This window comes from Coregonus lavaretus, assembly GCF_964263955.1.
Source record: "Coregonus lavaretus genome assembly, contig: HAP1_SCAFFOLD_384, whole genome shotgun sequence".
Classification (NCBI taxonomy): Eukaryota; Metazoa; Chordata; class Actinopteri; order Salmoniformes; family Salmonidae; genus Coregonus; species Coregonus lavaretus.
Genome location: NW_028156075.1, coordinates 378677 through 450765, shown reverse-complemented (window position 1 = coordinate 450765; position 72089 = coordinate 378677).

Genomic DNA, 72089 nt, shown 5'->3' with positions numbered 1-72089 from the left:
TGCCGCACTACCCCCTCGGCCAGTACCTACTAACTCCGCTCCTGACCTCTCCAATGTCCCAGAATGCTACCATGGTCTCAGAGAAGTGTTTAACAAAGCAAGAGCCACATCTCTGCCCCCTCACCGACCGTACGACTGTGCCATCGACCTCCTCCCTGGAACAGCCCCTCCAAAGGGCCGTCTTTATTCGTTGTCTGCTCCTGAAAGAAAGTCCATGGAGGACTACATCAATGACTCTCTGTCCGCAGGATTAATCCGTTCATCTTCATCTCCTGCTGGTGCTGGCTTCTTCTTTGTGGGGAAGAGGGACGGATCTCTTCGCCCCTGCATCGACTACAGGGGACTCAACGACATCACAGTGAAAAACCGTTACCCTCTGCCTCTGCTCACCTCTGCTTTTGAGTTGCTCCAGGGAGCCACTGTTTTTACCAAGTTGGATCTCAGAAACGCTTACCACCTAGTGCGGATCCGGGAGGGAGATGAATGGAAAACCGCATTCAATACACCAACAGGCCACTACGAGTATCTGGTTATGCCTTTTGGCCTCACCAATGCTCCTGCTGTGTTCCAGGCTCTAGTGAATGATGTACTGCGGGACATGTTAAACAAGTTTGTCTTCGTTTACCTGGATGACATCTTAATCTACTCCAGAAACCTGTCTGAACACACCCGCCATGTCCAGCAAGTCCTTCATCGTCTTCTGGAGAATTCCCTCTACGCCAAGGCAGAGAAATGTGAGTTTCACGTCAAGACAGTGGCCTTCCTGGGGTACATAGTGGCAGAGGGAAGTATCCAAATGGATCCTGCCAAAGTATCAGCAGTCACTTCATGGCCAGTTCCGGAGAACAGAAAGAAGCTGCAACAGTTTCTGGGGTTTGCTAACTTCTATAGAAAGTTTATCCGGAACTACAGTACCGTTGCTGCCCCTCTCACTGCTCTAACCAGCACCAAGCAACCCTTCACCTGGACCCCAGCAGCCGACAAAGCCTTCAGTACCCTCAAGGTAAGGTTCACCTCCGCTCCCATCCTCCAGATGCCTGATGTGGACCGGCAATTCATTGTGGAGGTGGACGCCTCGGATGTGGGAGTTGGTGCTGTGATTTCTCAGTGGGCTGCGGAGGATAGGAAGCTCCATCCCTGTGCCTTTTTCTCACGTCGGTTGTCCCCCTCTGAGTGCAATTACGACATAGGGAACCGAGAGCTGCTGGCTGTGAAGCTTGCCTTGGAGGAGTGGCGTCACTGGCTGGAGGGGTCCACCATTCCATTTCTCGTTTGGACCGATCATAAGAACTTGGAGTACATCCGCACGGCCAAACGGTTGAACTCCAGGCAGTCCCGCTGGGCCCTGTTCTTCACCAGGTTTAATTTCACTCTGTCATACCGGCCTGGATCACGCAACACCAAGCCAGACGCCCTCTCCCGTCAATTCCAGAAGGATGACAGCCCCTCCAAGGATCCTGTGTCGATTCTGCCAAGTCCCTGCATCGTAGCAGCTTTGACCTGGGATGTTGAGGAACAGGTGCTGGAAGCTCTCCGTAACCAGCCAGGTCCCAGCACTTGCCCAGCTGACCGCCTTTTTGTCCCCGAAAACCTGAGGTCCCAGGTCATTCAGTGGGGACATGACTCCCGCCTAGCTTGTCACCCTGGCTCCACCCGCACTTACAACCTGCTCGCCCAGAGGTTCTGGTGGCCCTCTCTGAGAAAGGATGTACGGGAATTCGTCCAAGCCTGCCCCATCTGCAACCAACACAAGTCGTCCTGCCAGCCCCCAGCCGGATTGCTGCAGCCCCTGCCTGTGCCCAGACGTCCCTGGTCTCACATCGCCCTTGACTTTGTCACGGGGCTGCCCCCTTCAAGTGGCATGACCGTCATTCTCACCATAGTTGACCGATTCAGCAAGATGGCACACTTCATTCCCCTCCCCAAGCTCCCAACCGCCAAGGAGACCGCCCAGGTGGTCCTGGAACACGTCTTCCGGATCCACGGACTGCCAAAGGATGTAGTTTCTGACCGTGGTCCACAATTCTCCTCCACTTTTTGGAAGGAGTTCTGTCACCTGCTGGGAGCCACAGTCAGTCTGACTTCCGGATTCCATCCCCAATCCAATGGGCAGTCAGAGCGGGCAAATCAGGAGCTCGAGAAGGCACTGCGTTGCATGACTTCACGCAACCCCCACTCCTGGTCGCAGCAATTGACATGGGTGGAGTACGCACACAATTCTCTGACCTGCTCTGCCATCGGTATGTCCCCTTTCCAATGTGTTTATGGATACCAGCCTCCTCTATTTGCCAGCCAGGAAGGGGAGGTTACTTGCCCATCTGCACTTGCTTTTGCCCGTCGATGTCGCCGCACCTGGTCACAAGCCCGAGCCACACTCCTCAGATCCGTTGCCAGCTACACTACCGGGGCCAACCGTCGGAGAATTCCTGCTCCCACCTACCATGTTGGTCAAAGGGTGTGGTTGTCATCGAAGAACCTGCCACTCAGGGTGGAGTCGCAAAAGCTGGCACCTCGGTTCATTGGCCCATTCCCTATTATAAGAGTGATTAGCCCAACTGCTGTCCGGCTCCAACTGCCTAATTCCATGAGGGTGCACCCCACTTTCCATGTGTCTAAGATTAAGCCCATTCATGAGAGTCCGCTGGTCCCTGCTGCGCCTTGTCCTCCTCCTCCACGGCTCGTCGATGGTGGTCTGGTTTACACCGTCCGCCGCCTGCTTCGGTCCAGACGGAGGGGTAGGGGTCTCCAGTACCTCATTGACTGGGAGGGTTATGGACCTGAGGAAAGGACCTGGGTGCCAGCTAGTCGGATTGTGGATAGGACTCTCATCACCGCCTTCCACCAACGGCATCCTGATCAACCTGCAATCCGTAGGGGCCGCCCCAGAGGGGTCCCTAACCGTCCTGCCCGCTCGGCTTCCTGTCCTGTGCCTGATCCTGTCTCGGGACCTGTCCCATCTCCCGACCACGGCCCTCCGGCTTCCTCCGAGGATGAGGACGTTCACTCGGACCGTTCGGAGGAGTTCTAGCCCTCCTCCGGCTCCCCTCCTCCCGCCCGGCGTGGTGTTGCTCTTGGGACTTCTGGGGCCGTCCCTTGGGGGGGGGGTTCTGTCATGAGCCCTCTCACTCCACCGGGTTACCACCTTAATTTGTTTCCACTATCTTCCACTCTGCTCACCACTCTCTCTACTCAGCCTAACTAGCTCCACCTGTCCCTGCTCTGCTCTGCTCTAATTACTCTGCCAGCTGCGCTGCATTACCCACTAACCTCTCCCAGTATTTAAAGCCCTGTCTTTCAGCTCTCCTTTGTCAGATCGTCTGCAAAGCTCACACCCGGAACCTGTTTGCTCACGCTTCTGGCTCACCCTTGTTTTGTGACCCCGGACCTGCCTGATTCTTGGATACTCTTCTGCCCCAGGAAAACCAGACCTGCTTTCTGCTATAACGACTCCTGACTACTCTTCAATCCCGGTAACTCTGACCAGCCTTCTGCCTTGCTACAACGTATTTGGATTTCCCTTGAACTGTACTGCTGCCTTGTTTCATCCGCCCCGTTGTGTCTGTGTTTCCCCCCCCAGGACTTCTGGACCACCCACCACCGGCGTCATAGGACGCATCGCTGCCACTGGGGGGGGCACAGACCCAGCACATTGGACGGGATCCCTGTTACCCCTGGAGCCTTCACTCACTCCCTACTTCCCTTTTCCCTTAAGTTTTAATAAACTTTCTGGTGTGACGCAATTGTGGTCCTCTGGTCGTCTGTCTGAACCGTGACATAAGCATTTCACTGTAATGTCTGCACCTGTTGTATTCGGCGCATGTGACCAATAAAATTTGATTTGATTTGATTTGAGGAGTGGCTTTGGGACAAGTCTCTGAATGTGCTTGAGTGGCCCAGCCAGACCCCGGAATTGAACCGGAATGAACATCTCTGGAGAGACCTGAAAATAGCTGTGCAGCGACGCTCCCCATCCAACCTGACAGAGCTTGAGAGGATCTGCAGAGAAGAATGGGAGAAACCCCCCAAATACAGGTGTTCCAAGCTTGTAGCGTCATGCCTAAGAAGACTTGAGGCTGTAATCGCTGCCAAAGGTGCTTCAACAAAGCACTAAGTAAAGAGTCTGAATACTTATGTAAATGTGATATTTCTGTTGTATATTCTGAATAAATTAGCAAACATTTCAAAAAAGCTGTTTTGCTCTAGGACGCCCACAGGCCTCACTTTAACCTGGTACCAGTTGAAAAAATTAGTATATACTGTAAAAGTACAGTATATATGGAGAATGTTTCGTGCCAAAAATAAGGGGTTGAAATCATGTAGAAACCCCCCCCCCCCCCCCCCCCCCCGTTAAAATTCTAAACCAAATATCAAAATAATCCTTGGTATGACCTTCTTAAAACAATTCCACATAGCTTAGTAGAACCCCCCCACCCCCCCTCCCCCTTCCCCAGCTTAGACAGGGCTTACACTCTGATGGGCTAATTGACAGGGGTAATTTGATTTGACAAGTCTGTAATGTTGTCAAGGTAACTGACCTCGGGGATGTTGCCGTACTCTGCCGCCTCCAGGAAGTGCTGCTCGGCATCCGACAGGCTGGTGGGCGGAGCTGAGAACATGTAGGCGGGGCCTCGCTGGGCCTGTCGTCGCTTAGCAACCGCCTGACGTGCCAGGAGCTGTTGCTCTGCACTGCTGCGACTGACAATGGAAACACAAATATACACAGGTAAACACATAGACTCGTGCACACACACTCACACACACATATACACACACACAAATACACACACATATACAAAATACAAACTCAAACCCCTACCTACAGTACATGTACAAATTACCTCGACTAACCTGTACCCCCGGCCCCGCACATTGACTCGGTACCGGTACCCCCTGTATATAGCCTCGTTATTGTTATGTAATCTTATTTTTACTATATATTTAATTTTTTATTTTATTTTATTTGGCAAATATTTTCTTAACTCTATTTCTTGAACTGCATTGTTGGTTAAGGGCTTGTAAGTAAGCATTTCACGGTAAGGTCTACACCTGTTGTATATGAGCATGTGACAAATACAATTTGATTTGACATCTGTTACTATAACCTTCAACAGCTGTTACTAACATTTCAACAGCTGTTACTATAACCTTCAACATCTGTTACTATAACCTTTAACAGCTGTTACTATAACCTTTAACAGCTGTTACTATAACCTTTAACAGCTATTACTATAACCTTTAACAGCTGTTACTATAACCTTTAACAGCTATTACTATAACCTTTAACAGCTGTTACTATAACCTTTAACAGCTGTTACTATAACCTTCAAAAGCTGTTACTATAACCTTCAACAGCTGTTACTATAACTTTCAACAGCTATTACTATAACTTTCAACAGCTGTTACTATAACCTTCAACAGCTGTTACTATAACGTTTAACAGCTGTTACTATAACCTTCAACAGCTGTTACTATAACCTTCAACATCTGTTACTATAACCTTCAACGGCTGTTACTATAACCTTCAACATCTGTTGCTAGAACCTCCAACAGCTGTTACTATAATTTTCAACAGCTGTTACTATAACCTTTAATATCTGTTATAAAACTTTAAACAGCTATTACTATAACCTTTAACAGCTGTTACTATAACCTTTAACAGCTGTTACTATAACCTTCAACAGCTGTTACTATAATCTTCAACATCTGTTACTATAACCTTTAATATCTGTTACTATAACTTTCAAAAGCTATTACTATAACCTTCAACAGCTGTTACTATAACCTTCAACAGCTGTTATTATAACCTTTCACAGCTTTTACTATAACTTTCAACAGCTATTACTATAACTTTCAACAGCTGTTACTATAACCTTCAACAGCTGTTACTATAACATTTAACAGCTGTTACTATAACATTCAACAGCTGTTACTATAACCTTCAACATCTGTTACTATAACCTTCAACAGCTGTTACTATAACCTTCAACGGCTGTTACTATAACCTTCAACATCTGTTGCTAGAACCTCCAACAGCTGTTACTATAATCTTCAACATCTGTTACTATAACCTTTAATATCTGTTACTATAACTTTCAACAGCTATTACTATAACTTTTAACAGCTGTTACTATAACCTTTAACAGCTGTTACTATAACCTTCAACAGCTGTTACTATAATCTTCAACATCTGTTACTATAACCTTTAATATATGTTACTATAACTTTCAACAGCTATTACTATAACCTTCAACAGATGTTACTATAACCTTCAACAGCTGTTATTATAACCTTCAACATCTGTTACTATAACCTTCAACAGCTGTTACTATAATCTTCAAGATCTGTTACTATAACCTTTAACATCTGTTACTATAACTTTCAACAGCTATTACTATAACCTTCAACAGCTATTACTATAACCTTTAACAGCTGTTACTATAACCTTCAACAGCTGTTACTACAACCTTCAACATCTGTTACTATAACTTTCAACAGCTATTACTATAACTTTCAACAGCTGTTACTATAACCTTCAACAGCTGTTACTATAACCTTTAACAGCTGTTACTATAACCTTCAACAGCTGTTACTATAACCTTCAACATCTGTTACTATAACCTTCAACGGCTGTTACTATAACCTTCAACATCTGTTGCTAGAACCTCCAACAGCTGTTACTATAATTTTCAACAGCTGTTACTATAACCTTTAATATCTGTTATAAAACTTTAAACAGCTATTACTATAACCTTTAACAGCTGTTACTATAACCTTTAACAGCTGTTACTATAACCTTCAACAGCTGTTACTATAATCTTCAACATCTGTTACAATAACCTTTAATATCTGTTACTATAACTTTCAACAGCTATTACTATAACCTTCAACAGCTGTTACTATAACCTTCAACAGCTGTTATTATAACCTTCAACAGCTTTTACTATAACTTTCAACAGCTATTACTATAACTTTCAACAGCTGTTACTATAACCTTCAACAGCTGTTACTATAACATTTAACAGCTGTTACTATAACATTCAACAGCTGTTACTATAACCTTCAACATCTGTTACTATAACCTTCAACAGCTGTTACTGTAACTTTCAACAGCTATTTCTATAACCTTCAACAGCTGTTACTATAACCTTCAACGGCTGTTACTATAACCTTCAACATCTGTTGCTAGAACCTCCAACAGCTGTTACTATAATCTTCAACATCTGTTACTATAACCTTTAATATCTGTTACTATAACTTTCAACAGCTATTACTATAACTTTTAACAGCTGTTACTATAACCTTTAACAGCTGTTACTATAACCTTCAACAGCTGTTACTATAATCTTCAACATCTGTTACTATAACCTTTAATATATGTTACTATAACTTTCAACAGCTATTACTATAACCTTCAACAGATGTTACTATAACCTTCAACAGCTGTTATTATAACCTTCAACATCTGTTACTATAACCTTCAACAGCTGTTACTATAATCTTCAAGATCTGTTACTATAACCTTTAACATCTGTTACTATAACTTTCAACAGCTATTACTATAAACTTCAACAGCTATTACTATAACCTTCAACAGCTGTTACTATAACCTTCAACAGCTGTTACTATAACCTTTAACAGCTATTACTATAACCTTCAACAGCTGTTACTATAACCTTTAACAGCTGTTACTATAACCTTCAACAGCTGTTACTATAACCTTTAACAGCTGTTACTATAATCTTCAAAAGCTGTTACTATAACCTTTAACAGCTGTTACTATAACCTTTAACAGCTGTTACTAACATTTCAACAGCTGTTACTATAACCTTCAACATCTGTTACTATAACCTTTAACAGCTGTTACTATAATCTTCAACAGCTGTTACTATAACCTTTAACAGCTGTTACTATAACCTTCAACAGCTGTTACTATAACCTTTAACAGCTGTTACTATAACGTTTAACAGCTGTTACTAGACCTTCAACAGCTGTTACTATAACCTTCAACAGCTGTTACTATAACCTTCAACAGCTGTTACTATAACCTTCAACAGCTACTATAACCTTTAATATCTGTTACTATAACATTCAACAGCTGTTACTATAACCTTTAACAGCTGTTACTAGACCTTCAACAGCTGTTACTATAAACTTCAACATCTGTTACTATATCCTTTAATAGCTGTTAATATAATCTTCAACAGCTATTACTATAACCTTCAACAGCCTTTACTATAACTTTCAACAGATGTTACTATAACCTTTAACAGCTGTTACTATAACCTTTAACAGCTGTTACTATACCTTTCAACAGCTGTTACTATAACCTTTAACAGCTGTTACTATAACCTTCAACAGCTGTTACTATAACCTTTAATATCTGTTACTATAACCTTCAACAGCTGTTACTATAACCTTTAACAGCTGTTACTATGACCTTTAACAGCTGTTACTATAACCATCAACAGCTGTTACTATAACCTTTAACAGCTGTTACTATAACCTTTAACAGCTGTTACTATAACGTTTAACAGCTGTTACTATAACCTTTAATATCTGTAACTATAATCTTCAACAGCTGTTACTATAACCTTTAACAGCTGTTACTATGACCTTTAACAGCTGTTACTATAACCTTCAACAGCTGTTACTATAACCTTTAACAGCTGTTACTATAACCTTCAACAGCTTTTACTATAATTTTCAACAGCTGTTACTATAACCTTCAACAGCTGTTACTATAACTTTCAACAGCTGTTACTATAACCTTTAACAGCTGTTACTATAACCTTTATTTTCTGTTACTATAACCTTCAACAGCTGTTACTTTAATCTTCAACAGCTGTTACTATAACCTTCAACAGCTGTTACTATAACCTTTAACAGCTGTTACTATAACCTTTAATATCTGTTACTATAACCTTCAACAGCTGCTACTATAACCTTCAACAGCTGGTTCTATAACCTTCAACAGCTGTTACTGTAACTTTCAACAGCTATTACTATAACCTTCAACAGCTGTTACTATAACCTTCAACGGCTGTTACTATAACCTTCAACATCTGTTGCTAGAACCTCCAACAGCTGTTACTATAATCTTCAACATCTGTTACTATAACCTTTAATATCTGTTACTATAACTTTCAACAGCTGTTACTATAACCTTCAACATCTGTTACTATAACCTTCAACGGCTGTTACTATAACCTTCAACATCTGTTGCTAGAACCTCCAACAGCTGTTACTATAATTTTCAACAGCTGTTACTATAACCTTTAATATCTGTTATAAAACTTTAAACAGCTATTACTATAACCTTTAACAGCTGTTACTATAACCTTTAACAGCTGTTACTATAACCTTCAACAGCTGTTACTATAATCTTCAACATCTGTTACAATAACCTTTAATATCTGTTACTATAACTTTCAACAGCTATTACTATAACCTTCAACAGCTGTTACTATAACCTTCAACAGCTGTTATTATAACCTTCAACAGCTTTTACTATAACTTTCAACAGCTATTACTATAACTTTCAACAGCTGTTACTATAACCTTCAACAGCTGTTACTATAACATTTAACAGCTGTTACTATAACATTCAACAGCTGTTACTATAACCTTCAACATCTGTTACTATAACCTTCAACAGCTGTTACTGTAACTTTCAACAGCTATTTCTATAACCTTCAACAGCTGTTACTATAACCTTCAACGGCTGTTACTATAACCTTCAACATCTGTTGCTAGAACCTCCAACAGCTGTTACTATAATCTTCAACATCTGTTACTATAACCTTTAATATCTGTTACTATAACTTTCAACAGCTATTACTATAACTTTTAACAGCTGTTACTATAACCTTTAACAGCTGTTACTATAACCTTCAACAGCTGTTACTATAATCTTCAACATCTGTTACTATAACCTTTAATATATGTTACTATAACTTTCAACAGCTATTACTATAACCTTCAACAGATGTTACTATAACCTTCAACAGCTGTTATTATAACCTTAAACATCTGTTACTATAACCTTCAACAGCTGTTACTATAATCTTCAAGATCTGTTACTATAACCTTTAACATCTGTTACTATAACTTTCAACAGCTATTACTATAAACTTCAACAGCTATTACTATAACCTTCAACAGCTGTTACTATAACCTTCAACAGCTGTTACTATAACCTTTAACAGCTATTACTATAACCTTCAACAGCTGTTACTATAACCTTTAACAGCTGTTACTATAACCTTCAACAGCTGTTACTATAACCTTTAACAGCTGTTACTATAATCTTCAAAAGCTGTTACTATAACCTTTAACAGCTGTTACTATAACCTTTAACAGCTGTTACTAACATTTCAACAGCTGTTACTATAACCTTCAACATCTGTTACTATAACCTTTAACAGCTGTTACTATAACCTTCAACAGCTGTTACTATAACATTTAACAGCTGTTACTATAACCTTCAACAGCTGTTACTATAACCTTTAACAGCTGTTACTATAACGTTTAACAGCTGTTACTAGACCTTCAACAGCTGTTACTATAACCTTCAACAGCTGTTACTATAACCTTCAACAGCTGTTACTATAACCTTCAACAGCTACTATAACCTTTAATATCTGTTACTATAACATTCAACAGCTGTTACTATAACCTTTAACAGCTGTTACTATAACCTTCAACAGCTGTTACTATAAACTTCAACATCTGTTACTATAACCTTTAATAGCTGTTACTATAATCTTCAACAGCTATTACTATAACCTTCAACAGCCTTTACTATAACTTTCAACAGATGTTACTATAACCTTTAACAGCTGTTACTATAACCTTTAACAGCTGTTACTATAACCTTTAACAGCTGTTACTATAACTTTCAACAGCTGTTACTATAACCTTTAACAGCTGTTACTATAACCTTCAACAGCTGTTACTATAACCTTTAATATCTGTTACTATAACCTTCAACAGCTGTTACTATAACCTTTAACAGCTGTTACTATGACCTTTAACAGCTGTTACTATAACCATCAACAGCTGTTACTATAACCTTTAACAGCTGTTACTATAACCTTTAACAGCTTTTACTATAACGTTTAACAGCTGTTACTATAACCTTTAATATCTGTAACTATAACCTTCAACAGCTGTTACTATAACCTTTAACAGCTGTTACTATGACCTTTAACAGCTGTTACTATAACCTTCAACAGCTGTTACTATAACCTTTAACAGCTGTTACTATAACCTTCAACAGCTTTTACTATAATTTTCAACAGCTGTTACTATAACCTTCAACAGCTGTTACTATAACTTTCAACAGCTGTTACTATAACCTTTAACAGCTGTTACTATAACCTTTAATATCTGTTACTATAACCTTCAACAGCTGTTACTTTAATCTTCAACAGCTGTTACTATAACCTTCAACAGCTGTTACTATAACCTTTAACAGCTGTTACTATAACCTTTAATATCTGTTACTATAACCTTCAACAGCTGCTACTATAACCTTCAACAGCTGGTTCTATAACCTTCAACAGCTGTTACTGTAACTTTCAACAGCTATTACTATAACCTTCAACAGCTGTTACTATAACCTTCAACGGCTGTTACTATAACCTTCAACATCTGTTGCTAGAACCTCCAACAGCTGTTACTATAATCTTCAACATCTGTTACTATAACCTTTAATATCTGTTACTATAACTTTCAACAGCTATTACTATAACCTTTAACAGCTGTTACTATAACCTTTAACAGCTGTTACTATAACCTTTATTTTCTGTTACTATAACCTTCAACAGCTGTTACTTTAATCTTCAACAGCTGTTACTATAACCTTCAACAGCTGTTACTATAACCTTTAACAGCTGTTACTATAACCTTTAATATCTGTTACTATAACCTTCAACAGCTGCTACTATAACCTTCAACAGCTGGTTCTATAACCTTCAACAGCTGTTACTGTAACTTTCAACAGCTATTACTATAACCTTCAACAGCTGTTACTATAACCTTCAACGGCTGTTACTATAACCTTCAACATCTGTTGCTAGAACCTCCAACAGCTGTTACTATAATCTTCAACATCTGTTACTATAACCTTTAATATCTGTTACTATAACTTTCAACAGCTGTTACTATAACCTTCAACATCTGTTACTATAACCTTCAACGGCTGTTACTATAACCTTCAACATCTGTTGCTAGAACCTCCAACAGCTGTTACTATAATTTTCAACAGCTGTTACTATAACCTTTAATATCTGTTATAAAACTTTAAACAGCTATTACTATAACCTTTAACAGCTGTTACTATAACCTTTAACAGCTGTTACTATAACCTTCAACAGCTGTTACTATAATCTTCAACATCTGTTACAATAACCTTTAATATCTGTTACTATAACTTTCAACAGCTATTACTATAACCTTCAACAGCTGTTACTATAACCTTCAACAGCTGTTATTATAACCTTCAACAGCTTTTACTATAACTTTCAACAGCTATTACTATAACTTTCAACAGCTGTTACTATAACCTTCAACAGCTGTTACTATAACATTTAACAGCTGTTACTATAACATTCAACAGCTGTTACTATAACCTTCAACATCTGTTACTATAACCTTCAACAGCTGTTACTGTAACTTTCAACAGCTATTTCTATAACCTTCAACAGCTGTTACTATAACCTTCAACGGCTGTTACTATAACCTTCAACATCTGTTGCTAGAACCTCCAACAGCTGTTACTATAATCTTCAACATCTGTTACTATAACCTTTAATATCTGTTACTATAACTTTCAACAGCTATTACTATAACTTTTAACAGCTGTTACTATAACCTTTAACAGCTGTTACTATAACCTTCAACAGCTGTTACTATAATCTTCAACATCTGTTACTATAACCTTTAATATATGTTACTATAACTTTCAACAGCTATTACTATAACCTTCAACAGATGTTACTATAACCTTCAACAGCTGTTATTATAACCTTAAACATCTGTTACTATAACCTTCAACAGCTGTTACTATAATCTTCAAGATCTGTTACTATAACCTTTAACATCTGTTACTATAACTTTCAACAGCTATTACTATAAACTTCAACAGCTATTACTATAACCTTCAACAGCTGTTACTATAACCTTCAACAGCTGTTACTATAACCTTTAACAGCTATTACTATAACCTTCAACAGCTGTTACTATAACCTTTAACAGCTGTTACTATAACCTTCAACAGCTGTTACTATAACCTTTAACAGCTGTTACTATAATCTTCAAAAGCTGTTACTATAACCTTTAACAGCTGTTACTATAACCTTTAACAGCTGTTACTAACATTTCAACAGCTGTTACTATAACCTTCAACATCTGTTACTATAACCTTTAACAGCTGTTACTATAACCTTCAACAGCTGTTACTATAACCTTTAACAGCTGTTACTATAACCTTCAACAGCTGTTACTATAACCTTTAACAGCTGTTACTATAACGTTTAACAGCTGTTACTAGACCTTCAACAGCTGTTACTATAACCTTCAACAGCTGTTACTATAACCTTCAACAGCTGTTACTATAACCTTCAACAGCTACTATAACCTTTAATATCTGTTACTATAACATTCAACAGCTGTTACTATAACCTTTAACAGCTGTTACTATAACCTTCAACAGCTGTTACTATAAACTTCAACATCTGTTACTATAACCTTTAATAGCTGTTACTATAATCTTCAACAGCTATTACTATAACCTTCAACAGCCTTTACTATAACTTTCAACAGATGTTACTATAACCTTTAACAGCTGTTACTATAACCTTTAACAGCTGTTACTATAACCTTTAACAGCTGTTACTATAACTTTCAACAGCTGTTACTATAACCTTTAACAGCTGTTACTATAACCTTCAACAGCTGTTACTATAACCTTTAATATCTGTTACTATAACCTTCAACAGCTGTTACTATAACCTTTAACAGCTGTTACTATGACCTTTAACAGCTGTTACTATAACCATCAACAGCTGTTACTATAACCTTTAACAGCTGTTACTATAACCTTTAACAGCTGTTACTATAACGTTTAACAGCTGTTACTATAACCTTTAATATCTGTAACTATAACCTTCAACAGCTGTTACTATAACCTTTAACAGCTGTTACTATGACCTTTAACAGCTGTTACTATAACCTTCAACAGCTGTTACTATAACCTTTAACAGCTGTTACTATAACCTTCAACAGCTTTTACTATAATTTTCAACAGCTGTTACTATAACCTTCAACAGCTGTTACTATAACTTTCAACAGCTGTTACTATAACCTTTAACAGCTGTTACTATAACCTTTAATATCTGTTACTATAACCTTCAACAGCTGTTACTTTAATCTTCAACAGCTGTTACTATAACCTTCAACAGCTGTTACTATAACCTTTAACAGCTGTTACTATAACCTTTAATATCTGTTACTATAACCTTCAACAGCTGCTACTATAACCTTCAACAGCTGGTTCTATAACCTTCAACAGCTGTTACTGTAACTTTCAACAGCTATTACTATAACCTTCAACAGCTGTTACTATAACCTTCAACGGCTGTTACTATAACCTTCAACATCTGTTGCTAGAACCTCCAACAGCTGTTACTATAATCTTCAACATCTGTTACTATAACCTTTAATATCTGTTACTATAACTTTCAACAGCTATTACTATAACCTTTAACAGCTGTTACTATAACATTTAACTGCTGTTACTATAACCTTCAACAGCTGTAACTATAATCTTCAACATCTGTTACTATAACCTTTAATATATGTTACTATAACTTTCAACAGCTATTACTATAACCTTCAACAGCTGTTACTATAACCTTCAACAGCTGTTATTATAACCTTCAACATCTGTTACTATAACCTTCAACAGCTGTTACTATAATCTTCAAGATCTGTTACTATAACCTTTAACATCTGTTACTATAACTTTCAACAGCTATTACTATAAATTTCAACAGCTATTACTATAACCTTCAACAGCTGTTACTATAACCTTCAACAGCTGTTACTATAACCTTTAACAGCTATTACTATAAACTTCAACAGCTGTTACTATAACCTTTAACAGCTGTTACTATAACCTTCAACAGGTGTTACTATAACCTTTAACAACTGTTACTATAACCTTCAACAGCTGTTACTATAACTTTTAACAGCTGTTACTATAACCTTTACCAGCTGTTACTAACATTTCAACAGCTGTTACTATAACCTACAACATCTGTTACTATAACCTTTAACAGCTGTTACTATAACCTTCAACAGCTGTTACTATAACCTTCAACAGCTGTTACTATAACCTTTAACAGCTGTTACTATAACCTTCAACAGCTGTTACCACAACCTTTAACAGCTGTTACTATAACCTTTAACAGCTGTTACTAGACCTTCAACAGCTGTTATTATAACCTTCAACAGCTGTTACTATAACCTTCAACAGCTGTTACTATAACCTTCAACAGCTGTTACTATAACCTTTAATATCTGTTACTATAACATTCAACAGCTGTTACTATAACCTTTAACAGCTGTTACTATAACCTTCAACAGCTGTTACTATAAACTTCAACATCTGTTACAATAACCTTTAATAGCTGTTACTATAATCTTCAACAGCTATTACTATAACCTTCAACAGCCTTTACTATAACGTTCAACAGATGTTACTATAACCTTTAACAGCTGTTACTATAACCTTTAACAGCTGTTACTATAACTTTCAACAGCTGTTACTATAACCTTTAACAGCTGTTACTATAGCCTTCAACAGCTGTTACTATAACCTTTAATATCTGTTACTATAACCTTCAACAGCTGTTACTATAACCTTTAACAGCTGTTACTATAACCTTTAACAGCTGTTACTATAACCTTTAACAGCTGTTACTATAACCTTTAATATCTGTAGCTATAACCTTCAACAGCTGTTACTATAACCTTTAACAGCTGTTACTATGACCTTTAACAGCTGTTACTATAACCTTCAACAGCTGTTACTATAACCTTTAACAGCTGTTACTATAACCTTCAACAGCTTTTACTATAATCTTCAACAGCTGTTACTATAACCTTCAACAGCTGTTACTATAACTTTCAACAGCTGTTACTATAACCTTTAACAGCTGTTACTATAACCTTTAATATCTGTTACTATAACCTTCAACAGCTGTTACTATAATTTTCAACAGCTGTTACTATAACCTTCAACAGCTGTCACTATAACCTTCAACAGCTGTTACTATAACCTTTAACAGCTGTTACTATAACCTTTAATATCTTTTACTATAACCTTCAACAGCTGCTACTATAACCTTCAACAGCTGGTTCTATAACCTTCAACAGCTGTTACTATAACTTTCAACAGCTGTTACTATAACCTTTCACAGCTGCTTAAAGACACAATCAGTGGTTCACTTCTCAGCCAAACGTCAGCCCATCCACTTGGTTTATTATTAAGGTGAAGGATGGGGCTGGAGCTTTAGCCTATGTTGAAGATACCCAGGTTAGGAAAAGAGTATTCGAATTTCCCATAACTCTGCATAAATGCTTTCGAATTCTAAACAACAGCGCTAGTCCCATGAATTCCAAACAACGGCGCTAGTCCCATGAATTCCAAACAACGGCGCAAGTCCCATGAATTCCAAACAACGGCGCTAGTCCCATGAATTCCAAACAACGGCGCTAGTCCCATGAATTCCAAACAACGGCGCTAGTCCCATGAATTCCAAACAATGGCGCTAGTCCCATGAATTCCAAACAATGGCGCTAGTCCCATGAATTCCAAACAATGGCGCTAGTCCCATGAATTCCAAACAATGGTGCTAGTCCCATGAAATCCAAACAATGCCGCTAGTCCCATGAATTCCAAACAATGGCGCTAGTCCCATGAATTTCAAACAATGGCGCTAGTCCCATGAATTCCAAACAATGGTGCTAGTCCCATGAATTCCAATCAATGGTGCTAGTCCCATGAATTCCAAACAATGGCGCTAGTCCCATGAATTCTAAACAATGGCGCTAGTCAAATGAATTCCAAACATTGGCGATAGTCCCATGAATTCCAAACAACGGCGCTAGTCCCATGAATTCAAAAAAATTGCGCTAGTCCTATGAATTCTAGACAATGGCGGTAGTCCCATGAATTCCAAACAACGGAGCTAGTCCCATGAATTCCAAACAACGGAGCTAGTCCCATGAATTCCAAACAATGGAGCTAGTCCCATGAATTCCAAACAATGGCGCTAGTCCCATGAATTCCAAACAATGGCGCTAGTCCCATGAATTCCAAACAATGGTGCTAGTCCCATGAATTCCAAAAAATGCCGCTAGTCCCATGAATTCCAAACAATGGCGCTAGTCCCATGAATTTCAAACAATGGAGCTAGTCCCATGAATTCCAAACAATGGTGCTAGTCCCATGAATTCCAAACAATGGCGCTAGTGCCATGAATTCCAAACAATGGCGATAGTCCCATGAATTCCAAACAACGGCGCTAGTCCCATGAATTCCAAACAATGGCGCTAGTCCCATGAATTCCAAACCGTGGCGCTAGTCCCATGAATTCAAAACAATGGCGCTAGTCCCATGAATTCCAAACAATGGCGCTAGTTCCATGAATTCCAAACAATTGCGCTAGTTCCATGAATTCCAAACAATTGCGCTAGTCCCATGAATTCCAAACAACGGCGCTAATCCCATGAATTCCAAACAATGGCGCTAGTCCCATGAATTCCAAACAACGGAGCTAGTCCCATAAATTCCAAACAACGCCGCTAGTCCCATGAATTCTAAACAATGGCGCTAGTCCCATGAATTCCAAACAATGGCGCTAGTCCCATGATTTCCAGACAACGGCGCTAGTCCCATGAAATCCAAACAATTGAGCTAGTCCCATGAATTCCAAACAATGGCGCTAGTCCCATGAATTCCAAACAACGGCGCTAGTCCCATGAATTCCAAACAACGGTGCTAGTCCCATGAATTCTAAACAATGGCGCTTGTCCCATGAATTCTAAACAATGGCGCTTGTCCCATGAATTCTAAACAATGGTGCTAGTCCCATGAATTCTAAACAATGGCGCTTGTCCCATGAATTCTAAACAATGGCGCTAGTCCCATGTATTCTAAACAATGGCGCTTGTCCCATGAATTCTAAACAATGGCGATAGTCCCATGTATTCTAAACAATGGCGCTACTCCCATTAATTCCAAACAACGGCGCTAGTCCCATGAATTCTAAACAATGGCGCTTGTCCCAAAAATTCCAAACAATGGCGCTAGTCCATGAATTCCAAACAAGGGCGCTAGTCCCAAAAATTCCAAACAATGGCGCTAGTCCCATGAATTCCAAGCAATGGCGCTAGTCCCATGAATTCCAAACAACGGAGCTAGTCCCATGAATTTCAAACAATGGGGCTATTCCCATGAATTCTAAACAACGGCGCTAGTCCCATGAATTCCAAACAATGGCGCTAGTCCCATGTATTCTAAACAATGGCGCTAGTCCCATGAATTCTAAACAACGGCGCTAGTCCCATGAATTTCAAACAATGGCGCTAGTCCCATGAATTCCAAACAATGGCACTAGTCTCATGAATTCCAAACAACGGCGCTAGTCCCATGAATTCCAAACAATGGCGCTAGTCCCATGAATTCTAAACAATGGCGCTAGTCCCATGATTTCCAAACAATGGCGCTAGTCCCATGAATTCCAAACAATGGCGCTAGTCCCATGAATTCCAAACAACGGCGCTAGTCCCATGAATTCTAAACAATGGCGCTAGTCCCCTGAATTTGTTTGTTTTCCGAATGTTCTGTAGGTGAATATAACCTGTCCTAACTATTCTGGTCTTCATTTTAGGGGTTAGTTTCCACCTCCTCAATATGACACCGTAGTCAGGGGTTAGTTTCCACCTCCTCAATATGACACCGTAGTCAGGGGTTAGTTTCCACCTCCTCAATATGACACCGTAGTCAGGGGTTAGTTTCCACCTCCTCAATATGACACCGTAGTCAGGGGTTAGTTTCCACCTCCTCAATATGACACCGTAGTCAGGGGTTAGTTTCCACCTCCTCAATATGACACCGTAGTCAGGGGTTAGTTTCCACCTCCTCAATATGACACCATAGTCAGGGGTTAGTTTCCACCTCCTCACACCGTAGTCAGGGGTTAGTTTCCACCTCCTCAATATGACACCGTAGTCAGGGGTTAGTTTCCACCTCCTTAATATGACACCGTAGTCAGGGGTTAGTTTCCACCTCCTCAATATGACACCGTAGTCAGGGGTTAATTTCCACCTCCTCAATATGACACCGTAGTCAGGGGTTAGTTTCCACCTCCTCAATATGACACCGTAGTCAGGGGTTAGTTTCCACCTCCTCAATATGACACCGTAGTCAGGGGTTAGTTTCCACCTCCTCAATATGACACCGTAGTCAGGGGTTAGTTTCCACCTCCTCAATATGACACCGTAGTCAGGGGTTAGTTTCCACCTCCTCAATATGACACCGTAGTCAGGGGTTAGTTTCCACCTCCTCAATATGACACCGTGGTCAGGGTTTAGTTTCCACCTCCTCAATATGACACCGTGGTCAGGGGTTAGTTTCCACCTCCTCAATATGACACCGTAGTCAGGGGTTAGTTTCCACCTCCTCAATATGACACCGTAGTCAGGGGTTAGTTTCCACCTCCTCAATATGACACCGTGGTCAGGGGTTAGTTTCCACCTCCTCAATATGACACCGTAGTCAGGGGTTAGTTTCCACCTCCTCATGATATGACACCGTAGTCAGGGGTTAGTTTCCACCTCCTCAATATGACACCGTAGTCAGGGTTTAGTTTCCACCTCCTCATGATATGACACCGTAGTCAGGGGTTAGTTTCCACCTCCTCATGATATGACACCGTAGTCAGGGGTTAGTTTCCACCTCCTCAATATGACACCGTAGTCAGGGGTTAGTTTCCACCTCCTCAATATGACACCGTAGTCAGGGGTTAGTTTCCACCTCCTCAATATGACACCGTAGTCAGGGGTTAGTTTCCACCTCCTCAATATGACACCGTAGTCAGGGGTTAGTTTCCACCTCCTCAATATGACACCGTAGTCAGGGGTTAGTTTCCACCTCCTCAATATGACACCGTAGTCAGGGGTTATTTTCCACCTCCTCAATATGACACCGTAGTCAGGGGTTAGTTTCCACCTCCTCAATATGACACCGTAGTCAGGGGTTAGTTTCCACCTCCTCAATATGACACCGTAGTCAGGGGTTAGTTTCCACCTCCTCAATATGACACCGTAGTCAGGGGTTAGTTTCCACCTCCTCAATATGACACCGTAGTCAGGGGTTAGTTTCCACACCCTCAATATGACACCGTAGTCAGGGGTTAGTTTCCACCTCCTCAATATGACACCGTAGTCAGGGGTTAGTTTCCACCTCCTCAATATGACACCGTAGTCAGGGGTTAGTTTCCACCTCCTCAATATGACACCGTAGTCAGGGGTTAGTTTTCACCTCCTCAATATGACACCGTAGTCAGGGGTTAGTTTCCACCTCCTCAATATGACACCGTAGTCAGGGGTTAGTTTCCACCTCCTCAATATGACACCATAGTCAGGGGTTAGTTTCCACACCCTCAATATGACACCGTAGTCAGGGGTTATTTTCCACCTCCTCAATATGACACCGTAGTCAGGGGTTATTTTCCACCTCCTCAATATGACACCGTAGTCAGGGGTTAGTTTCCACCTCCTCAATATGACACTGTAGTCAGGGGTTAGTTTCCACCTCCTCAATATGACACCGTAGTCAGGGGTTAGTTTCCACCTCCTCAATATGACACCGTAGTCAGGGGTTAGTTTCCACCTCCTCAATATGACACCGTAGTCAGGGGTTAGTTTCCACCTCCTCAATATGACACCGTAGTCAGGGGTTAGTTTCCACCTCCTCAATATGACACCGTAGTCAGGGGTTAGTTTCCACCTCCTCAATATGACACCGTAGTCAGGGGTTAGTTTCCACCTCCTCAATATGACACCGTAGTCAGGGGTTAGTTTCCACCTCCTCAATATGACACCTTAGTCAGGGGTTAGTTTCCACCTCCTCAATATGACACCGTAGTCAGGGGTTAGTTTCCACCTCCTCAATATGACACCGTAGTCAGGGGTTAGTTTCCACCTCCTCAATATGACACCGTATTCAGGGGTTAGTTTCCACCTCCTCAATATGACACCGTAGTCAGGGGTTAGTTTCCACCTCCTCAATATGACACCGTAGTCAGGGGTTAGTTTCCACCTCCTCAATATGACACCGTAGTCAGGGGTTAGTTTCCACCTCCTCAATATGACACCGTAGTCAGGGGTTAGTTTCCACCTCCTCAATATGACACCGTAGTCAGGGGTTATTTTCCACCTCCTCAATATGACACCGTAGTCAGGGGTTAGTTTCCACCTCCTCAATATGACACCGTAGTCAGGGGTTAGTTTCCACCTCCTCAATATGACACCGTAGTCAGGGGTTAGTTTCCACCTCCTCAATATGACACCGTAGTCAGGGGTTAGTTTCCACCTCCTCAATATGACACCGTAGTCAGGGGTTATTTTCCACCTCCTCAATATGACACCGTAGTCAGGGGTTAGTTTCCACCTCCTCAATATGACACCGTAGTCAGGGGTTAGTTTCCACCTCCTCAATATGACACCGTAGTCAGGGGTTAGTTTCCACCTCCTCAATATGACACCGTAGTCAGGGGTTAGTTTCCACCTCCTCAATATGACACCGTAGTCAGGGGTTAGTTTCCACCTCCTCAATATGACACCGTGGTCAGGGGTTAGTTTCCACCTCCTCAATATGACACCGTAGTCAGGGGTTAGTTTCCACCTCCTCAATATGACACCGTAGTCAGGGGTTAGTTTCCACCTCCTCAATATGACACCGTAGTCAGGGGTTAGTTTCCACCTCCTCAATATGACACCATAGTCAGGGGTTAGTTTCCACCTCCTCAGCACCGTAGTCAGGGGTTAGTTTCCACCTCCTCAATATGACACCGTAGTCAGGGGTTAGTTTCCACCTCCTTAATATGACACCGTAGTCAGGGGTTAGTTTCCACCTCCTCAATATGACACCGTAGTCAGGGGTTAATTTCCACCTCCTCAATATGACACCGTAGTCAGGGGTTAGTTTCCACCTCCTCAATATGACACCGTAGTCAGGGGTTAGTTTCCACCTCCTCAATATGACACCGTAGTCAGGGGTTAGTTTCCACCTCCTCAATATGACACCGTAGTCAGGGGTTAGTTTCCACCTCCTCAATATGACACCGTAGTCAGGGGTTAGTTTCCACCTCCTCAATATGACACCGTAGTCAGGGGTTAGTTTCCACCTCCTCAATATGACACCGTGGTCAGGGTTAGTTTCCACCTCCTCAATATGACACCGTAGTCAGGGGTTAGTTTCCACCTCCTCAATATGACACCGTAGTCAGGGGTTAGTTTCCACCTCCTCAATATGACACCGTAGTCAGGGGTTAGTTTCCACCTCCTCAATATGACACCGTAGTCAGGGGTTAGTTTCCACCTCCTCAATATGACACCGTAGTCAGGGGTTAGTTTCCACCTCCTCATGATATGACACCGTAGTCAGGGGTTAGTTTCCACCTCCTCAATATGACACCGTAGTCAGGGGTTAGTTTCCACCTCCTCAATATGACACCGTAGTCAGGGGTTAGTTTCCACCTTCCTAATGAAATACACCGTAGTCAGGGGTTAGTTTCCACCTCCTCAATATGACACCGTAGTCAGGGGTTAGTTTCCACCTCCTCAATATGACACCGTAGTCAGGGGTTAGTTTCCACCTCCTCAATATGACACCGTAGTCAGGGGTTAGTTTCCACCTCCTCAATATGACACCGTAGTCAGGGGTTAGTTTCCACCTCCTCAATATGACACCGTAGTCAGGGGTTAGTTTCCACCTCCTCAATATGACACCGTAGTCAGGGGTTAGTTTCCACCTCCTCAATATGACACCGTAGTCAGGGGTTAGTTTCCACCTCCTCAATATGACACCGTAGTCAGGGTTAGTTTCCACCTCCTCAATATGACACCGTAGTCAGGGGTTAGTTTCCACCTCCTCAATATGACACCGTAGTCAGGGGTTAGTTTCCACCTCCTCAATATGACACCGTAGTCAGGGGTTAGTTTCCACCTCCTCAATATGACACCGTAGTCAGGGGTTAGTTTCCACCTCCTCAATATGACACCGTAGTCAGGGGTTAGTTTCCACCTCCTCAATATGACACCGTAGTCAGGGGTTAGTTTCCACCTCCTCAATATGACACCGTAGTCAGGGGTTAGTTTTCACCTCCTCAATATGACACCGTAGTCAGGGGTTAGTTTCCACCTCCTCAATATGACACCGTAGTCAGGGGTTAGTTTCCACCTCCTCAATATGACACCAGTAGTCAGGGGTTAGTTTCCACCTCCTCAATATGACACCGTAGTCAGGGGTTAGTTTCCACCTCCTCAATATGACACCGTAGTCAGGGGTTAGTTTCCACCTCCTCAATATGACACCGTAGTCAGGGGTTAGTTTCCACCTCCTCAATATGACACCGTAGTCAGGGGTTAGTTTCCACCTCCTCAATATGACACCGTAGTCAGGGGTTAGTTTCCACCTCCTCAATATGACACCGTAGTCAGGGGTTAGTTTCCACCTCCTCAATATGACACCGTAGTCAGGGTTAGTTTCCACCTCCTCAATATGACACCGTAGTCAGGGGTTAGTTTCCACCTCCTCAATATGACACCGTAGTCAGGGGTTAGTTTCCACCTCCTCAATATGACACCGTAGTCAGGGGTTAGTTTCCACCTCCTCAATATGACACCGTAGTCAGGGGTTAGTTTCCACCTCCTCAATATGACACCGTAGTCAGGGGTTAGTTTCCACCTCCTCAATATGACACCGTAGTCAGGGGTTAGTTTCCACCTCCTCAATATGACACCGTAGTCAGGGGTTAGTTTCCACCTCCTCAATATGACACCGTAGTCAGGGGTTAGTTTCCACCTCCTCAATATGACACCGTAGTCAGGGGTTAGTTTCCACCTCCTCAATATGACACCGTAGTCAGGGGTTAGTTTCCACCTCCTCAATATGACACCGTAGTCAGGGGTTAGTTTCCACCTCCTCAATATGACACCGTAGTCAGGGGTTAGTTTCCACCTCCTCAATATGACACCGTAGTCAGGGGTTAGTTTCCACCTCCTCAATATGACACCGTAGTCAGGGGTTAGTTTCCACCTCCTCAATATGACACCGTAGTCAGGGGTTAGTTTCCACCTCCTCAATATGACACCGTAGTCAGGGGTTAGTTTCCACCTCCTCAATATGACACCGTAGTCAGGGGTTAGTTTCCACCTCCTCAATATGACACCGTAGTCAGGGGTTAGTTTCCACCTCCTCAATATGACACCGTAGTCAGGGGTTAGTTTCCACCTCCTCAATATGACACCGTAGTCAGGGGTTAGTTTCCACCTCCTCAATATGACACCGTAGTCAGGGGTTAGTTTCCACCTCCTCAATATGACACCGTAGTCAGGGGTTAGTTTCCACCTCCTCAATATGACACCGTAGTCAGGGGTTAGTTTCCACCTCCTCAATATGACACCGTAGTCAGGGGTTAGTTTCCACCTCCTCAATATGACACCGTAGTCAGGGGTTAGTTTCCACCTCCTCAATATGACACCGTAGTCAGGGGTTAGTTTCCACCTCCTCAATATGACACCGTAGTCAGGGGTTAGTTTCCACCTCCTCAATATGACACCGTAGTCAGGGGTTAGTTTCCACCTCCTCAATATGACACCGTAGTCAGGGGTTAGTTTCCACCTCCTCAATATGACACCGTAGTCAGGGGTTAGTTTCCACCTCCTCAATATGACACCGTAGTCAGGGGTTAGTTTCCACCTCCTCAATATGACACCGTAGTCAGGGGTTAGTTTCCACCTCCTCAATATGACACCGTAGTCAGGGGTTAGTTTCCACCTCCTCAATATGACACCGTAGTCAGGGGTTAGTTTCCACCTCCTCAATATGACACCGTAGTCAGGGGTTAGTTTCCACCTCCTCAATATGACACCGTAGTCAGGGGTTAGTTTCCACCTCCTCAATATGACACCGTAGTCAGGGGTTAGTTTCCACCTCCTCAATATGACACCGTAGTCAGGGGTTAGTTTCCACCTCCTCAATATGACACCGTAGTCAGGGGTTAGTTTTCACCTCCTCATGATATGACACCATAGTCAGAGTGGGCTACAACACATGTTGTCCCCTATATAAATCAAGCTGTTGTTTTTCTCTATAAACTGCAATTTAGCTCTTAACTGCTTATGTGTACTAGATCAAAATGAACCTTACTATAATAAACCTTACTCTATACAGACAGGCTCATATCATAAAGACTACTGTGTGGTACAGACCTACAGGAAGTCTGTTCCATTCATCTAACTATTTTCTTGCCTGTGTTCTGTTCTGTTCTTCTGACCATAAAGGGTGCTTCGTAAATCTATTACGTATTCCTCAGGAAATCAAGTTGAAAATGTTAGTTTAGGCCTACATTATCAGACAGAAGTTGATACAAATGTAAAATGTTAGTCAGAAGTATAACTTATTATTTTAAGTTGAATCAGAGCCATGTCACTCACCCTGGGTAGTATCCATGGTAACTGGAACAGTTGTCATCTCCAAAGTCTGCATTGATGAGCAGGTTGTCACGACTCCTGACCCTCCGCTCGATCACATGGTTCTGTTCCGTCACTGACCGGCGCTGGTTCATCTTCTGACCGCTACACAACTGCTAAACAACCGCTTTAGACCGCTATGGACCACTAAAGATTACTGCAGACCACTATAGACTACTACAGACCACTTAAGACAACTACTGACAACTACTGACAACTGCTGACAACTACTGACAACTACTGACATCTACTGACAACTACAGACCACAGACTACTGCAGACCACTGCAGACCACTGCAGACCACAGACCACTGCAGACCACTGCAGACCACTGCAGACCACTGCAGACCACTACAGACCACTACAGACCACTGCAGACCACTACAGACCACTGCAGACCACTGCATACCACTACAGACCACTATCCACAACGGCCGCTCCTGCTGCTGGTTACCGCTCTAGGGTTCTGACATCTCACACACACTGAGTCGCCAATACAGCAACGCGTGGCCTTTCTCATTCGTTCTCTCTCTCTCACTCACTCTCTCTCTTTCTCTCTCTCTTTCTACTTTCTCTTGCTCGCTCTCTCTCTCCAACTGCCTCTCCTCTCCTCTCCTCTCCTCCCCTCTCTCTCTCTCTCTCACCTCTTTCTCTCTCTCTCAATTCAATTCAATTCAAAGTGTCTTTATTAGCAAAGTGAAATAAACATTAAACAAAAGTGAGAAGCAACAAAAGTAACAACATCAACAAAACACTATTCGAAATTAACAGTAAACATTGCACTGCAAAAGGTTGCAAAATGATTTATCTCTCTCCCCCTTCTCTCTCTACCCCCCCCCCCCCCCTCTCTACCCCCCCCCCCCCCCCCCCCCAATTCAATTTAAGGTCTTTATTGGCTTGGGAAACATATGTTTACATTGCCAAAGTAAGTGAATTAGATAAACAAAAGTGAAATAAACAATACAAAATGTACAGTAAACATTACTCACAAAAGTTCCAAAAGAATAAAGACACTTCAAGTGTCATTATGTCTATATACAGTGTTGTAATGATGTGCAAATAGTTAAAGTACAAAAAGGAAAATAAATCAACATAAATATAGGTTGTATTTACAATGGTGTTTGTTCTTCACTGGTTGCCCTTTTCTTGTGGCAACAGTTCACAAATCTTGCTGCTGTGATGGCACACTGTGGTATTTCACCCATTAGACATGTGCGTTTATCAAAATTGGGTCTGTTTTCTAATTCTTTGTGGATCTGTGTAATATGAGGGAAATATGTGTCTCTAATATGGTCATGCATTTGGCAGGAGGTTAGGAATTGCAGCTCAGTTTCCACCTCATTTTGTGGGCAGTGTGCACATAGCCTGTCTTTTCTTGAGAGCCAGGTCTGCCTACGGCAACCTTTCTCAATAGCAAGGCTATGCTCACTGAGACTGTACATAGTCAAAGATTGCCTTAATTTTGGGTCAGTCACAGTGGTCAGGTATTCTGCCACTGTGTACTCTTTGTTTAGGGCCAAACAGCATTCTAGTTTGCTCAGTTTTTTTGTTAATTATTTCAAATTCTTTCTACTCCCCCCTGTCTCGCTACCTACCCCTTTATCTCTACCCCCCCCCCCCCCCCCTCACTCTTTACTGGACTAGAACAACATTCAGTACAGTTTAATGATTAATAACACTGTTAACACAACATTCAGTAGAGTTTAGTGATGAATAACACTGTTAATACAAAATTCAGTACAGTTTAATGATTAATAACACAGTTAATACTACATTCAGTACAGTTTAATGATTAATAACACTGTTAATACAACATTCAGTACAGTTTAGTAATTAATAACACTGTTAACACAACATTCAGTAGAGTTTAGTGATGAATAACACTGTTAATATAACATTCAGTACAGTTTAGTGATGAATAACACTGTTAATACAACATTCAGTACAGTTTAGTAATTAATAACACTATTAACACATCATTATGTACAGTTTAGTGATGAATAACACTGTTAATACTACATTCAGTACAGTTTAATGATTAATAACACTGTTAATACAACATTCAGTACAGTTTAGTAATTAATAACACTGTTAACACAACATTCAGTAGAGTTTAGTGATGAATAACACTGTTAATACAAAATTCAGTACAGTTTAATGATTAATAACACTGTTAATACAACATTCAGTACAGTTTAGTGATGAATAACACTGTTAACACAACATTATGTACAGTTTAGTCATTAACAACACTATTAACACATATTCAGGTACATTTTAGTGATGAATAACACTGTTAACACAACATTCAGTACAGTTATGTAATTAATAACACTATTAACACAACATTCACTACAGTTTAGTGATGAATTACACTGTTAATACAACATTCAGTACAGTTTAGTGATTAATAACACTGTTAATACAACATTCATTACCGTTTAGTAATTAAGAACACTGTTAACACAACATTCAGTAGAGTTTAATGATGAATAACACTGTTAACACAACATTCAGTACAGTTTAATGATTAATAACACTGTTAATAATACATTCAGTAGAGTTTAGTGATGAATAACACTATTAACACAACATTGAGTAGAGTTTAGCGATGAATAACACTGTTACTACCTAATACAGTACAATTTAGTGATGAATAACACTGTTAACACTACATTCAGTACAATGTAGTAATTAATAACACTATTAATACAACATTCAGTACAGTTTAGTAATTAATAACAATGTTAACACAACATTCAGTAGATTTAGTGATGAATAACATTGTTAATACAAATTCTGTACAGTTTAGTGATGAATAACACTGTTAACACAACATTCAGTACAGTTAAATGATTAATAACACTGTTAATACAACATTTAGTACAGTTTAGTAATTAAGAACACTGTTAACACAACATTCAATACAATTTAGTGATGAATAACACTATTGACACAACATTCAGTACAGTTGAGTGATGAATAACACTGTTAACACAACATTCGGTACAATTATGTAATTAATAACACTATTAACACATCATTATGTACAGTTTAGTGATGAATTATACTGTTAATACAACATTCAGTACAGTTTAGTGATGAATAAAACTGTGAATACAACATTCAGTACCGTTTAGTAATTAAGAACACTGTTAACACAACATTCAGTAGAGTTTAGTGATGAATAACACTGTTAATACAAAATTCAGTACAGTTTAGTAATGAATAACACTGTTAACACAACATTCAGTACAGTTTAGTGATGAATTACACTGTTAATACAACATTCAGTACAGTTTAGTGATTAATAACAGTGTTAATACAACATTCAGTACAGTTTAGTGATGAATAACACTGTTAACACAACATTCAGTACAGTTATGTAATTAATAACACTATTAACACAACATTCATTATAGTTTAGTGATGAATTACACTGTTAATACTACATTCAGTACAGTTTAGTGATGAATAAAACTGTTAATACAACATTCAGTACCGTTTAGTAATTAAGAACACTGTTAACACAACATTCAGTAGAGTTTAGTGATGAATAACACTGTTAATACAAATTCAGTGCAGTTTAATGAATAATAACACTGTTAATACAACATTCAGTACAGTTCAGTAATTAATAACACTGTTAACACAACATTCAGTACAGTTTAGCGATGAATTACACTGTTAATACAACATTCAGTACAGTTTACTGATTAATTACACTGTTAATACAACATTCAGTACAGTTTAGTGATGAATAACACTGTTAACACAACATTATGTACAGTTTAGTCATTAACAACACTATTAACACATATTCAGGTACATTTTAGTGATAAATAACACTGTTAACACAACATTCAGTACAGTTATGTAATTAATAACACTATTAACACAACATTCATTACAGTTTAGTGATGAATTACACTGTTTATACAACATTCAGTACAGTTTAGTGATGAATAAAACTGTTAATACAACATTCAGTACCTTTTAGTAATTAAGAACACTGTTAACACAACATTCAGTAGAGTTTAGTGATGAATAAGACTGTTAATGCAACATTCAGTACAGTTTAGTGATGAATAATACTGTTAACACAACATTCAGTACAGTTTAGAAATGAATTACACTGTTAATACAACATTCAGTACAGTTTAGTGAATAATAACACTGTTATACAACATTCAGTACAGTTTAGTGATGAATAACACTGTTAACACAACATTATGTACAGTTTAGTCATTAACAACACTATTAACACAACATTCAGGTACATTTTAGTGATGAATAACACTGTTAACACAACATTCAGTACAGTTATGCAATTAGTAACACTATTAACACAACATTCGTTACAGTTTAGTTATGAATAATTATGTTAATACAACATTCAATATAGTTTAATAATTAATAACAATGTTAGTACAACATTCGGTAGAGGTTGGTAGTTAATAACACTATTAACACAACATTCATTACAGTTTAGTGATGAATTACACTGTTAATACAACATTCAGTACAGTTTAGTGATGAATAACACTGTTAACACAACATTATGTACAGTTTAGTCATTAACAACACTATTAACACATATTCAGGTACATTTTAGTGATAAATAACACTGTTAACACAACATTCAGTACAGTTATGTAATTAATAACACTATTAACACAACATTCATTACAGTTTAGTGATGAATTACACTGTTAATACAACATTCAGTACAGTTTAGTGATTAATAACAGTGTTAATACAACATTCAGTACAGTTTAGTAATTAATAACACTATTAACACAACATTCATTATAGTTTAGTGATGAATTACACTGTTAATACTACATTCAGTACAGTTTAGTGATGAATAAAACTGTTAATACAACATTCAGTACCGTTTAGTAATTAAGAACACTGTTAACACAACATTCAGTAGAGTTTAGTGATGAATAACACTGTTAATACAAATTCAGTGCAGTTTAATGAATAATAACACTGTTAATACAACATTCAGTACAGTTCAGTAATTAATAACACTGTTAACACAACATTCAGTACAGTTTAGCGATGAATTACACTGTTAATACAACATTCAGTACAGTTTACTGATTAATTACACTGTTAATACAACATTCAGTACAGTTTAGTGATGAATAACACTGTTAACACAACATTATGTACAGTTTAGTCATTAACAACACTATTAACACATATTCAGGTACATTTTAGTGATAAATAACACTGTTAACACAACATTCAGTACAGTTATGTAATTAATAACACTATTAACACAACATTCATTACAGTTTAGTGATGAATTACACTGTTAGTACAACATTCAGTACAGTTTAGTGATGAATAAAACTGTTAATACAACATTCAGTACCTTTTAGTAATTAAGAACACTGTTAACACAACATTCAGTAGAGTTTAGTGATGAATAACACTGTTAACACAACATTATGTACAGTTTAGTCATTAACAACACTATTAACACAACATTCAGGTACATTTTAGTGATGAATAACACTGTTAACACAACATTCAGTACAGTTATGCAATTAGTAACACTATTAACACAACATTCGTTACAGTTTAGTTATGAATAATTATGTTAATACAACATTCAATATAGTTTAATAATTAATAACAATGTTAGTACAACATTCGGTAGAGTTTGGTAGTTAATAACACTATTAACACAACATTCATTACAGTTTAGTGATGAATTACACTGTTAATACAACATTCAGTACAGTTTAGTGATTAATAACACTGTTAATACAACATTCATTACCGTTTAGTAATTAAGAACACTGTTAACACAACATTCAGTAGAGTTTAATGATGAATAACACTGTTAACACAACATTCAGTACAGTTTAATGATTAATAACACTGTTAATAATACATTCAGTAGAGTTTAGTGATGAATAACACTATTAACACAACATTGAGTAGAGTTTAGCGATGAATAACACTGTTACTACCTAATACAGTACAATTTAGTGATGAATAACACTGTTAACACTACATTCAGTACAATGTAGTAATTAATAACACGATTAATACAACATTCAGTACAGTTTAGTAATTAATAACAATGTTAACACAACATTCAGTAGATTTAGTGATGAATAACATTGTTAATACAAATTCTGTACGGTTTAGTGATGAATAACACTGTTAACACAACATTCAGTACAGTTAAATGATTAATAACACTGTTAATACAACATTTAGTACAGTTTAGTAATTAAGAACACTGTTAACACAACATTCAATACAATTTAGTGATGAATAACACTATTGACACAACATTCAGTACAGTTGAGTGATGAATAACACTGTTAACACAACATTCGGTACAATTATGTAATTAATAACACTATTAACACATCATTATGTACAGTTTAGTGATGAATTACACTGTTAATACAACATTCAGTACAGTTTAGTGATGAATAAAACTGTGAATACAACATTCAGTACCGTTTAGTAATTAAGAACACTGTTAACACAACATTCAGTAGAGTTTAGTGATGAATAACACTGTTAATACAAAATTCAGTACAGTTTAGTAATGAATAACACTGTTAACACAACATTCAGTACAGTTTAGTGATGAATTACACTATTAATACAACATTCAGTACAGTTTAGTGATTAATAACAGTGTTAATACAACATTCAGTACAGTTTAGTGATGAATAACACTGTTAACACAACATTCAGTACAGTTATGTAATTAATAACACTATTAACACAACATTCATTATAGTTTAGTGATGAATTACACTGTTAATACTACATTCAGTACAGTTTAGTGATGAATAAAACTGTTAATACAACATTCAGTACCGTTTAGTAATTAAGAACACTGTTAACACAACATTCAGTAGAGTTTAGTGATGAATAACACTGTTAATACAAATTCAGTGCAGTTTAATGAATAATAACACTGTTAATACAACATTCAGTACAGTTCAGTAATTAATAACACTGTTAACACAACATTCAGTACAGTTTAGCGATGAATTACACTGTTAATACAACATTCAGTACAGTTTACTGATTAATTACACTGTTAATACAACATTCAGTACAGTTTAGTGATGAATAACACTGTTAACACAACATTATGTACAGTTTAGTCATTAACAACACTATTAACACATATTCAGGTACATTTTAGTGATAAATAACACTGTTAACACAACATTCAGTACAGTTATGTAATTAATAACACTATTAACACAACATTCATTACAGTTTAGTGATGAATTACACTGTTAATACAACATTCAGTACAGTTTAGTGATGAATAAAACTGTTAATACAACATTCAGTACCTTTTAGTAATTAAGAACACTGTTAACACAACATTCAGTAGAGTTTAGTGATGAATAACACTGTTAATACAACATTCAGTACAGTTTAGTGATGAATAATACTGTTAACACAACATTCAGTACAGTTTAGAAATGAATTACACTGTTAATACAACATTCAGTACAGTTTAGTGAATAATAACACTGTTATACAACATTCAGTACAGTTTAGTGATGAATAACACTGTTAACACAACATTATGTACAGTTTAGTCATTAACAACACTATTAACACAACATTCAGGTACATTTTAGTGATGAATAACACTGTTAACACAACATTCAGTACAGTTATGCAATTAGTAACACTATTAACACAACATTCGTTACAGTTTAGTTATGAATAATTATGTTAATACAACATTCAATATAGTTTAATAATTAATAACAATGTTAGTACAACATTCGGTAGAGGTTGGTAGTTAATAACACTATTAACACAACATTCATTACAGTTTAGTGATGAATTACACTGTTAATACAACATTCAGTACAGTTTAGTGATGAATAACACTGTTAACACAACATTATGTACAGTTTAGTCATTAACAACACTATTAACACATATTCAGGTACATTTTAGTGATAAATAACACTGTTAACACAACATTCAGTACAGTTATGTAATTAATAACACTATTAACACAACATTCATTACAGTTTAGTGATGAATTACACTGTTAATACAACATTCAGTACAGTTTAGTGATTAATAACAGTGTTAATACAACATTCAGTACAGTTTAGTAATTAATAACACTATTAACACAACATTCATTATAGTTTAGTGATGAATTACACTGTTAATACTACATTCAGTACAGTTTAGTGATGAATAAAACTGTTAATACAACATTCAGTACCGTTTAGTAATTAAGAACACTGTTAACACAACATTCAGTAGAGTTTAGTGATGAATAACACTGTTAATACAAATTCAGTGCAGTTTAATGAATAATAACACTGTTAATACAACATTCAGTACAGTTCAGTAATTAATAACACTGTTAACACAACATTCAGTACAGTTTAGCGATGAATTACACTGTTAATACAACATTCAGTACAGTTTACTGATTAATTACACTGTTAATACAACATTCAGTACAGTTTAGTGATGAATAACACTGTTAACACAACATTATGTACAGTTTAGTCATTAACAACACTATTAACACATATTCAGGTACATTTTAGTGATAAATAACACTGTTAACACAACATTCAGTACAGTTATGTAATTAATAACACTATTAACACAACATTCATTACAGTTTAGTGATGAATTACACTGTTAATACAACATTCAGTACAGTTTAGTGATGAATAAAACTGTTAATACAACATTCAGTACCTTTTAGTAATTAAGAACACTGTTAACACAACATTCAGTAGAGTTTAGTGATGAATAACACTGTTAATACAACATTCAGTACAGTTTAGTGATGAATAATACTGTTAACACAACATTCAGTACAGTTTAGAAATGAATTACACTGTTAATACAACATTCAGTACAGTTTAGTGAATAATAACACTGTTATACAACATTCAGTACAGTTTAGTGATGAATAACACTGTTAACACAACATTATGTACAGTTTAGTCATTAACAACACTATTAACACAACATTCAGGTACATTTTAGTGATGAATAACACTGTTAACACAACATTCAGTACAGTTATGCAATTAGTAACACTATTAACACAACATTCGTTACAGTTTAGTTATGAATAATTATGTTAATACAACATTCAATATAGTTTAATAATTAATAACAATGTTAGTACAACATTCGGTAGAGGTTGGTAGTTAATAACACTATTAACACAACATTCATTACAGTTTAGTGATGAATTACACTGTTAATACAACATTCAGTACAGTTTAGTGATGAATAACACTGTTAACACAACATTATGTACAGTTTAGTCATTAACAACACTATTAACACATATTCAGGTACATTTTAGTGATAAATAACACTGTTAACACAACATTCAGTACAGTTATGTAATTAATAACACTATTAACACAACATTCATTACAGTTTAGTGATGAATTACACTGTTAATACAACATTCAGTACAGTTTAGTGATTAATAACAGTGTTAATACAACATTCAGTACAGTTTAGTAATTAATAACACTATTAACACAACATTCATTATACTTTAGTGATGAATTACACTGTTAATACTACATTCAGTACAGTTTAGTGATGAATAAAACTGTTAATACAACATTCAGTACCGTTTAGTAATTAAGAACACTGTTAACACAACATTCAGTAGAGTTTAGTGATGAATAACACTGTTAATACAAATTCAGTGCAGTTTAATGAATAATAACACTGTTAATACAACATTCAGTACAGTTCAGTAATTAATAACACTGTTAACACAACATTCAGTACAGTTTAGCGATGAATTACACTGTTAATACAACATTCAGTACAGTTTACTGATTAATTACACTGTTAATACAACATTCAGTACAGTTTAGTGATGAATAACACTGTTAACACAACATTATGTACAGTTTAGTCATTAACAACACTATTAACACATATTCAGGTACATTTTAGTGATAAATAACACTGTTAACACAACATTCAGTACAGTTATGTAATTAATAACACTATTAACACAACATTCATTACAGTTTAGTGATGAATTACACTGTTAGTACAACATTCAGTACAGTTTAGTGATGAATAAAACTGTTAATACAACATTCAGTACCTTTTAGTAATTAAGAACACTGTTAACACAACATTCAGTAGAGTTTAGTGATGAATAACACTGTTAACACAACATTATGTACAGTTTAGTCATTAACAACACTATTAACACAACATTCAGGTACATTTTAGTGATGAATAACACTGTTAACACAACATTCAGTACAGTTATGCAATTAGTAACACTATTAACACAACATTCGTTACAGTTTAGTTATGAATAATTATGTTAATACAACATTCAATATAGTTTAATAATTAATAACAATGTTAGTACAACATTCGGTAGAGTTTGGTAGTTAATAACATTATTAACACAACATTCATTACAGTTTAGTGATGAATTACACTGTTAATACAACATTCAGTACAGTTTAGTGATGAATAACACTGTTAACACAACATTATGTACAGTTTAGTCAATAACAACACTATTAACACATATTCAGGTACATTTTAGTGATAAATAACACTGTTAACACAACATTCAGTACAGTTATGTAATTAATAACACTATTAACACAACATTCATTACAGTTTAGTGATGAATTACACTGTTAATACAACATTCAGTACAGTTTAGTGATTAATAACAGTGTTAATACAACATTCAGTACAGTTTAGTAATTAATAACACTATTAACACAACATTCATTATAGTTTAGTGATGAATTACACTGTTAATACTACATTCAGTACAGTTTAGTGATGAATAAAACTGTTAATACAACATTCAGTACCGTTTAGTAATTAAGAACACTGTTAACACAACATTCAGTAGAGTTTAGTGATGAATAACACTGTTAATACAAATTCAGTGCAGTTTAATGAATAATAACACTGTTAATACAACATTCAGTACAGTTCAGTAATTAATAACACTGTTAACACAACATTCAGTACAGTTTAGCGATGAATTACACTGTTAATACAACATTCAGTACAGTTTACTGATTAATTACACTGTTAATACAACATTCAGTACAGTTTAGTGATGAATAACACTGTTAACACAACATTATGTACAGTTTAGTCATTAACAACACTATTAACACATATTCAGGTACATTTTAGTGATAAATAACACTGTTAACACAACATTCAGTACAGTTATGTAATTAATAACACTATTAACACAACATTCATTACAGTTTAGTGATGAATTACACTGTTAGTACAACATTCAGTACAGTTTAGTGATGAATAAAACTGTTAATACAACATTCAGTACCTTTTAGTAATTAAGAACACTGTTAACACAACATTCAGTAGAGTTTAGTGATGAATAACACTGTTAATACAACATTCAGTACAGTTTAATGATGAATAATACTGTTAACACAACATTCAGTACAGTTTAGAAATGAATTACACTGTTAATACAACATTCAGTACAGTTTAGTGAATAATAACACTGTTATACAACATTCAGTACAGTTTAGTGATGAATAACACTGTTAACACAAAATTATGTACAGTTTAGTCATTAACAACACTATTAACACAACATTCAGGTACATTTTAGTGATGAATAACACTGTTAACACAACATTCAGTACAGTTATGCAATTAGTAACACTATTAACACAACATTCGTTACAGTTTAGTTATGAATAATTATGTTAATACAACATTCAATATAGTTTAATAATTAATAACAATGTTAGTACAACATTCGGTAGAGGTTGGTAGTTAATAACACTATTAACACAACATTCATTACAGTTTAGTGATGAATTACACTGTTAATACAACATTCAGTACAGTTTAGTGATGAATAACACTGTTAACACAACATTATGTACAGTTTAGTCATTAACAACACTATTAACACATATTCAGGTACATTTTAGTGATAAATAACACTGTTAACACAACATTCAGTACAGTTATGTAATTAATAACACTATTAACACAACATTCATTACAGTTTAGTGATGAATTACACTGTTAATACAACATTCAGTACAGTTTAGTGATTAATAACAGTGTTAATACAACATTCAGTACAGTTTAGTAATTAATAACACTATTAACACAACATTCATTATACTTTAGTGATGAATTACACTGTTAATACTACATTCAGTACAGTTTAGTGATGAATAAAACTGTTAATACAACATTCAGTACCGTTTAGTAATTAAGAACACTGTTAACACAACATTCAGTAGAGTTTAGTGATGAATAACACTGTTAATACAAATTCAGTGCAGTTTAATGAATAATAACACTGTTAATACAACATTCAGTACAGTTCAGTAATTAATAACACTGTTAACACAACATTCAGTACAGTTTAGCGATGAATTACACTGTTAATACAACATTCAGTACAGTTTACTGATTAATTACACTGTTAATACAACATTCAGTACAGTTTAGTGATGAATAACACTGTTAACACAACATTATGTACAGTTTAGTCATTAACAACACTATTAACACATATTCAGGTACATTTTAGTGATAAATAACACTGTTAACACAACATTCAGTACAGTTATGTAATTAATAACACTATTAACACAACATTCATTACAGTTTAGTGATGAATTACACTGTTAGTACAACATTCAGTACAGTTTAGTGATGAATAAAACTGTTAATACAACATTCAGTACCTTTTAGTAATTAAGAACACTGTTAACACAACATTCAGTAGAGTTTAGTGATGAATAACACTGTTAACACAACATTATGTACAGTTTAGTCATTAACAACACTATTAACACAACATTCAGGTACATTTTAGTGATGAATAACACTGTTAACACAACATTCAGTACAGTTATGCAATTAGTAACACTATTAACACAACATTCGTTACAGTTTAGTTATGAATAATTATGTTAATACAACATTCAATATAGTTTAATAATTAATAACAATGTTAGTACAACATTCGGTAGAGTTTGGTAGTTAATAACACTATTAACACAACATTCATTACAGTTTAGTGATGAATTACACTGTTAATACAACATTCAGTACAGTTTAGTGATGAATAACACTGTTAACACAACATTATGTACAGTTTAGTCAATAACAACACTATTAACACATATTCAGGTACATTTTAGTGATAAATAACACTGTTAACACAACATTCAGTACAGTTATGTAATTAATAACACTATTAACACAACATTCATTACAGTTTAGTGATGAATTACACTGTTAATACAACATTCAGTACAGTTTAGTGATTAATAACAGTGTTAATACAACATTCAGTACAGTTTAGTAATTAATAACACTATTAACACAACATTCATTATAGTTTAGTGATGAATTACACTGTTAATACTACATTCAGTACAGTTTAGTGATGAATAAAACTGTTAATACAACATTCAGTACCGTTTAGTAATTAAGAACACTGTTAACACAACATTCAGTAGAGTTTAGTGATGAATAACACTGTTAATACAAATTCAGTGCAGTTTAATGAATAATAACACTGTTAATACAACATTCAGTACAGTTCAGTAATTAATAACACTGTTAACACAACATTCAGTACAGTTTAGCGATGAATTACACTGTTAATACAACATTCAGTACAGTTTACTGATTAATTACACTGTTAATACAACATTCAGTACAGTTTAGTGATGAATAACACTGTTAACACAACATTATGTACAGTTTAGTCATTAACAACACTATTAACACATATTCAGGTACATTTTAGTGATAAATAACACTGTTAACACAACATTCAGTACAGTTATGTAATTAATAACACTATTAACACAACATTCATTACAGTTTAGTGATGAATTACACTGTTAGTACAACATTCAGTACAGTTTAGTGATGAATAAAACTGTTAATACAACATTCAGTACCTTTTAGTAATTAAGAACACTGTTAACACAACATTCAGTAGAGTTTAGTGATGAATAACACTGTTAATACAACATTCAGTACAGTTTAATGATGAATAATACTGTTAACACAACATTCAGTACAGTTTAGAAATGAATTACACTGTTAATACAACATTCAGTACAGTTTAGTGAATAATAACACTGTTATACAACATTCAGTACAGTTTAGTGATGAATAACACTGTTAACACAAAATTATGTACAGTTTAGTCATTAACAACACTATTAACACAACATTCAGGTACATTTTAGTGATGAATAACACTGTTAACACAACATTCAGTACAGTTATGCAATTAGTAACACTATTAACACAACATTCGTTACAGTTTAGTTATGAATAATTATGTTAATACAACATTCAATATAGTTTAATAATTAATAACAATGTTAGTACAACATTCGGTAGAGTTTGGTAGTTAATAACACTATTAACACAACATTCATTACAGTTTAGTGATGAATTACACTGTTAATACAACATTCAGTACAGTTTAGTGATGAATAACACTGTTAACACAACATTATGTACAGTTTAGTCATTAACAACACTATTAACACATATTCAGGTACATTTTAGTGATAAATAACACTGTTAACACAACATTCAGTACAGTTATGTAATTAATAACACTATTAACACAACATTCATTACAGTTTAGTGATGAATTACACTGTTAATACAACATTCAGTACAGTTTAGTGATGAATAAAACTGTTAATACAACATTCAGTACCTTTTAGTAATTAAGAACACTGTTAACACAACATTCAGTAGAGTTTAGTGATGAATAACACTGTTAATACAACATTCAGTACAGTTTAGTGAATAATAACACTGTTATACAACATTCAGTACAGTTTAGTGATGAATAACACTGTTAACACAACATTATGTACAGTTTAGTCATTAACAACACTATTAACACAACATTCAGGTACATTTTAGTGATGAATAACACTGTTAACACAACATTCAGTACAGTTTAGTTATGAATAATTATGTTAATACAACATTCAATATAGTTTAATAATTAATAACAATGTTAGTACAACATTCGGTAGAGTTTGGTAGTTAATAACACTATTAACACAACATTCATTACAGTTTAGTGATGAATTACACTGTTAATACAACATTCAGTACAGTTTAGTGATGAATAAAACTGTGAATACAACAATCAGTACCGTTTAGTAATTATGAACACTGTTAACACAACATTCAGTTGAGTTTAGTGATGAATAACACTGTTAATACAAAATTCAGTACAGTTTAGTGATGAATAACACTGTTAACACAACATTCAGTACAGTTTAGCGATGAATTACACTGTTAATACAAAATTCAGTACAGTTTAGTGATGAATAACACTGTTAATACAACATTCAGTACAGTTTAGTGATGAATAATACTGTTAACACAACATTCAGTAGAGTTTAGCGATGAATTACACTGTTAATACAACATTCAGTACAGTTTAGTGATTAATAACACTGTTAATACAACATTCAGTACAGTTTAGTGATGAATAACACTGTTAATACAACATTCAGTACAGTTCAGTGATTAGTAACACTATTAATACAACATTCAGTACAGTTTAGTGATTAATAAAACTGTTAACACAACGTTCAGCACAGTTAAGTCATTAATAACACTGTTAACACAACATTCAGTACAGTTTAGTTATGAATAATTATGTTAATACAACATTCAATATAGTTTAATAATTAATAATAATGTTAGTACAACATTCGGTAGAGTTTGGTAGTTAATACCACTGTTAACACAACATTCAGTAGAGTTTAGTGATGAACAACACGGTTAATACAAAATTCAATACAGTTTAGTGATGAGTAAAACTGTTAACACAACATTCAGTACAGTTTAGTAATTAATAACAATGTTAACACAACATTCATTACAATTTAGTGATGAATAACACTGTTAACACAACATTCATTACAGTTTAGTGATGAATAACACTGTTAACACGACATTCAGTACAGTTTAGTGATTAATAACACTGGTAATACAACATTCAGTAGAATTAGTGATGAATAACATTGTTAATACAAAATTCTGCACAGTTTAGTGATGAATAACACTGTTAACACGACATTCAGTACAGTTTAGTGATGAATAACACTGTTAACACAACTTTCATTACAGTTTAGTGATGCATAATACTGTTAATACAACATTCAGTAGAGTTAGTGATGTATAACATTGTTAATACAAAATTCTGTACAGTTTAGTGATGAATAACACTGTTTACAAGACATTCAGTACAGTTTAGTCATTAATAACACTGTTAACACAACATTCAGTACAGTTTAGTGATGAATTACACTGTTAATACAACATCCAGTACAGTTTAGTTATTAATAACACTGTTAACACAACATTCAGTACAGTTTAATGATGAATTACGCTGTTAATACAACATTCAGTACAGTTTAGTGATTAATAAAACTGTTAACACAACATTCATTACAGTTTATTACTGAATAACACTGTTAATACAACATTCAGTACAGTTTAATGATGAATTACACTGTTAATACAACATCCAGTACAGTTTAGTGATTAATAAAACTGTTAACACAACGTTCAGTTCAGTTTCAGTACAGTTTAGTGATGAATAACACTATTAACACAACATTGAGTAGAGTTTAGCGATGAATAATACTGTTACTACCTAATACAGTACAATTTAGTGATGAATAACACTGTTAACACTACATTCAGTACAATGTAGTAATTAATAACACTATTAATACAACATTCAGTACAGCTTAGTAATTAATAACATTGTTAACACAACATTCAGTAGATTTAGTGATGAATAACATTGTTAATACAAATTCTGTACAGTTTAGTGATGAATAACACTGTTAACACAACATTCAGTACAGTTAAATGATTAATAACACTGTTAATAGAACATTTAGTACAGTTTAGTAATTAATAACACTGTTAACACAACTTTCATTACAGTTTAGTGATGCATAATACTGTTAATACAACATTCAGTAGAGTTAGTGATGAATAACATTGTTAATACAAAATTCTGTACAGTTTAGTGATGAATAACACTGTTTACACGACATTCAGTACAGTTTAGTCATTAATAACACTGTTAACACAACATTCAGTACAGTTTAGTGATGAATTACACTGTTAATACAACATCCAGTACAGTTTAGTTATTAATAACACTGTTAACACAACATTCAGTACAGTTTAATGATGAATTACGCTGTTAATACAACATTCAGTACAGTTTAGTGATTAATAAAACTGTTAACACAACATTCATAACAGTTTATTACTGAATAACACTGTTAATACAACATTAAGTACAGTTTAGTAATAAATAATACTGTTAATTCAGCATTAAATACATTTTAGTGATGAACAACACTGTTAATACAACATTCAGTACAGTTTAATGATGAATTACACTGTTAATACAACATCCAGTACAGTTTAGTGATTAATAAAACTGTTAACACAACGTTCAGTTCAGTTTAGTAATTCATAACACTGTTAACACAACATTCAGTAAAGTTTAGTGATGAATAACACTGTTAACACAACATTCATTACAGTTTAGTGATGAATAACACTGTTAATGCAACATTCAGTAGTTTAGTGAGGAATAACACTGTTAATACAACATTCAGTAGAGTTTAGTAATGAATAACACTGTTAACACAACATTCAGTACAGGTCAGTGATTAGTAACACTGTTAATACAACATTCAGTACAGTTTAGTGATGAATAACTCTGTTAAACATAACAAACAACATTTACATTTAGCAGACGCTCTTATCCAGAGCGACTTACAGGAGCAATTAGGGTTAAGTGCCTTGCTCAAGGGCACATCGACAGAATTTTTTCACTTAGTCGGCTCGGGGATTAGAACCAGCGACCTTTCGGTTACTGGCACAACGCTCTTACCCACTAAGCTACCTGCCGCCCCAGTTAACACAACATCCAGTACAGTTTAGTAATTAATAACACTGTTAACACAACATTCAGTACAGTTTAATGATGAATTACACTGTTAATACAACATTCAGTACAGTTTAGTGATTAATAAAACTGTTAACACAACGTTCAGCACAGTTAAGTCATTAATAACACAGTTAATACAACATTCAGTACAGTTTAGCGATGAATAACACTGTTAACACAACATTCAGTACAGTTATGTAATTAATAACACTATTAACACAACATTCATTACAGTTTAGTGATGAATTGCACTGTTAATACAACATTCAGTACAGTTTAGTGATGAATAAAACTGTTAATACAACATTCAGTACCGTTAGTAATTAAGAACACTGTTAACACAACAGTCAGTAGAGTTTAATGATGAATAACACTGTTAACACAACATTCAGTACAGTTTAATGATTAATAACACTGTTAATAATACAGTCAGTACAGTTTAGTGATGAATAACACTGTTAATACAACATTCAGTACAGTTATGTAATTAATAACACTATTAACAAAACATTCATTACAGTTTAGTGATGAATTACACTGTTAATACAACATTCAGTACAGTTTAGTGATGAATAAAACTGTTAATACAACATTCAGTACAGTTTAATGATTAATAACACTGTTAATTATACATTCAGTACAGTTTAGTGATGAATAACACTATTAACACAACATTGAGTAGAGTTTAGCGATGAATAATACTGTTACTACCTAATACAGTACAATTTAGTGATGAATAACACTGTTAACACTACATTCAGTACAATGTAGTAATTAATAACACTATTAATACAACATTCAGTACAGTTTAGTAATTAATAACAATGTTAAAACAACATTCAGTAGATTTAGTGATGAATAACATTGTTAATACAAATTCTGTACAGTTTAGTGATGAATAACACTGTTAACACAACATTCAGTACAGTTAAATGATTAATAACACTATTAACACAACATTCAGTACAGTTGAGTGATGAATAACACTGTTAACACAACATTCAGTACAATTATGTAATTAATAACACTATTAACACAACATTCAGTAGAGTTTAATGATGAATAACACTGTTAATACAAAATTCAGTACAGTTTAGTAATGAATAACACTGTTAACACAACATTCAGTACAGTTTAGCGATGAATTACACTGTTAATACAACATTCAGTACAGTTTAGTGATTAATAACAGTGTTAATACAACATTCAGTACAGTTTAGTGATGAATAACACTGTTAACACAACATTCAGTACAGTTATGTAATTAATAACACTATTAACACAACATTCATTATAGTTTAGTGATGAATTACACTGTTAATACTACATTCAGTACAGTTTAGTGATGAATAAAACTGTTAATACAACATTCAGTACCGTTTAGTAATTAAGAACACTGTTAACACAACATTCAGTAGAGTTTAGTGATGAATAACACTGTTAATACAACATTAAGTACAGTTTAGTAATAAATAATACTGTTAATTCAGCATTAAATACATTTTAGTGATGAATAACACTGTTAATACAACATTCAGTACAGTTTAATGATGAATTACACTGTTAATACAACATCCAGTACAGTTTAGTGATTAATAAAACTGTTAACACAACGTTCAGTTCAGTTTAGTAATTAATAACACTGTTAACACAACATTCAGTAAAGTTTAGTGATGAATAACACTGTTAACACAACATTCATTACAGTTTAGTGATGAATAACACTGTTAATGCAACATTCAGTAGTTTAGTGAGGAATAACACTGTTAATACAACATTCAGTAGAGTTTAGTAATGAATAACACTGTTAACACAACATTCAGTACAGGTCAGTGATTAGTAACACTGTTAATACAACATTCAGTACAGTTTAGTGATGAATAACTCTGTTAACACAACATCCAGTACAGTTTAGTAATTAATAACACTGTTAACACAACATTCAGTACAGTTTAATAATGAATTACACTGTTAATACAACATTCAGTACAGTTTAGTGATTAATAAAACTGTTAACACAACGTTCAGCACAGTTAAGTCATTAATAACACAGTTAATACAACATTCAGTACAGTTTAGCGATGAATTACACTGTTAATACAACATTCAGTACAGTTTAGTGATTAATAACACTGTTAATACAACATTCAGTACAGTTTAGTGATGAATAACACTGTTAACACAACATTATGTACAGTTTAGTCATTAACAACACTATTAACACATATTCAGGTACATTTTAGTGATGAATAACACTGTTAACACAACACTCAGTACAGTTATGTAATTAATAACACTATTAACAAAACATTCATTACAGTTTAGTGATGAATTACACTGTTAATACAACATTCAGTACAGTTTAGTGATGAATAAAACTGTTAATACAACATTCAGTACCGTTTAGTAATTAAGAACACTGTTAACACAACATTCAGTAGAGTTTAATAATGAATAACACTGTTAACACAACATTCAGTACAGTTTAATGATTAATAACACTGTTAATAATACATTCAGTACAGTTTAGTGATGAATAACACTATTAACACAACATTGAGTAGAGTTTAGCGATGAATAATACTGTTACTACCTAATACAGTACAATTTAGTGATGAATAACACTGTTAACACTACATTCAGTACAATGTAGTAATTAATAACACTATTAATACAACATTCAGTACAGCTTAGTAATTAATAACATTGTTAACACAACATTCAGTAGATTTAGTGATGAATAACATTGTTAATACAAATTCTGTACAGTTTAGTGATGAATAACACTGTTAACACAACATTCAGTACAGTTAAATGATTAATAACACTGTTAATACAACATTTAGTACAGTTTAGTAATTAATAACACTGTTAACACAACATTCAGTACAATTTAGTGATGAATAACACTACTAACACAACATTCAGTACAGTTGAGTGATGAATAACACTGTTAACACAACATTCAGTACAATTATGTAATTAATAACACTGTTAACACATCATTATGTACAGTTTAGTGATGAATTACACTGTTAATACAACATTCAGTACAGTTTAGTGATGAATAAAACTGTGAATACAACATTCAGTACCGTTTAGTAATTAAGAACACTGTTAACACAACATTCAGTAGAGTTTAGTGATGAATAACACTGTTAATACAAAATTCAGTACAGTTTAGTAATGAATAACACTGTTAACACAACATTCAGTACAGTTTAGCGATGAATTACACTGTTAATACAACATTCAGTACAGTTTAGTGATTAATAACAGTGTTAATACAACATTCAGACAGTTTAGTGATGAATAACACTGTTAACACAACATTCAGTACAGTTATGTAATTAATAACACTATTAACACAACATTCATTATAGTTTAGTGATGAATTACACTGTTAATACTACATTCAGTACAGTTTAGTGATGAATAAAACTGTTAATACAACATTCAGTACCGTTTAGTAATTAAGAACACTGTTAACACAACATTCAGTACAGTTTAATGATTAATAACACTGTTAATAATACATTCAGTACAGTTTAGTGATGAATAACACTATTAACACAACATTGAGTAGAGTTTAGCGATGAATAATACTGTTACTACCTAATACAGTACAATTTAGTGATGAATAACACTGTTAACACTACATTCAGTACAATGTAGTAATTAATAACACTATTAATACAACATTCAGTACAGCTTAGTAATTAATAACATTGTTAACACAACATTCAGTAGATTTAGTGATGAATAACATTGTTAATACAAATTCTGTACAGTTTAGTGATGAATAACACTGTTAACACAACATTCAGTACAGTTAAATGATTAATAACACTGTTAATACAACATTTAGTCCAGTTTAGTAATTAATAACACTGTTAACACAACATTCAGTACAACAACATTCAGTACAGTTGAGTGATGAATAACACTGTTAACACAACATTCAGTACAATTATGTAATTAATAACACTGTTAACACATCATTATGTACAGTTTAGTGATGAATTACACTGTTAATACAACATTCAGTACAGTTTAGTGATGAATAAAACTGTGAACACAACATTCAGTACCGTTTAGTAATTAAGAACACTGTTAACACAACATTCAGTAGAGTTTAGTGATGAATAACACTGTTAATACAAAATTCAGTACAGTTTAGTGATTAATAACAGTGTTAATACAACATTCAGACAGTTTAGTGATGAATAACACTGTTAACACAACATTCAGTACAGTTTAGTGATGAATGACACTGTTAACACAACATTCAGTATAGTTATGTAATTAATAACACTATTAACACAACATTCATTATAGTTTAGTGATGAATTACACTGTTAATACTACATTCAGTACAGTTTAGTGATGAATAAAACTGTTAATACAACATTCAGTACCGTTTAGTAATTAAGAACACTGTTAACACAACATTCAGTAGAGTTTAGTGATGAATAACACTGTTAATACAAAATTCAGTGCAGTTTAATGAATAATAACAATGTTAATACAACATTCAGTACAGTTTAGTGATAAATAATACTGTTAACACAACATTCAGTACAGTTTAGCAATGAATTACACTGTTAATACAACATTCAGTACAGTTTAGTGAAAAATAACACTGTTATACAACATTCAGTACAGTTTAGTGATGAATAACACTGTTAACACAACATTATATACAGTTTAGTCATTAACAACACTATTAACACAACATTCAGGTACATTTTAGTGATGAATAACACTGTTAACACAACATTCAGTACAGTTATGCAATTAGTAACACTATTAACACAACATTCATTACAGTTTAGTGATGAATTACACTGTTAATACAACATTCAGTACAGTTTAGTGATGAATAAAACTGTGAATACAACAATCAGTACCGTTTAGTAATTATGAACACTGTTAACACAACATTCAGTGGAGTTTAGTGATGAATAACACTGTTAATACAAAATTCAGTACAGTTTAGTGATGAATAACACTGTTAACACAACATTCAGTACAGTTAAATGATTAATAACACTGTTAATACAACATTTAGTACAGTTTAGTAATTAATAACACTGTTAACACAACATTCAGTACAATTTAGTGATGAATAACACTATTAACACAACATTCAGTACAGTTGAGTGATGAATAACACTGTTAACACAACATTCAGTACAATTATGTAATTAATAACACTATTAACACAACATTCAGTAGAGTTTAGTGATGAATAACACTGTTAATACAAAATTCAGTACAGTTTAGTAATGAATAACACTGTTAACACAACATTCAGTTCAGTTTAGCGATGAATTACACTGTTAATACAACATTCAGTAGAGTTTAGTGATGAATAACACTGTTAATACAAAATTCAGTACAGTTTAGTAATGAATAACACTGTTAACACAACATTCAGTTCAGTTTAGCGATGAATTACACTGTTAATACAACATTGAGTACAGTTTAGTGATTAATAACAGTGTTAATACAACATTCAGTACAGTTTAGTGATGAATAACACTGTTAACACAACATTCAGTACAGTTATGTAATTAATAACACTATTAACACAACATTCATTACAGTTTAGTGATGAATTACACTGTTAATACAACATTCAGTACAGTTTAGTGATGAATAAAACTGTGAATACAACAATCAGTACCGTTTAGTAATTATGAACACTGTTAACACAACATTCAGTGGAGTTTAGTGATGAATAACACTGTTAATACAAAATTCAGTACAGTTTAGTGATGAATAACACTGTTAACACAACATTCAGTACAGTTTAGCGATGAATTACACTGTTAATGCAAAATGCAGTACAGTTTAGTGATGAATAACACTGTTAATACAACATTCAGTACAGTTTAGTGATGAATAATACTGTTAACACAACATTCAGTACAGTTTAGCGATGAATTACACTGTTAATACAACATTCAGTACAGTTTAGTGATTAATAACACTGTTAATACAACATTCAGTACAGTTTAGTGATGAATAACACTGTTAACACAACATTAAGTACAGTTTAGCGATGAATTACACTGTTAATGCAAAATGCAGTACAGTTTAGTGATGAATAACACTGTTAATACAACATTCAGTACAGTTTAGTGATGAATAATACTGTTAACACAACATTCAGTACAGTTTAGCGATGAATTACACTGTTAATACAACATTCAGTACAGTTTAGTGATTAATAACACTGTTAATACAACATTCAGTACAGTTTAGTGATGAATAACACTGTTAACACAACATTATGTACAGTTTAGTCATTAACAACACTATTAACACAACATTCAGGTACATTTTAATGATGAATAACACTGTTAACACAACATTCAGTACAGTTATGTAATGAATAACACTATCAACACAACATTCATTACAGTTTAGTGATGAATTACACTGTTAATACAACATTCAGTACAGTTTAGTGATGAATAAAACTGTTAATACAACATTCAGTACAGTTTAGTGAAAAATAACACTGTTATACAACATTCAGTACAGTTTAGTGATGAATAACACTGTTAACACAACATTATATACAGTTTAGTCATTAACAACACTATTAACACAACATTCAGGTACATTTTAGTGATGAATAACACTGTTAACACAACATTCAGTACAGTTATGCAATTAGTAACACTATTAACACAACATTCATTACAGTTTAGTGATGAATTACACTGTTAATACAACATTCAGTACAGTTTAGTGATGAATAAAACTGTGAATACAACAATCAGTACCGTTTAGTAATTATGAACACTGTTAACACAACATTCAGTGGAGTTTAGTGATGAATAACACTGTTAATACAAAATTCAGTACAGTTTAGTGATGAATAACACTGTTAACACAACATTCAGTACAGTTAAATGATTAATAACACTGTTAATACAACATTTAGTACAGTTTAGTAATTAATAACACTGTTAACACAACATTCAGTACAATTTAGTGATGAATAACACTATTAACACAACATTCAGTACAGTTGAGTGATGAATAACACTGTTAACACAACATTCAGTACAATTATGTAATTAATAACACTATTAACACAACATTCAGTAGAGTTTAGTGATGAATAACACTGTTAATACAAAATTCAGTACAGTTTAGTAATGAATAACACTGTTAACACAACATTCAGTTCAGTTTAGCGATGAATTACACTGTTAATACAACATTCAGTAGAGTTTAGTGATGAATAACACTGTTAATACAAAATTCAGTACAGTTTAGTAATGAATAACACTGTTAACACAACATTCAGTTCAGTTTAGCGATGAATTACACTGTTAATACAACATTCAGTACAGTTTAGTGATTAATAACAGTGTTAATACAACATTCAGTACAGTTTAGTGATGAATAACACTGTTAACACAACATTCAGTACAGTTATGTAATTAATAACACTATTAACACAACATTCATTACAGTTTAGTGATGAATTACACTGTTAATACAACATTCAGTACAGTTTAGTGATGAATAAAACTGTGAATACAACAATCAGTACCGTTTAGTAATTATGAACACTGTTAACACAACATTCAGTGGACTTTAGTGATGAATAACACTGTTAATACAAAATTCAGTACAGTTTAGTGATGAATAACACTGTTAACACAACATTCAGTACAGTTTAGCGATGAATTACACTGTTAATGCAAAATGCAGTACAGTTTAGTGATGAATAACACTGTTAATACAACATTCAGTACAGTTTAGTGATGAATAATACTGTTAACACAACATTCAGTACAGTTTAGCGATGAATTACACTGTTAATACAACATTCAGTACAGTTTAGTGATTAATAACACTGTTAATACAACATTCAGTACAGTTTAGTGATGAATAACACTGTTAACACAACATTATGTACAGTTTAGTCATTAACAACACTATTAACACAACATTCAGGTACATTTTAATGATGAATAACACTGTTAACACAACATTCAGTACAGTTATGTAATGAATAACACTATCAACACAACATTCATTACAGTTTAGTGATGAATTACACTGTTAATACAACATTCAGTACAGTTTAGTGATGAATAAAACTGTTAATACAACATTCAGTACCGTTTAGTAATTAAGAACACTGTTAACACATCATTCAGTAGAGTTTAATGATGAATAACACTGTTAACACAACATTCAGTACAGTTTAGTAATTAATAACAATGTTAACACAACATTCAGTAGATTTAGTGATGAATAACATTGTTAATACAAATTCTGTACAGTTTAGTGATGAATAACACTGTTAACACAACATTCAGTACAGTTAAATGATTAATAACACTGTTAATACAACATTTAGTACAGTTTAGTAATTAATAACACTGTTAACACAACATTCAGTACAATTTAGTGATGAATAACACTATTAACACAACATTCAGTACAGTTGAGTGATGAATAACACTGTTAACACAACATTCAGTACAATTATGTAATTAATAACACTATTAACACAACATTCAGTAGAGTTTAGTGATGAATAACACTTTTAATACAAAATTCAGTACAGTTTAGTAATGAATAACACTGTTAACACAACATTCAGTACAGTTTAGCGATGAATTACACTGTTAATACAACATTCAGTACAGTTTAGTGATTAATAACAGTGTTAATACAACATTCAGTACAGTTTAGTGATGAATAACACTGTTAACACAACATTCAGTACAGTTATGTAATTAATAACACTATTAACACAACATTCATTATAGTTTAGTGATGAATTACACTGTTAATACTACATTCAGTACAGTTTAGTGATGAATAAAACTGTTAATACAACATTCAGTACCGTTTAGTAATTAAGAACACTGTTAACACAACATTCAGTAGAGTTTAGTGATGAATAACACTGTTAATACAACATTAAGTACAGTTTAGTAATAAATAATACTGTTAATTCAGCATTAAATACATTTTAGTGATGAATAACACTGTTAATACAACATTCAGTACAGTTTAATGATGAATTACACTGTTAATACAACATCCAGTACAGTTTAGTGATTAATAAAACTGTTAACACAACGTTCAGTTCAGTTTAGTAATTAATAACACTGTTAACACAACATTCAGTAAAGTTTAGTGATGAATAACACTGTTAACACAACATTCATTACAGTTTAGTGATGAATAACACTGTTAATGCAACATTCAGTAGTTTAGTGAGGAATAACACTGTTAATACAACATTCAGTAGAGTTTAGTAATGAATAACACTGTTAACACAACATTCAGTACAGGTCAGTGATTAGTAACACTGTTAATACAACATTCAGTACAGTTTAGTGATGAATAACTCTGTTAACACAACATCCAGTACAGTTTAGTAATTAATAACACTGTTAACACAACATTCAGTACAGTTTAATAATGAATTACACTGTTAATACAACATTCAGTACAGTTTAGTGATTAATAAAACTGTTAACACAACGTTCAGCACAGTTAAGTCATTAATAACACAGTTAATACAACATTCAGTACAGTTTAGCGATGAATTACACTGTTAATACAACATTCAGTACAGTTTAGTGATTAATAACACTGTTAATACAACATTCAGTACAGTTTAGTGATGAATAACACTGTTAACACAACATTATGTACAGTTTAGTCATTAACAACACTATTAACACATATTCAGGTACATTTTAGTGATGAATAACACTGTTAACACAACATTCAGTACAGTTATGTAATTAATAACACTATTAACAAAACATTCATTACAGTTTAGTGATGAATTACTCTGTTAATACAACATTCAGTACAGTTTAGTGATGAATAAAACTGTTAATACAACATTCAGTACCGTTTAGTAATTAAGAACACTGTTAACACAACATTCAGTACAGTTTAATGATTAATAACACTGTTAATAATACATTCAGTACAGTTTAGTGATGAATAACACTATTAACACAACATTGAGTAGAGTTTAGCGATGAATAATACTGTTACTACCTAATACAGTACAATTTAGTGATGAATAACACTGTTAACACTACATTCAGTACAATGTAGTAATTAATAACACTATTAATACAACATTCAGTACAGCTTAGTAATTAATAACATTGTTAACACAACATTCAGTAGATTTAGTGATGAATAACATTGTTAATACAAATTCTGTACAGTTTAGTGATGAATAACACTGTTAACACAACATTCAGTACAGTTAAATGATTAATAACACTGTTAATACAACATTTAGTCCAGTTTAGTAATTAATAACACTGTTAACACAACATTCAGTACAACAACATTCAGTACAGTTGAGTGATGAATAACACTGTTAACACAACATTCAGTACAATTATGTAATTAATAACACTGTTAACACATCATTATGTACAGTTTAGTGATGAATTACACTGTTAATACAACATTCAGTACAGTTTAGTGATGAATAAAACTGTGAACACAACATTCAGTACCGTTTAGTAATTAAGAACACTGTTAACACAACATTCAGTAGAGTTTAGTGATGAATAACACTGTTAATACAAAATTCAGTACAGTTTAGTGATTAATAACAGTGTTAATACAACATTCAGACAGTTTAGTGATGAATAACACTGTTAACACAACATTCAGTACAGTTTAGTGATGAATGACACTGTTAACACAACATTCAGTATAGTTATGTAATTAATAACACTATTAACACAACATTCATTATAGTTTAGTGATGAATTACACTGTTAATACTACATTCAGTACAGTTTAGTGATGAATAAAACTGTTAATACAACATTCAGTACCGTTTAGTAATTAAGAACACTGTTAACACAACATTCAGTAGAGTTTAGTGATGAATAACACTGTTAATACAAAATTCAGTGCAGTTTAATGAATAATAACAATGTTAATACAACATTCAGTACAGTTTAGTAATTAATAACACTGTTAACACAACATTCAGTACAGTTTAGCGATGATTTACACTGTTAATACAACATTCAGTACAGTTTACTGATTAATAACACTGTTAATACAACATTTAGTACCTTTTAGTAATTAAGAACACTGTTAACACAACATTCAGTAGAGTTTAGTGATGAATAACACTGTTAATACAACATTCAGTACAGTTTAGTGATAAATAATACTGTTAACACAACATTCAGTACAGTTTAGCAATGAATTACACTGTTAATACAACATTCAGTACAGTTTAGTGAAAAATAACACTGTTATACAACATTCAGTACAGTTTAGTGATGAATAACACTGTTAACACAACATTATGTACAGTTTAGTCATTAACAACACTATTAACACAACATTCAGGTACATTTTAGTGATGAATAACACTGTTAACACAACATTCAGTACAGTTATGCAATTAGTAACACTATTAACACAACATTCATTACAGTTTAGTGATGAATTACACTGTTAATACAACATTCAGTACAGTTTAGTGATGAATAAAACTGTGAATACAACAATCAGTACCGTTTAGTAATTATGAACACTGTTAACACAACATTCAGTGGAGTTTAGTGATGAATAACACTGTTAATACAAAATTCAGTACAGTTTAGTGATGAATAACACTATTAACACAACATTGAGTAGAGTTTAGCGATGAATAATACTGTTACTACCTAATACAGTACAATTTAGTGATGAATAACACTGTTAACACTACATTCAGTACAATGTAGTAATTAATAACACTATTAATACAACATTCAGTACAGCTTAGTAATTAATAACATTGTTAACACAACATTCAGTAGATTTAGTGATGAATAACATTGTTAATACAAATTCTGTACAGTTTAGTGATGAATAACACTGTTAACACAACATTCAGTACAGTTAAATGATTAATAACACTGTTAATACAACATTTAGTCCAGTTTAGTAAATAATAACACTGTTAACACAACATTCAGTACAACAACATTCAGTACAGTTGAGTGATGAATAACACTGTTAACACAACATTCAGTACAATTATGTAATTAATAACACTGTTAACACATCATTATGTACAGTATAGTTATGAATTTCACTGTTAATACAACATTCAGTACAGTTTAGTGATGAATAAAACTGTGAACACAACATTCAGTACCGTTTAGTAATTAAGAACACTGTTAACACAACATTCAGTAGAGTTTAGTGATGAATAACACTGTTAATACAAAATTCAGTACAGTTTAGTGATTAATAACAGTGTTAATACAACATTCAGACAGTTTAGTGATGAATAACACTGTTAACACAACATTCAGTACAGTTTAGTGATGAATGACACTGTTAACACAACATTCAGTACAGTTATGTAATTAATAACACTATTAACACAACATTCATTATAGTTTAGTGATGAATTACACTGTTAATACTACATTCAGTACAGTTTAGTGATGAATAAAACTGTTAATACAACATTCAGTACCGTTTAGTAATTAAGAACACTGTTAACACAACATTCAGTAGAGTTTAGTGATGAATAACACTGTTAATACAAAATTCAGTGCAGTTTAATGAATAATAACAATGTTAATACAACATTCAGTACAGTTTAGTAATTAATAACACTGTTAACACAACATTCAGTACAGTTTAGCGATGATTTACACTGTTAATACAACATTCAGTACAGTTTACTGATTAATAACACTGTTAATACAACATTTAGTACCTTTTAGTAATTAAGAACACTGTTAACACAACATTCAGTAGAGTTTAGTGATGAATAACACTGTTAATACAACATTCAGTACAGTTTAGTGATAAATAATACTGTTAACACAACATTCAGTACAGTTTAGCAATGAATTACACTGTTAATACAACATTCAGTACAGTTTAGTGAAAAATAACACTGTTATACAACATTCAGTACAGTTTAGTGATGAATAACACTGTTAACACAACATTATGTACAGTTTAGTCATTAACAACACTATTAACACAACATTCAGGTACATTTTAGTGATGAATAACACTGTTAACACAACATTCAGTACAGTTATGCAATTAGTAACACTATTAACACAACATTCATTACAGTTTAGTGATGAATTACACTGTTAATACAACATTCAGTACAGTTTAGTGATGAATAAAACTGTGAATACAACAATCAGTACCGTTTAGTAATTATGAACACTGTTAACACAACATTCAGTGGAGTTTAGTGATGAATAACACTGTTAATACAAAATTCAGTACAGTTTAGTGATGAATAACACTATTAACACAACATTGAGTAGAGTTTAGCGATGAATAATACTGTTACTACCTAATACAGTACAATTTAGTGATGAATAACACTGTTAACACTACATTCAGTACAATGTAGTAATTAATAACACTATTAATACAACATTCAGTACAGCTTAGTAATTAATAACATTGTTAACACAACATTCAGTAGATTTAGTGATGAATAACATTGTTAATACAAATTCTGTACAGTTTAGTGATGAATAACACTGTTAACACAACATTCAGTACAGTTAAATGATTAATAACACTGTTAATACAACATTTAGTCCAGTTTAGTAATTAATAACACTGTTAACACAACATTCAGTACAACAACATTCAGTACAGTTGAGTGATGAATAACACTGTTAACACAACATTCAGTACAATTATGTAATTAATAACACTGTTAACACATCATTATGTACAGTTTAGTGATGAATTACACTGTTAATACAACATTCAGTACAGTTTAGTGATGAATAAAACTGTGAACACAACATTCAGTACCGTTTAGTAATTAAGAACACTGTTAACACAACATTCAGTAGAGTTTAGTGATGAATAACACTGTTAATACAAAATTCAGTACAGTTTAGTGATTAATAACAGTGTTAATACAACATTCAGACAGTTTAGTGATGAATAACACTGTTAACACAACATTCAGTACAGTTTAGTGATGAATGACACTGTTAACACAACATTCAGTACAGTTATGTAATTAATAACACTATTAACACAACATTCATTATAGTTTAGTGATGAATTACACTGTTAATACTACATTCAGTACAGTTTAGTGATGAATAAAACTGTTAATACAACATTCAGTACCGTTTAGTAATTAAGAACACTGTTAACACAACATTCAGTAGAGTTTAGTGATGAATAACACTGTTAATACAAAATTCAGTGCAGTTTAATGAATAATAACAATGTTAATACAACATTCAGTACAGTTTAGTAATTAATAACACTGTTAACACAACATTCAGTACAGTTTAGCGATGATTTACACTGTTAATACAACATTCAGTACAGTTTACTGATTAATAACACTGTTAATACAACATTTAGTACCTTTTAGTAATTAAGAACACTGTTAACACAACATTCAGTAGAGTTTAGTGATGAATAACACTGTTAATACAACATTCAGTACAGTTTAGTGATAAATAATACTGTTAACACAACATTCAGTACAGTTTAGCAATGAATTACACTGTTAATACAACATTCAGTACAGTTTAGTGAAAAATAACACTGTTATACAACATTCAGTACAGTTTAGTGATGAATAACACTGTTAACACAACATTATGTACAGTTTAGTCATTAACAACACTATTAACACAACATTCAGGTACATTTTAGTGATGAATAACACTGTTAACACAACATTCAGTACAGTTATGCAATTAGTAACACTATTAACACAACATTCATTACAGTTTAGTGATGAATTACACTGTTAATACAACATTCAGTACAGTTTAGTGATGAATAAAACTGTGAATACAACAATCAGTACCGTTTAGTAATTATGAACACTGTTAACACAACATTCAGTGGAGTTTAGTGATGAATAACACTGTTAATACAAAATTCAGTACAGTTTAGTGATGAATAACACTGTTAACACAACATTCAGTACAGTTAAATGATTAATAACACTGTTAATACAACATTTAGTACAGTTTAGTAATTAATAACACTGTTAACACAACATTCAGTACAATTTAGTGATGAATAACACTATTAACACAACATTCAGTACAGTTGAGTGATGAATAACACTGTTAATACAAAATTCAGTACAGTTTAGTAATGAATAACACTGTTAACACAACATTCAGTTCAGTTTAGCGATGAATTACACTGTTAATACAACATTCAGTACAGTTTAGTGATTAATAACAGTGTTAATACAACATTCAGTACAGTTTAGTGATGAATAACACTGTTAACACAACATTCAGTACAGTTATGTAATTAATAACACTATTAACACAACATTCATTATAGTTTAGTGATGAATTACACTGTTAATACTACATTCAGTACAGTTTAGTGATGAATAAAACTGTTAATACAACATTCAGTACCGTTTAGTAATTAAGAACACTGTTAACACAACATTCAGTAGAGTTTAGTGATGAATAACACTGTTAATACAACATTAAGTACAGTTTAGTAATAAATAATACTGTTAATTCAGCATTAAATACATTTTAGTGATGAATAACACTGTTAATACAACATTCAGTACAGTTTAATGATGAATTACACTGTTAATACAACATCCAGTACAGTTTAGTGATTAATAAAACTGTTAACACAACGTTCAGTTCAGTTTAGTAATTAATAACACTGTTAACACAACATTCAGTAAAGTTTAGTGATGAATAACACTGTTAACACAACATTCATTACAGTTTAATGATGAATAACACTGTTAATGCAACATTCAGTAGTTTAGTGAGGAATAACACTGTTAATACAACATTCAGTAGAGTTTAGTAATGAATAACACTGTTAACACAACATTCAGTACAGGTCAGTGATTAGTAACACTGTTAATACAACATTCAGTACTGTTTAGTGATTAATAACTCTGTTAACACATTATCCAGTACAGTTTAGTAATTAATAACACTGTTAACACAACATTCAGTACAGTTTAATAATGAATTACACTGTTAATACAACATTCAGTACAGTTTAGTGATTAATAAAACTGTTAACACAACGTTCAGCACAGTTAAGTCATTAATAACACAGTTAAAACAACATTCAGTACAGTTTAGCGATGAATTACACTGTTAATACAACATTCAGTACAGTTTAGGGATTAATAACACTGTTAATACAACATTCAGTACAGTTTAGTGATGAATAACACTGTTAACACAACATTATGTACAGTTTAGTCATTAACAACACTATTAACACATATTCAGGTACATTTTAGTGATGAATAACACTGTTAACACAACATTCAGTACAGTTATGTAATTAATAACACTATTAACAAAACATTCATTACAGTTTAGTGATGAATTACACTGTTAATACAACATTCAGTACAGTTTAGTGATGAATAAAACTGTTAATACAACATTCAGTACCGTTTAGTAATTAAGAACACTGTTAACACAACATTCAGTAGAGTTTAATGATGAATAACACTGTTAACACAACATTCAGTACAGTTTAATGATTAATAACACTGTTAATAATACATTCAGTACAGTTTAGTGATGAATAATAATAATAAATAATATAATTGGTCATTTAGCAGACGCTCTTATCCAGAGCGACTTACAGGAGCAATTAGGGTTAAGTGCCTTGCTCAAGGGCACATCGACAGATTTTTCACCTAGTCGGCTCGGGGATTAGAACCAGCGACCTTTCGGTTACTGGCACAACGCTCTTAACCACTAAGCTACCTGCCGCCCTTGATGAATAACACTATTAACACAACATTGAGTAGAGTTTAGCGATGAATAATACTGTTACTACCTAATACAGTACAATTTAGTGATGAATAACACTGTTAACACTACATTCAGTACAATGTAGTAATTAATAACACTATTAATACAACATTCAGTACAGCTTAGTAATTAATAACATTGTTAACACAACATTCAGTAGATTTAGTGATGAATAACATTGTTAATACAAATTCTGTACAGTTTAGTGATGAATAACACTGTTAACACAACATTCAGTACAGTTAAATGATTAATAACACTGTTAATACAACATTTAGTCCAGTTTAGTAATTAATAACACTGTTAACACAACATTCAGTACAATTTAGTGATGAATAACACTATTAACACAACATTCAGTACAGTTGAGTGATGAATAACACTGTTAATACAAAATTCAGTACAGTTTAGTGATTAATAACAGTGTTAATACAACATTCAGACAGTTTAGTGATGAATGACACTGTTAACACAACATTCAGTACAGTTATGTAATTAATAACACTATTAACACAACATTCATTATAGTTTAGTGATGAATTACACTGTTAATACTACATTCAGTACAGTTTAGTGATGAATAAAACTGTTAATACAACATTCAGTACCGTTTAGTAATTAAGAACACTGTTAACACAACATTCAGTAGAGTTTAGTGATGAATAACACTGTTAATACAAAATTCAGTGCAGTTTAATGTAATAATAACAATGTTAATACAACATTCAGTACAGTTTAGTAATTAATAACACTGTTAACACAACATTCAGTACAGTTTAGCGATGATTTACACTGTTAACACAACATTCAGTACAGTTTACTGATTAATAACACTGTTAATACAACATTTAGTACCTTTTAGTAATTAAGAACACTGTTAACACAACATTCAGTAGAGTTTAGTGATGAATAACACTGTTAATACAACATTCAGTACAGTTTAGTGATGAATAATACTGTTAACACAACATTCAGTACAGTTTAGCAATGAATTACACTGTTAATACAACATTCAGTACAGTTTAGTGAATAATAACACTGTTATACAACATTCAGTACAGTTTAGTGATGAATAACACTGTTAACACAACATTATGTACAGTTTAGTCATTAACAACACTATTAACACAACATTCAGGTACATTTTAGTGATGAATAACACTGTTAACACAACATTCAGTACAGTTATGCAATTAGTAACACTATTAACACAACATTCATTACAGTTTAGTGATGAATTACACTGTTAATACAACATTCAGTACAGTTTAGTGATGAATAAAACTGTGAATACCACAATCAGTACCGTTTAGTAATTATGAACACTGTTAACACAACATTCAGTGGAGTTTAGTGATGAATAACACTGTTAACACAACATTCAGTACAGTTTAGTGATGAATAACACTGTTAACACAACATTCAGTACAGTTTAGCGATGAATTACACTGTTAATACAAAATGCAGTACAGTTTAGTGATGAATTACACTGTTAATACTACATTCAGTACAGTTTAGTGATGAATAATACTGTTAACACAACATTCAGTACAGTTTAGCGATGAATTACACTGTTAACACAACATTCAGTACAGTTTAATGATTAATAACACTGTTAATAATACATTCAGTACAGTTTAGTGATGAATAACACTATTAACACAACATTGAGTAGAGTTTAGCGATGAATAATACTGTTACTACCTAATACAGTACAATTTAGTTATGAATAACACTGTTAACACTACATTCAGTACAATGTAGTAATTAATAACACTATTAATACAACATTCAGTACAGCTTAGTAATTAATAACAATGTTAACACAACATTCAGTAGATTTAGTGATGAATAACATTGTTAATACAAATTCTGTACAGTTTAGTGATGAATAACACTGTTAACACAACATTCAGTACAGTTCAATGATTAATAACACTGTTAATAGAACATTTAGTACAGTTTAGTAATTAATAACACGGTTAACACAACATTCAGTACAATTTAGTGATGAATAACACTATTAACACAACATTCAGTACAGTTGAGTGATGAATAACACTGTTAACACAACATTCAGTACAATTATGTAATTAATAACACTATTAACACATCATTATGTACAGTTTAGTGATGAATAACACTGTTAATACAACATTCAGTACAGTTTAGTGATGAATAAAACTGTGAATACAACATTCAGTACCGTTTAGTAATTAAGAACACTGTTAACACAACATTCAGTAGAGTTTAGTGATGAATAACACTGTTAATACAAAAGTCAGTACAGTTTAGTAATGAATAACACTGTTAACACAACATTCAGTAAAATTTAGCGATGAATTACACTGTTAATACAACATTCAGTACAGTTTAGTGATTAATAACAGTGTTAATACAACATTCAGTACAGTTTAGTGATGAATAACACTGTTAACACAACATTCAGTACAGTTATGTAATTAATAACACTGTTAACACAACATTCATTATAGTTTAGTGATGAATTACACTGTTAATACTACATTCAGTACAGTTTAGTGATGAATAAAACCGTTAATACAACATTCAGTACCGTTTAGTAATTAAGAACACTGTTAACACAACATTCAGTAGAGTTTAGTGATGAATAACACTGTTAATACAAATTCTGTACAGTTTAGTGATGAATAACACTGTTAACACAACATTCAGTACAGTTCAATGATTAATAACACTGTTAATAGAACATTTAGTACAGTTTAGTAATTAATAACACGGTTAACACAACATTCAGTACAATTTAGTGATGAATAACACTATTAACACAACATTCAGTACAGTTGAGTGATGAATAACACTGTTAACACAACATTCAGTACAATTATGTAATTAATAACACTATTAACACATCATTATGTACAGTTTAGTGATGAATAACACTGTTAATACAACATTCAGTACAGTTTAGTGATGAATAAAACTGTGAATACAACATTCAGTACCGTTTAGTAATTAAGAACACTGTTAACACAACATTCAGTAGAGTTTAGTGATGAATAACACTGTTAATACAAAAGTCAGTACAGTTTAGTAATGAATAACACTGTTAACACAACATTCAGTAAAATTTAGCGATGAATTACACTGTTAATACAACATTCAGTACAGTTTAGTGATTAATAACAGAGTTAATACAACATTCAGTACAGTTTAGTGATGAATAACACTGTTAACACAACATTCAGTACAGTTATGTAATTAATAACACTGTTAACACAACATTCATTATAGTTTAGTGATGAATTACACTGTTAATACTACATTCAGTACAGTTTAGTGATGAATAAAACCGTTAATACAACATTCAGTACCGTTTAGTAATTAAGAACACTGTTAACACAACATTCAGTAGAGTTTAGTGATGAATAACACTGTTAATACAAATTCAGTGCAGTTTAATGAATAATAACACTGTTAATACAACATTCAGTACAGTTTAGTAATTAATAACACTGTTAACACAACATTCAGTACAGTTTACTGATTAATTACACTGTTAATACAACATTCAGTACAGTTTAGTGATGAATAACACTGTTAACACAACATTATGTACAGTTTAGTCATTAACAACACTATTATCACAACATTCAGGTACATTTTAGTGATAAATAACACTGTTAACACAACATTCAGTACAGTTATGTAATTAATAACACTATTAACACAACATTCAGTACAGTTTAGTGATGAATTACACTGTTAATACAACATTCAGTACAGTTTAGTGATGAATAAAACTGTGAATACAACAATCAGTACCGTTTAGTAATTATGAACACTGTTAACACAACATTCAGTGGAGTTTAGTGATGAATAACACTGTTAATACAAAATTCAGTACAGTTTAGTGATGAATAACACTGTTAACACAACATTCAGTACAGTTTAGCGATGAATTACACTGTTAATACAAAATGCAGTACAGTTTAGTGATGAATAACACTGTTAATACAACATTCAGTACAGTTTAGTGATGAATAATACTGTTAACACAACATTCAGTACAGTTTAGCGATGAATTACACTGTTAATACAACATTCAGTACAGTTTAGTGATTAATAACACTGTTAATACAACATTCAGTACAGTTTAGTGATGAATAACACTGTTAACACAACATTATGTATAGTTTAGTCATTAACAACACTATTAACACAACATTCAGGTACATTTTAATGATGAATAACACTGTTAACACAACATTCACTACCGTTATGTAATTTATAACACTATTAACACAACATTCATTACACTTTAGTGATGAATAACACTGTTAACACAACATTCAGTACAGTTATGTAATGAATAACACTATCAACACAACATTCATTACAGTTTAGTGATGAATTACACTGTTAATACAACATTCAGTACAGTTTAGTGATGAATAAAACTGTTAATACAACATTCAGTACCGTTTAGTAATTAAGAACACTGTTAACACAACATTCAGTAGAGTTTAATGATGAATAACACTGTTAACACAACATTCAGTACAGTTTAATGATTAATAACACTGTTAATAATACATTCAGTACAGTTTAGTGATGAATAACACTATTAACACAACATTGAGTAGAGTTTAGCGATGAATAATACTGTTACTAACTAATACAGTACAATTTAGTGATGAATAACACTGTTAACACTACATTCAGTACAATGTAGTAATTAATAACACTATTAATACAACATTCAGTACAGCTTAGTAATTAATAACAATGTTAACACAACATTCAGTAGATTTAGTGATGAATAACATTGTTAATACAAATTCTGTACAGTTTAGTGATGAATAACACTGTTAACACAACATTCAGTACAGTTCAATGATTAATAACACTGTTAATAGAACATTTAGTACAGTTTAGTAATTAATAACACGGTTAACACAACATTCAGTACAATTTAGTGATGAATAACACTATTAACACAACATTCAGTACAGTTGAGTGATGAATAACACTGTTAACACAACATTCAGTACAATTATGTAATTAATAACACTATTAACACATCATTATGTACAGTTTAGTGATGAATAACACTGTTAATACAACATTCAGTACAGTTTAGTGATGAATAAAACTGTGAATACAACATTCAGTACCGTTTAGTAATTAAGAACACTGTTAACACAACATTCAGTAGAGTTTAGTGATGAATAACACTGTTAATACAAAAGTCAGTACAGTTTAGTAATGAATAACACTGTTAACACAACATTCAGTACAATTTAGCGATGAATTACACTGTTAATACAACATTCAGTACAGTTTAGTGATTAATAACAGTGTTAATACAACATTCAGTACAGTTTAGTGATGAATAACACTGTTAACACAACATTCAGTACAGTTATGTAATTAATAACACTGTTAACACAACAATCATTATAGTTTAGTGATGAATTACACTGTTAATACTACATTCAGTACAGTTTAGTGATGAATAAAACTGTTAATACAACATTCAGTACCGTTTAGTAATTAAGAACACTGTTAACACAACATTCAGTAGAGTTTAGTGATGAATAACACTGTTAATACAAATTCAGTGCAGTTTAATGAATAATAACACTGTTAATACAACATTCAGTACAGTTTAGTGATGAATAACACTGTTAACACAACATTCAGTACAGTTTAGCGATGAATTACACTGTTAATACAAAATGCAGTACAGTTTAGTGATGAATAACACTGTTAATACAACATTCAGTACAGTTTAGTGATGAATAATACTGTTAACACAACATTCAGTACAGTTTAGCGATGAATTACACTGTTAATACAACATTCAGTACAGTTTAGTGATTAATAACACTGTTAATACAACATTCAGTACAGTTTAGTGATGAATAACACTGTTAACACAACATTATGTATAGTTTAGTCATTAACAACACTATTAACACAACATTCAGGTACATTTTAATGATGAATAACACTGTTAACACAACATTCACTACCGTTATGTAATTTATAACACTATTAACACAACATTCATTACACTTTAGTGATGAATAACACTGTTAACACAACATTCAGTACAGTTATGTAATGAATAACACTATCAACACAACATTCATTACAGTTTAGTGATGAATTACACTGTTAATACAACATTCAGTACAGTTTAGTGATGAATAAAACTGTTAATACAACATTCAGTACCGTTTAGTAATTAAGAACACTGTTAACACAACATTCAGTAGAGTTTAATGATGAATAACACTGTTAACACAACATTCAGTACAGTTTAATGATTAATAACACTGTTAATAATACATTCAGTACAGTTTAGTGATGAATAACACTATTAACACAACATTGAGTAGAGTTTAGCGATGAATAATACTGTTACTAACTAATACAGTACAATTTAGTGATGAATAACACTGTTAACACTACATTCAGTACAATGTAGTAATTAATAACACTATTAATACAACATTCAGTACAGCTTAGTAATTAATAACAATGTTAACACAACATTCAGTAGATTTAGTGATGAATAACATTGTTAATACAAATTCTGTACAGTTTAGTGATGAATAACACTGTTAACACAACATTCAGTACAGTTCAATGATTAATAACACTGTTAATAGAACATTTAGTACAGTTTAGTAATTAATAACACGGTTAACACAACATTCAGTACAATTTAGTGATGAATAACACTATTAACACAACATTCAGTACAGTTGAGTGATGAATAACACTGTTAACACAACATTCAGTACAATTATGTAATTAATAACACTATTAACACATCATTATGTACAGTTTAGTGATGAATAACACTGTTAATACAACATTCAGTACAGTTTAGTGATGAATAAAACTGTGAATACAACATTCAGTACCGTTTAGTAATTAAGAACACTGTTAACACAACATTCAGTAGAGTTTAGTGATGAATAACACTGTTAATACAAAAGTCAGTACAGTTTAGTAATGAATAACACTGTTAACACAACATTCAGTACAATTTAGCGATGAATTACACTGTTAATACAACATTCAGTACAGTTTAGTGATTAATAACAGTGTTAATACAACATTCAGTACAGTTTAGTGATGAATAACACTGTTAACACAACATTCAGTACAGTTATGTAATTAATAACACTGTTAACACAACAATCATTATAGTTTAGTGATGAATTACACTGTTAATACTACATTCAGTACAGTTTAGTGATGAATAAAACTGTTAATACAACATTCAGTACCGTTTAGTAATTAAGAACACTGTTAACACAACATTCAGTAGAGTTTAGTGATGAATAACACTGTTAATACAAATTCAGTGCAGTTTAATGAATAATAACACTGTTAATACAACATTCAGTACAGTTTAGTAATTAATAACACTGTTAACACAACATTCAGTACAGTTTAGCGATGAATTACACTTTTAATACAACATTCAGTACAGTTTACTGATTAATTACACTGTTAATACAACATTCAGTACAGTTTAGTGATGAATAACACTGTTAACACAACATTATGTACAGTTTAGTCATTAACAACACTATTAACACAACATACAGGTACATTTTAGTGATAAATAACACTGTTAACACAACATTCAGTACAGTTATGTAATTAATAACACTATTAACACAACATTCAGTACAGTTTAGTGATGAATTACACTGTTAATACTACATTCAGTACAGTTTAGTGATGAATAACACTGTTAATACAACATTCAGTACCGTTTAGTAATTAAGAACACTGTTAACACAACATTCAGTAGAGTTTAGTGATGAATAACACTGTTAATACAAATTCAGTGCAGTTTAATGAATAATAACACTGTTAACACAACATTCAGGTACATTTTAGTGATAAATAACACTGTTAACACAACATTATGTACAGTTTAGTCATTAACAACACTATTAACACAACATTCAGGTACATTTTAGTGATGAATAACACTGTTAACACAACATTCAGTACAGTTATGCAATTAGTAACACTATTAACACAACATTCGTTACAGTTTAGTTATGAATAATTATGTTAATACAACATTCAATATAGTTTAATAATTAATAACAATGTTAGTACAACATTCGGTAGAGTTTGGTAGTTAATAACACTATTAACACAACATTCATTACAGTTTAGTGATGAATAACACTGTTAACATAACATTATGTACAGTTTAGTCATTAACAACACTATTAACACATATTCAGGTACATTTTAGTGATAAATAACACTGTTAACACAACATTCAGTACAATGTAGTAATTAATAACACTATTGATACAACATTCAGTACAGCTTAGTAATTAATAACAATGTTAACACAACATTCAGTAGATTTAGTGATGAATAACATTGTTAATTTAAATTCTGTACAGTTTAGTGATGAATAACACTGTTAACACAACATTCAGTTCAGTTCAATGATTAATAACACTGTTAATACAACATTTAGTACAGTTTAGTAATTAATAACACGGTTAACACAACATTCAGTACAATTTAGTGATGAATAACACTATTAACACAACATTCAGTACAGTTGAGTGATGAATAACACTGTTAACACAACATTCAGTACAATTATGTAATTAATAACACTATTAACACATCATTATGTACAGTTTAGTGATGAATTACACTGTTAATACAACATTCAGTACAGTTTAGTGATGAATAAAACTGTGAATACAACATTCAGTACCGTTTAGTAATTAAGAACACTGTTAACACAACATTCAGTAGAGTTTAGTGATGAATAACACTGTTAATACAAAAGTCAGTACAGTTTAGTAATGAATAACACTGTTAACACAACATTCAGTACAATTTAGCGATGAATTACACTGTTAATACAACATTCAGTACAGTTTAGTGATTAATAACAGTGTTAATACAACATTCAGTACAGTTTAGTGTTGAATAACACTGTTAACACAACATTCAGTACAGTTATGTAATTAATAACACTATTAACACAACATTCATTATAGTTTAGTGATGAATTACACTGTTAATACTACATTCAGTACAGTTTAGTGATGAATAAAACTGTTAATACAACATTCAGTACCGTTTAGTAATTAAGAACACTGTTAACACAACATTCAGTAGAGTTTAGTGATGAATAACACTGTTAATACAAATTCAGTGCAGTTTAATGAATAATAACACTGTTAATACAACATTCAGTACAGTTTAGTAATTAATAACACTGTTAACACAACATTCAGTACAGTTTAGCGATGAATTACACTGTTAATACAACATTCAGTACTGTTTACTGATTAATTACACTGTTAATACAACATTCAGTACAGTTTAGTGATGAATAACACTGTTAACACAACATTATGTACAGTTTAGTCATTAACAACACTATTAACACAACATTCAGGTACATTTTAGTGATAAATAACACTGTTAACACAACATTCAGTACAGTTATGTAATTAATAACACTATTAACACAACATTCATTACAGTTTAGTGATGAATTACACTGTTAATACAACATTATGTACAGTTTAGTGATGAATAAAACTGTTAATACAACATTCAGTACCTTTTAGTAATTAAGAACACTGTTAACACAACATTCAGTAGAGTTTAGTGATGAATAACACTGTTAATACAACATTCAGTACAGTTTAGTGATGAATAATACTGTTAACACAACATTCAGTACAGTTTAGAAATGAATTACACTGTTAATACAACATTCAGTACAGTTTAGTGAATAATAACACTGTTATACAACATTCAGTACAGTTTAGTGATGAATAACACTGTTAACACAACATTATGTACAGTTTAGTCATTAACAACACTATTAACACAACATTCAGGTACATTTTAGTGATGAATAACACTGTTAACACAACATTCAGTACAGTTATGCAATTAGTAACACTATTAACACAACATTCGTTACAGTTTAGTTATGAATAATTATGTTAATACAACATTCAATATAGTTTAATAATTAATAACAATGTTAGTACAACATTCTGTAGAGTTTGGTAGTTAATAACACTATTAACACAACATTCATTACAGTTTAGTGATGAATTACACTGTTAATACAACATTCAGTACAGTTTAGTGATGAATAACACTGTTAACACAACATTATGTACAGTTTAGTCATTAACAACACTATTAACACATATTCAGGTACATTTTAGTGATAAATAACACTGTTAACACAACATTCAGTACAGTTATGTAATTAATAACACTATTAACACAACATTCATTACAGTTTAGTGATGAATTACACTGTTAATACAACATTCAGTACAGTTTAGTGATGAATAAAACTGTTAATACAACATTCAGTACCTTTTAGTAATTAAGAACACTGTTAACACAACATTCAGTAGTGTTTAGTGATGAATAACACTGTTAATACAACATTCAGTACAGTTTAGTGAATAATAACACTGTTATACAACATTCAGTACAGTTTAGTGATGAATAACACTGTTAACACAACATTATGTACAGTTTAGTCATTAACAACACTATTAACACAACATTCAGGTACATTTTAGTGATGAATAACACTGTTAACACAACATTCAGTACAGTTATGCAATTAGTAACACTATTAACACAAAATTCGTTACAGTTTAGTTATGAATAATTATTTTAATACAACATTCAATATAGTTTAATAATTAATAACAATGTTAGTACAACATTCAGTAGAGTTTGGTAGTTAATAACACTATTAACACAACATTCATTACAGTTTAGTGATGAATTACACTGTTAATACAACATTCAGTACAGTTTAGTGATGAATAAAACTGTTAATACAACATTCAGTACCTTTTAGTAATTAAGAACACTGTTAACACAACATTCAGTAGAGTTTAGTGATGAGTAACACTGTTAATACAACATTCAGTACAGTTTAGTGATGAATAATACTGTTAACACAGCATTCAGTACAGTTTAGAAATGAATTACACTGTTAATACAACATTCAGTACAGTTTAGTGAATAATAACACTGTTATACAACATTCAGTACAGTTTAGTGATGAATAACACTGTTAACACAACATTATGTACAGTTTAGTCATTAACAACACTATTAACACAACATTCAGGTAAATTTTTGTGATAAATAACACTGTTAACACAACATTCAGTACAGTTATGTAATTAATAACACTATTAACACAACATTCATTACAGTTTAGTGATGAATTACACTGTTAATACAACATTCAGTACAGTTTAGTGATGAATAAAACTGTTAATACAACATTCAGTACCTTTTAGTAATTAAGAACACTGTTAACA